Source organism: Nothobranchius furzeri, chromosome 9 (genome assembly GCF_043380555.1).
Source record: "Nothobranchius furzeri strain GRZ-AD chromosome 9, NfurGRZ-RIMD1, whole genome shotgun sequence".
NCBI classification, from domain to species: Eukaryota; Metazoa; Chordata; class Actinopteri; order Cyprinodontiformes; family Nothobranchiidae; genus Nothobranchius; species Nothobranchius furzeri.
In genome coordinates this window covers 11365562-11435227 of record NC_091749.1, presented here as the reverse complement: position 1 = coordinate 11435227, position 69666 = coordinate 11365562, and the positions used below count along the sequence as shown (strand labels likewise).

General features: G+C 42.4%; 2 protein-coding genes and 1 long non-coding RNA gene across 9 annotated transcripts; 1 reads left to right on the top strand and 2 right to left on the bottom strand.

Annotated features, from left to right (window-relative positions):
• The first annotated feature begins 49162 nt into the window (after window positions 1–49162).
• Window positions 49163–50766, top strand: LOC129160977 (uncharacterized). Its single transcript, XR_008561407.2, has 3 exons — window positions 49163–49526; window positions 50431–50494; window positions 50581–50766. It is a non-coding gene; the product is annotated as an uncharacterized lncRNA (long non-coding RNA).
• A 250-nt stretch (window positions 50767–51016) lies between these two features.
• On the bottom strand, window positions 51017–59987 carry LOC129155096 (uncharacterized). Of its 5 annotated transcripts, none has more exons than XM_070554691.1 (10): window positions 59833–59987; window positions 59595–59742; window positions 57528–57652; window positions 55531–55669; window positions 54102–54224; window positions 53625–54031; window positions 53436–53540; window positions 53328–53360; window positions 52504–53255; window positions 52242–52395 (listed from the first exon to the last, which is right to left on the bottom strand). In XM_070554691.1, the coding sequence occupies exons 1-6, from the start codon at window positions 59938–59940 to the stop codon at window positions 53730–53732; spliced, it is 945 nt and encodes a 314-aa protein (XP_070410792.1). In that variant the 5' UTR covers window positions 59941–59987; the 3' UTR covers window positions 52242–52395; window positions 52504–53255; window positions 53328–53360; window positions 53436–53540; window positions 53625–53729. The 5 variants fall into 5 exon arrangements, with proteins under 5 accessions (XP_070410795.1, XP_070410792.1, XP_070410794.1 ...); XM_070554693.1 differs by having other exon boundaries at window positions 52242–53255; window positions 53625–53729; window positions 53814–54031; XM_070554690.1 differs by having other exon boundaries at window positions 52242–53255; window positions 53625–53701; window positions 53814–54031.
• Window positions 59988–60750: 763 nt separating this feature from the next.
• LOC129155133 (uncharacterized) lies at window positions 60751–69211 on the bottom strand. Of its 3 annotated transcripts, XM_070554681.1 has the most exons (6): window positions 67795–69211; window positions 67125–67191; window positions 66116–66231; window positions 63224–63310; window positions 62611–62695; window positions 60751–60898 (listed from the first exon to the last, which is right to left on the bottom strand). In XM_070554681.1, coding segments are annotated over exons 1-6 (447 nt in total). In that variant the 5' UTR covers window positions 67885–69211; the 3' UTR covers window positions 60751–60896. The 3 variants fall into 3 exon arrangements, with proteins under 3 accessions (XP_070410782.1, XP_070410781.1, XP_070410780.1); XM_070554680.1 differs by lacking the exons at window positions 60751–60898; window positions 66116–66231; window positions 67125–67191; window positions 67795–69211 and adding an exon at window positions 63459–66109 and having other exon boundaries at window positions 62643–62695; XM_070554679.1 differs by lacking the exons at window positions 60751–60898; window positions 62611–62695; window positions 66116–66231; window positions 67125–67191; window positions 67795–69211 and adding exons at window positions 63028–63076; window positions 63459–66109.
• Between the last annotated feature and the right edge of the window lie 455 nt (window positions 69212–69666).

The following is a 69666-nucleotide window of genomic DNA, read 5'->3' as shown; positions in this document are numbered from 1 at the left end:
TTTTAAGTGTATAGGGCTGGTTCGTTTTGCGTGTATAGGGCTGGTCAGTTTTACGTGTATAGGGCTGGTTACTATTACGTGTATAGGGCTGGTTAAGTTTGCGTGTATAGGGCTGGTTAGGGTTACGTGTACAGGGTGGGTTTGTTGGTTAATTGGTTTTATGTGTATAGAGCTGATTGGTTGCTTGGTTTGTTGGGTAGTTTCACGTGTATAGAGCTGGTTAGTTTTACGTGTATAGAGCTGGTTGGTTGGTTGGTTAGTTAAATGTGTATAGAGCTGGTTAGTTTTACGTGTATAGGGCTGGTCAGTTTTACTTGTATAGGGCTGGTTACTTTTACGTGTATAGGGCTGGTTACTTTTACGTGTATAGGGCTGGTTAGTTTTACGTGTATAGGGCTGGTCAGTTTTACGTGTATAGGGCTGGTCAGTTTTACGTGTATAGGGCTGGTTAGTTTTGCGTGTATAGGGCTGGTTAGTTTTACGGGTATAGGGCTGGTTAGTTTTACGGGTATAGGGTGGGTTTGTTGGTTGGTTGGTTGGTTGGTTTTATGTGTATGGAGCTGGTTAGTTTTATGTGTATAGAGCTGGTTGGTTGGTTGGTAAGTTTTACATGTATAGAGCTGGTAAGTTTTATGTGTATAGAGCTGGTTAGTTTTACGTGTATAGGGCTGTTCAATTTTACGTGTATAGGGCTGGTCAGTTTTACGTGTATAGGGCTGGTTAGTTTTACGGGTATAGGGTGGGATTGTTGGTTGGTTGGTTTTATGTGTATGGAGCTGGTTAGTTTTACGTGTATAGAGCTGGTTTGTTTGTTGGTTAGTTTTACGTGTATAGAGCTGGTTTGTTTGTTGGTTAGTTTTACGAGTATAGAGCTGGTTACTTTTATGTGTATAGAGCTGGTCAGTTTTACGTGTATAGGGCTGGTCAGTTTCACGTGTATAGGGCTGGTCAGTTTTACGTGTATAGGGCTGGTCAGTTTTACGTGTATAGGGCTGGTCAGTTTTACGTGTATAGAGCTGGTTAGTTTTACGTGTATAGGGCTCGTTAGTTTTACGTGTATAGGGCTGGTCAGTTTTACGTGTATAGGAATGGTCAGTTTTACGTGTATAGGGCTGGTTACTTTTACGTGTATAAGGCTGGTTAGTTTTACCTATATGAAACTTGTTAGTTTCATGTGTATAGGGCTGGTCAGTTTTACGTGTATAGGGCTGGTCAGTTTTACTTGTATAGGGCTGGTTACTTTTACGTGTATAGGGCTGGTCACTTTTACGTGTATGATGCTGGTCACTTTCACGTGTATAGGGCTGATTAGTTTTACGTGTATAGGGCTGGTCAGTTTTACGTGTATAGGGCTGGTTAGTTTTACGTGTATAGGAATGGTCAGTTTTACGTGTATAGGGCTGGTTAGTTTTACGTGTATAGGGCTGGTCAGTTTTACGTGTATAGGGCTGGTCAGTTAAAAGTGTATAGAGCTGGTTAGTTTTACGTGTATAGGGCTCGTTAGTTTTATGTGTATAGGGCTGGTCAGTTTTACGTGTATTGGGCTCGTTAGTTTTACGTGTATAGGGCTGGTCAGTTTTACGTGTATAGGAATGGTCAGTTTTACGTGTATAGGGCTGGTTACTTTTACGTGTATAAGGCTGGTTAGTTTTACCTATATGAAACTGGTTAGTTTCATGTGTATAGGGCTGGTCAGTTTTACGTGTATAGGGCTGGTCAGTTTTACTTGTATAGGGCTGGTTACTTTTACGTGTATAGGGCTGGTTACTTTTACGTGTATAGGGCTGGTTAGTGTTACGTGTATAGGGTGGGTTTGTTGGTTGGTTGGTTTTATGTGTATAGAGCTGGTTGGTTGCTTGGTTGGTTGGGTAGTTTTACGAGTACAGAGCTGGTTAGTTTTACGTGTATAGAGCTGGGTGGTTGGTTGGTTGGTTAGTTAAATGTGTATAGAGCTGGTTAGTTTCACGTGTATAGGGCTGGTCAGTTTTACGTGTATAGGGCTGGTCAGTTTTACTTGTATAGGGCTGGTTACTTTTACGTGTATAGGGCTGGTTAAGTTTGCGTGTATAGGGCTGGTTAGTGTTACGTGTATAGGGTGGGTTTGTTGGTTGGTTGGTTTTATGTGTATAGAGCTGGTTGGTTGCTTGGTTGGCTGGGTAGTTTTACGAGTATAGAGCTGGTTAGTTTTACGTGTATAGAGCTGGTTGGTTGGTTGGTTAGTTAAATGTGTATAGAGCTGGTTAGTGTTACGTGTATAGGGCTGGTCAGTTTTACGTGTATAGGGCTGGTCAGTTTTACGTGTATAGGGCTGGTCAGTTTTACGTGTATAGGGCTGGTCAGTTTTACGTGAATAGGGCTGGTCAGTTTTACGTCAATAGGGCTGGTCAGTTTTACGTGTATAGGGCTCATTAGTTTTAAGTGTATAGGGCTGGTTAGTTTTGCGTGTATAGGGCTGGTCAGTTTTACGTGTATAGGGCTGGTTACTATTACGTGTATAGGGCTGGTTAAGTTTGCGTGTATAGGGCTGGTTAGGGTTACGTGTACAGGGTGGGTTTGTTGGTTAATTGGTTTTATGTGTATAGAGCTGATTGGTTGCTTGGTTTGTTGGGTAGTTTTACGTGTATAGAGCTGGTTAGTTTTACGTGTATAGAGCTGGTTGGTTGGTTGGTTAGTTAAATGTGTATAGAGCTGGTTAGTTTTACGTGTATAGGGCTGGTCAGTTTTACGTGTATAGGGCTGGTCAGTTTTACGTGTATAGGGCTGGTCAGTTTTACGTGAATAGGGCTGGTCAGTTTTACGTGTATAGGGCTGGTTAGTTTTACATGTATAGGGCTGGTCAGTTTTACGTGAATAGGGCTGGTTAGTTTTGCGTGTATAGGGCTGGTTAGTTTTATGGGTATAGGGTGGGTTTATTGGTTGGTTGGTTTTATGTGTATGGAGCTGGTTAGTTAAATGTGTATAGAGCTGGTTGGTTGGTTGGTTAGTTTTACGTGTATAGGGCTGGTCAGTTTTACGTGTATAGGGCTGGTTAGTTTTGCGTGTATAGGGCTGGTTAGTTTTATGGGTATAGGGTGGGTTTATTGGTTGGTTGGTTTTATGTGTATGGAGCTGGTTAGTTAAATGTGTATAGAGCTGGTTGGTTGGTTGGTTAGTTTTACGTGTATAGGGCTGGTCAGTTTTACGTGTATAGGGCTGGTCAGTTTTACGTGTATAGGGCTGGTCAGTTTTACGTGAATAGGGCTGGTCAGTTTTACGTGTATAGGGCTGGTTAGTTTTACGTGTATAGGGCTGGTCAGTTTTACGTGTATAGGGCTGGTTAGTTTTACGTGTATAGGGCTGATTAGTTTTACGTGTATAGGGCTGGTTAGTTTTACGTGTATAGGGCTGGTCAGTTTTACGTGTATAGGGCTGGTCAGTTTTACGTGTATAGGGCTGGTCGGTTTTACGTGTACAGGGCTGGTCAGTTTTACGTGTATAGGGCTGGTTAGTTTTGCGTGTATAGGGTTGGTGAGTTTTACGGGTATAGGGCTGGTTAGTTTTACGGGTATAGAGTGGGTTTGTTGGTTGGTTGGTTGGTTTTATGTGTATGGAGCTGGTTACTTTTATGTGTATAGAGCTGGGTGGTTGGTTGGTTGGTTAGTTAAATGTGTATAGAGCTGGTTAGTTTCACGTGTATAGGGCTGGTCAGTTTTACGTGTATAGGGCTGGTCAGTTTTACGTGTATAGGGCTGGTCAGTTTTACGTGTATAGCGCTGGTCAGTTTTACGTGTGTAGGGCTGGTTACTTTTACGTGTATAGGGCTGGTTAAGTTTGCGTGTATAGGGCTGTTTAGTGTTACGTGTATAGGGTGGGTTTGTTGGTTGGTTGGTTTTACGTGTATAGAGCTGGTTAGTTTTACGTGTATAGAGCTGGTTGATTGGTTGATTAGATTTATGTGTATAGAGCTGGTTAGTTTTACGTGTATAGGGCTCGTTAGTTTTACGTGTATAGGGCTGGTCAGTTTTACGTGTATAGGGCTGGTCAGTTTTACGTGTATAGGGCTGGTTAGTTTTACGTGTATGGAGATGGTTAGTTTTACGTGTATAGAGCTGGTCAGTTTTACGTGTATAGGGCTGGTCAGTTTTACGTGTATAGGGCTGGTCAGTTTTACGTGTATAGAGCTGGTCAGTTTTACGTGAATAGGGCTGGTCAGTTTTACTTGTATAGGGCTGGTCAGTTTTACGTGTAGAGGGCTGGTCAGTTTTACGTGTATAGGGCTGGTCAGTTTTACATGTATAGGGCTGGTCAGTTTAACGTGTATAGGGCTGGTCAGTTTTACATGTATAGGGCTGGTCAGTTTTACGTGTATAGGGCTGGTCAGTTTTACGTGTATAGGGCTGGTCAGTTTTCAGTGTATAGGGCTGGTTAGTTTTGCGTGTATAGGGCTGGTTAGTTTTACGGGTATAGGGCTGGTTAGTTTTACGGGTATAGGGTGGGTTTGTTGGTTGGTTGGTTTTATGTGTATGGAGCTGGTTAGTTTTATGTGTATAGAGCTGGTTGGTTAGTTGGTAAGTTTTACGTGTATAGAGCTGGTTAGTTTTATATGTATAGAGCTGGTTAGTTTTACGTGTATAGAGCTGGTTAGTTTTACGTGTATGGAGCTGGTTAGTTTTACGTGTATAGGGCTGGTCAGTTTTACGTGTATAGGGCTGGTCAGTTTTACGTGTATAGGGCTGGTCAGTTTTACGTGTATAGGGCTGGTCAGTTTTACGTGTATAGGGCTGGTTAGTTTTACGTGTATAGGGCTGGTCAGTTTTACGTGTATAGGGCTGGTTAGTTTTACGTGTATAGGGCTGGTTATGTTTGCGTGTATAGGGCTGGTTAGTGTTATGTGTATAGGGTGGGTTTGTTGGTTGGTTGGTTTTACGTGTATAGAGCTGGTTAGTTTTACGTGTATAGAGCTGGTTGGTTGGTTGATTAGTTTTATGTGTATAGAGCTGGTTAGTTTTACGTGTATAGGGCTCGTTAGTTTTACGTGTATAGGGCTGGTCAGTTTTACGTGTATAGGAATGGTCAGTTTTACGTGTATAGGGCTGGTTACATTTACGTGTATAAGGCTGGTTAGTTTTACCTGTATAGAACTGGTTAGTTTTACATGTATAGGGCTGGTCAGTTTTACGTGTATAGGGCTGGTCAGTTTTACGTGTATAGGGCTGGTCAGTTTTACGTGTATAGGGCTGGTTAAGTTTGCGTGTATAGGGCTGGTTAGTGTTACGTGTATAGGGTGGGTTTGTTGGTTGGTTGGTTTTATGTGTATAGAGCTGGTTGGTTGCTTGGCTGGTTGGGTAGTTTTACGAGTATAGAGCTGGTTAGTTTAACGTGTATAGAGCTGGTTGGTTGGTTGGTTAGTTTTATGTGTATAGAGCTGGTTAGTTTTACGTGTATAGGGCTCGTTAGTTTTACGTGTATAGAGCTGGTTAGTTTAACGTGTATAGAGCTGGTTGGTTGGTTGGTTACTTTTACGTGTATAGGGCTGGTCAGTTTTACGTGTATAGGATTGGTCAGTTTTACGTGTATAGGGCTGGTTAGTTTTACGTGTATAGGGCTGGTTAGTTTTACGGGTATAGGGTGGGTTTGTTGGTTGGTTGGTTTTATGTGTATGGAGCTGGTTAGTTTTATGTGTATAGGGCTGGTCAGTTTTACGTGTATAGGGCTGGTAAGTTTTACTTGTATAGGGCTGGTTACTTTTACGTGTATAGGGCTGGTTAAGTTTGCGTGTATAGGGCTGGTTAGTGTTACGTGTATACGGTGGGTTTGTTGGTTGGTTTTATGTGTATAGAGCTGGTTGGTTGCTTGGTTGGTTGGGTAGTTTTACGAGTATAGAGCTGGTTAGTTTTACGTGTATAGAGCTGGTTGGTTGGTTGGTTAGTTAAATGTGTATAGAGCTGGTTAGTTTCATGTGTATAGGGCTGGTCAGTTTTACGTGTATAGGGCTGGTCAGTTTTACTTGTATAGGGCTGGTTACTTTTACGTGTATAGGGCTGGTTAAGTTTGCGTGTATAGGGCTGGTTAGTGTTACGTGTATAGGGTGGGTTTGTTGGTTGGTTGGTTTTATATGTATAGAGCTGGTTGGTTGCTTGGTTGGTTGGGTAGTTTTACGAGTATAGAGCTGATTAGTTTTACGTGTATGGAGCTGGTTGGTTGGTTGGTTAGTTAAATGTGTATAGAGCTGGTTAGTTTTACGTGTATAGGGCTGGTCAGTTTTACGTGTATAGGGCTGATCAGTTTTACGTGTATAGGGCTGGTCAGTTTTACGTGAATAGGGCTGGTCAGTTTTACGTGTATAGGGCTGGTCAGTTTTACGTGAATAGGGCTGGTCAGTTTTACGTGTATAGGGCTCATTAGTTTTACGTGTATAGGGCTGGTTAGTTTTGCGTGTATAGGGCTGGTCAGTTTTACGTGTATAGGGCTGGTTACTATTACGTGTATAGGGCTGGTTAAGTTTGCGTGTATAGGGCTGGTTAGTGTTATGTGTACAGGGTGGGTTTGTTGGTTAATTGGTTTTATGTGGATAGAGCTGGTTGGTTGCTTGGTTTGTTGGGTAGTTTTACGTGTATAGAGCTGGTTAGTTTTACGTGTATAGAGCTGGTTGGTTGGTTGGTTAGTTAAATGTGTATAGAGCTGGTCAGTTTTACGTGTATAGGGCTGGTCAGTTTTACGTGAATAGGGCTGGTCAGTTTAAGTGTATAGGGCTGGTTAGTTTTACCTGTATAGGGCTGGTCAGTTTTACGTGTATAGGGCTGGTTAGTTTTGCGTGTATAGGGCTGGTTAGTTTTGCGTGTATAGGGCTGGTTAGTTTTGCGTGTATAGGGCTGGTTAGTTTTATGGGTATAGGGTGGGTTTATTGGTTGGTTGGTTTTATGTGTATAGAGCTGGTTGGTTGGTTGGTTAGTTAAATGTGTATAGGGCTGGTCAGTTTTACGTGTATAGGGCTGGTCAGTTTTACGTGTATAGGGCTGGTCAGTTTTACGTGAATAGGGCTGGTCAGTTTTACGTGTATAAGGCTGGTCAGTTTTACGTGTATAGGGCTGGTCAGTTTTACGTGTATAGGGCTGGTTAATTTTACGTGTATAGGGCTGGTTAATTTTACGTGTATAGGGCTGGTTAGTTTTACGTGTACAGGGCTGGTTAGTTTTGCGTGTACAGGGCTGGTTAGTTTTACGGGTATAGGGCTGGTTAGTTTTACGGGTATAGGGTGGGTTTGTTGGTTGGTTGGATTTATGTGTATGGAGCTGGTTAGTTTTATGTGTATAGAGCTGGTTGGTTGGTTGGTTAGTTTTACGTGTATAAAGCAGGTTAGTTTTACGTGTATAGGGCTCGTTAGTTTTACGTGTATAGGGCTGGTCAGTTTTACGTGTATAGGAATGGTCAGTTTTACGTGTATAGGGCTGGTTACTTTTACGTGTATAAGGCTGGTTAGTTTTACCTGTATGAAAATGGTTAGTTTTATGTGTATAGGGCTGGTCAGTTTTACGTGTATAGGGCTGGTCAGTTTTACTTGTATAGGGCTGGTTACTTTTACGTGTATAGGGCTGGTTAAGTTTGCGTGTATAGGGCTGGTTAGTGTTACGTGTATAGGGTGGGTTTGTTGGTTGGTTGGTTTTATGTGTATAGAGCTGGTTGGTTGCTTGGTTGGTTGGGTAGTTTTACGAGTATAGAGCTGGTTAGTTTTACTTGTATAGAGCTGGTTTGTTGGTTGGTTAGTTAAATGTGTATAGAGCTGGTCAGTTTTACGTGTATAGGGCTGGTCAGTTTTACATGTATAGGGCTGGTCAGTTTTACGTGTATGGGGCTGGTCAGTTTTACGTGTATAGGGCTGGTCAGTTTTACGTGAATAGGGCTGGTCAGTTTTACGTGAATAGGGCTGGTCAGTTTTACGTGTATAGGGCTGGTCAGTTTTACGTGTATAGGGCTGGTCAGTTTTACGTGAATAGGGCTGGTCAGTTTTACGTGAATAGGGCTGGTCAGTTTTACGTGTATAGGGCTCATTAGTTTTACGTGTATAGGGCTGGTTAGTTTTGCGTGTATAGGGCTGGTCAGTTTTACGTGTATAGGGCTGGTTACTATTACGTGTATAGAGCTGGTTAAGTTTGCGTGTATAGGGCTGGTTAGTGTTACGTGTACAGGGTGGGTTTGTTGGTTAATTGGTTTTATGTGTATAGAGCTGGTTGGTTGCTTGGTTTGTTGGGTAGTTTTACGTGTATAGAGCTGGTTAGTTTTACGTGTATAGAGCTGGTTGGTTGGTTGGTTAGTTAAATGTGTATAGAGCTGGTTAGTTTTACGTGTATAGGGCTGGTCAGTTTTACGTGTACAGGGCTGGTCAGTTTTACGTGTATAGGGCTGGTGAGTTTTACGTGAATAGGGCTAGTCAGTTTTACGTGTATAGGGCTGGTTAGTTTTACATGTATAGGGCTGGTCAGTTTTACGTGAATAGGGCTGGTCAGTTTTACGTGAATAGGGCTGGTCAGTTTTGCGTGTATAGGGCTGGTTAGTTTTATGGGTATAGGGTGGGTTTATTGGTTGGTTGGTTTTATGTGTATGGAGCTGGTTAGTTAAATGTGTATAGAGCTGGTTGGTTGGTTGGTTAGTTTTACGTGTATAGGGCTGGTCAGTTTTACGTGTATAGGGCTGGTCAGTTTTACGTGTATAGGGCTGGTCAGTTTTACGTGAATAGGGCTGGTCAGTTTTACGTGAATAGGGCTGGTCAGTTTTACGTGTATAGGGCTGGTTAGTTTTACGTGTATAGGGCTGGTCAGTTTTACGTGTATAGGGCTGGTCAGTTTTACGTGTATAGGGATGGTCAGTTTTACGTGTACAGGGCTGGTTAGTTTTACGGGTATAGGGCTGGTTAGTTTATAGGGTGGGTTTGTTGGTTGGTTGGATTTATGTGTATGGAGCTGGTTAGTTTTATGTGTATAGAGCTGGTTGGTTGGTTGGTTAGTTTTACGTGTATAGAGCAGGTTAGTTTTACATGTATAGGGCTGGTTACTTTTACGTGTATAGGGCTGGTCACTTTCACGTGTATAGGGCTGGTTAGTTTTACGTGTATAGGGCTGGTTAGTTTTACGTGTATAGGGCTGGTTAGTTTTACGTGTATAGGGCTGGTCAGTTTTACGTGTATAGGGCTGGTCAGTTTTACGTGTATAGGGCTGGTCAGTTTTACGTGTATAGGGCTGGTCAGTTTTACCTGTATAGGGCTGGTCAGTTTTACGTGTACAGAGCTGGTCAGTTTTACGTGTATAGGGCTGGTCAGTTTTACGTGTATAGGGCTGGTTAGTTTTGCGTGTATAGGGCTGGTGAGTTTTACGGGTATAGGGCTGGTTAGTTTTACGGGTATAGGGTGGGTTTGTTGGTTGGTTGGTTGGTTTTATGTGTATGGAGCTGGTTACTTTTATGTGTATAGAGCTTGTTGGTTGGTTGGTCAGTTTTACGTGTATAGGGCTGGTCAGTTTTACGTGTATAGGGCTGGTCAGTTTTACGTGTATAGGACTGGTCAGTTTTACGTGTGTAGGGCTGGTTACTTTTACGTGTATAGGGCTGGTTAAGTTTGCGTGTATAGGGCTGGTTAGTGTTACGTGTATAGGGTGGGTTTGTTGGTTGGTTGGTTTTACGTGTATAGAGCTGGTTAGTTTTACGTGTATAGAGCTGGTTGATTGGTTGATTAGTTTTATGTGTGTAGAGCTGGTTAGTTTTACGTGTATAGGGCTCGTTAGTTTTACGTGTATAGGGCTGGTCAGTTTTACGTGTATAGGGCTGGTTACTTTTACGTGTATAGGGCTGGTTACTTTTACGTGTATAGGGCTGGTCACTTTCACGTGTATAGGGCTGGTCAGTTTTACGTGTATAGGGCTGGTCAGTTTTACGTGTATAGGGCTGGTCAGTTTTACGTGTATAGGGCTGGTCAGTTTTACGTGTATAGGGCTGGTCAGTTTTACGTGTATAGGGCTGGTCAGTTTTGCGTGTATAGGGCTGGTCAGTTTTGCGTGTATAGGGCTGGTTAGTTTTGCGTGAATAGGGCTGGTTAGTTTTGCGTGTATAGGGCTGGTTAGTTTTACGGGTATAGGGCTGGTTAGTTTTACGGGTATAGGGTGGGTTTGTTGGTTGGTTGGTTTTATGTGTATGGAGCTGGTTAGTTTTATGTGTATAGATCTGGTTGGTTGGTTTGTAAGTTTCACGTGTATAGAGCTGGTTAGTTTTATATGTATAGAGCTGGTTAGTTTTACGTGTATAGAGCTGGTTAGTTTTACGTGTATAGAGCTGGTTAGTTTTACATGTATAGGGCTGGTCAGTTTTACGTGTATAGGGCTGGTCAGTTTTATGTGTATAGTGCTGGTCAGTTTTACGTGTATAGGGCTGGTCAGGTTTACGTGTATAGGGCTGGTCAGGTTTACCTGTATAGAGCTGGTTAGTTTTACGTGTATAGGGCTGGTTAGTTTTACGTGTATAGGGCTGGTTAGTTTTACGGGTATAGGGTGGGTTTGTTGGTTGGTTGGTTTTATGTGTATGGAGCTGGTTAGTTTTACTTGTATAGAGCTGGTTTGTTGGTTGGTTAGTTTTACGAGTATAGAGCTGGTTACTTTTACGTGTATAGAGCTGGTCAGTTTTACGTGTATAGGGCTGGTCAGTTTTACGAGTATAGGGCTGGTCAGTTTTACGTGTATAGGGCTGGTTAGTTTTACGTGTATAGGGCTGGTTAGTTTTACATGTATAGGGCTGGTCAATTTTACGTGTATAGGGCTGGTCAGTTTTATGTGTATAGGGCTGGTCAGTTTTACGTGTATAGGGCTGGTCAGTTTTACGTGTATAGGGCTGGTCAGTTTTACGTGTATAGGGCTGGTCAGTTTTACGTGTGTAGGGCTGGTTACTTTTACGTGTATAGGGCTGGTTAAGTTTGCGGTTATATTGCTGGTTAGTGTTACGTGTATAGGGTGGGTTTGTTGGTTGGTTGGTTTTACGTGTATAGAGCTGGTTAGTTTTACGTGTATAGAGCTGGTTGGTTGGTTGATTAGTTTTATGTGTATAGAGCTGGTTAGTTTTACGTGTATAGGAATCGTTAGTTTTACGTGTATAGGGCTGGTCAGTTTTACGTGTATAGGAATGGTCAGTTTTACGTGTATAAGGCTGGTTACTTTTACGTGTATAAGGCTGGTTAGTTTTACGTGTATAGGCTGGTCAGTTTTACGTGTATAGGCTGGTCAGTTTTACGTGTATAGGGCTGGTTAGTTTTACGTGTATAGGGCTGGTTACTTTTACGTGTATAGGGCTGGTTACTTTTACGTGTATAGGGCTGGTTATTGTTACGTGTATAGGGTGGGTTTGTTGGTTGGTTGGTTTTATGTGTATAGAGCTGGTTGGTTGCTTGGCTGGTTGGGTAGTTTTACGAGTATAGAGCTGGTTGGTTGGTTGGGTAGTTTTACGAGTATAGAGCTGGTTGGTTGGTTGGTTAGTTTTATGTGTATAGAGCTGGTTAGTTTTATGTGTATAGGGCTCGTTAGTTTAACGTGTATAGAGCTGGTTGGTTGGTTAGTTTTATGTGTATAGAGCTGGTTAGTTTTACGTGTATAGGGCTCGTTAGTTTTACGTGTATAGAGCTGGTTAGTTTTACGTGTATAGGGCTGGTCAGTTTTACGTGTATAGAGCTGGTTAGTTTTACGTGTATAGGGCTGGTTAGTTTTACGTGTATAGGGCTGGTCAGTTTTACGTGTATAGGGATGGTCAGTTTTACGTGTATAGGGCTGGTTAGTTTTACGGGTATAGGGCTGGTTAGTTTTACGGGTATAGGGTGGGTTTGTTGGTTGGTTGGTTTTATGTGTATGGAGCTGGTTAGTTTTACGTGTATAGAGCTGGTTGGTTGGTTGGTTAGTTTTACGTGTATAGAGCAGGTTAGTTTTACATGTATAGGGCTGGTTACTTTTACGTGCATAGGGCTGGTCACTTTCACGTGTATAGGGCTGGTTAGTTTTACGTGTATAGGGCTGGTTAGTTTTACGTGTATAGGGCTGGTCAGTTTTACGTGTATAGGGCTGGTCAGTTTTACGTGTATAGGGCTGGTCAGTTTTACGTGTATAGGGCTGGTCAGTTTTACGTGTATAGGGCTGGTCAGTTTTACGTGTACAGGGCTGGTCAGTTTTACGTGTATAGGGCTGGTCAGTTTTACGTGTATAGGGCTGGTTAGTTTTGCGTGTATAGGGCTGGTGAGTTTTACGGGTATAGGGCTGGTTAGTTTTACGGGTATAGGGTGGGTTTTTTGTTTGGTTGGTTGGTTTTATGTGTATGGAGATGGTTACTTTTACGTGCATAGGGCTGGTCACTTTCACGTGTATAGGGCTGGTTAGTTTTACGTGTATAGGGCTGGTTAGTTTTACGTGTATAGGGCTGGTTAGTTTTACGTGTATAGGGCTGGTTAGTTTTACGTGTATAGGGCTGGTCAGTTTTACGTGTTTGGGCTGGTCAGTTTTACGTGTATAGGGCTGGTCAGTTTTACGTGTATAGGGCTGGTCAGTTTTACGTGTACAGGGCTGGTCAGTTTTACATGTATAGGGCTGGTCAGTTTTACGTGTATAGGGCTGGTAAGTTTTGCGTGTATAGGGCTGGTGAGTTTTACGGGTATAGGGCTGGTTAGTTTTACGGGTATAGGGTGGGTTTGTTGGTTGGTTGGTTGGTTTTATGTGTATGGAGCTGGTTACTTTTATGTGTATAGAGCTGTTTGGTTGGTTGGTCAGTTTTACGTGTATAGGGCTGGTCAGTTTTACGTGTATAGGGCTGGTCAGTTTTACGTGTATAGGGCTGGTCAGTTTTACGTGTATAGGGCTGGTCAGTTTTACGTGTATAGGGCTGGTTAGTTTTACATGTATAGGGCTGGTCAGTTTTATGTGAATAGGGCTGGTCAGTTTTACGTGAATAGGGCTGGTCAGTTTTGCGTGTATAGGGCTGGTTAGTTTTATGGGTATAGGGTGGGTTTATTGGTTGGTTGGTTTTATGTGTATGGAGCTGGTTAGTTAAATGTGTATAGAGCTGGTTGGTTGGTTGGTTAGTTTTACGTGTATAGGGCTGGTCAGTTTTACGTGTATAGGGCTGGTCAGTTTTACGTGTATAGGGCTGGTCAGTTTTACGTGAATAGGGCTGGTCAGTTTTACGTGAATAGGGCTGGTCAGTTTTACGTGTATAGGGCTGGTTAGTTTTACGTGTATAGGGCTGGTCAGTTTTACGTGTATAGGGCTGGTCAGTTTTACGTGTATAGGGCTGGTCAGTTTTACGTGTATAGGGCTGGTTAGTTTTGCGTGTACAGGGCTGGTTAGTTTTACGGGTATAGGGCTGGTTAGTTTATAGGGTGGGTTTGTTGGTTGGTTGGATTTATGTGTATGGAGCTGGTTAGTTTTATGTGTATAGAGCTGGTTGGTTGGTTGGTTAGTTTTACGTGTATAGAGCAGGTTAGTTTTACATGTATAGGGCTGGTTACTTTTACGTGTATAGGGCTGGTCATTTTCACGTGTATAGGGCTGGTTAGTCTTACGTGTATAGGGCTGGTTAGTTTTACGTGTATAGGGCTGGTTAGTTTTACGTGTATAGGGCTGGTTAGTTTTACGTGTATAGGGCTGGTCAGTTTTACGTGTATAGGGCTGGTCAGTTTTACGTGTATAGGGCTGGTCAGTTTTACGTGTATAGGGCTGGTTAGTTTTGCGTGTACAGGGCTGGTTAGTTTTACGGGTATAGGGCTGGTTAGTTTATAGGGTGGGTTTGTTGGTTGGTTGGATTTATGTGTATGGAGCTGGTTAGTTTTATGTGTATAGAGCTGGTTGGTTGGTTGGTTAGTTTTACGTGTATAGAGCAGGTTAGTTTTACATGTATAGGGCTGGTTACTTTTACGTGTATAGGGCTGGTCATTTTCACGTGTATAGGGCTGGTTAGTTTTACGTGTATAGGGCTGGTTAGTTTTACGTGTATAGGGCTGGTTAGTTTTACGTGTATAAGACTGGTTAGTTTTACGTGTATAGGGCTGGTCAGTTTTACGTGTATAGGGCTGGTCAGTTTTACGTGTATAGGGCTGGTCAGTTTTACCTGTATAGGGCTGGTCAGTTTTACGTGTACAGAGCTGGTCAGTTTTACGTGTATAGGGCTGGTCAGTTTTACGTGTATAGGGCTGGTTAGTTTTGCGTGTATAGGGCTGGTGAGTTTTACGGGTATAGGGCTGGTTAGTTTTACGGGTATAGGGTGGGTTTGTTGGTTGGTTGGTTGGTTTTATGTGTATGGAGCTGGTTACTTTTATGTGTATAGAGCTGGTTGGTTGGTTGGTCAGTTTTACGTGTATAGGGCTGGTCAGTTTTACGTGTATAGGGCTGGTCAGTTTTACGTGTATAGGGCTGGTCAGTTTTACGTGTGTAGGGCTGGTTACTTTTACGTGTATAGGGCTGGTTAAGTTTGCGTGTATAGGGCTGGTTAGTGTTACGTGTATAGGGTGGGTTTGTTGGTTGGTTGGTTTTACGTGTATAGAGCTGGTTAGTTTTACGTGTATAGAGCTGGTTGATTGGTTGATTAGTTTTATGTGTGTAGAGCTGGTTAGTTTTACGTGTATAGGGCTCGTTAGTTTTACGTGTATAGGGCTGGTCAGTTTTACGTGTATAGGGCTGGTTACTTTTACGTGTATAGGGCTGGTTACTTTTACGTGTATAGGGCTGGTCACTTTCACGTGTATAGGGCTGGTCAGTTTTACGTGTATAGGGCTGGTCAGTTTTACGTGTATAGGGCTGGTCAGTTTTACGTGTATAGGGCTGGTCAGTTTTACGTGTATAGGGCTGGTCAGTTTTACGTGTATAGGGCTGGTCAGTTTTGCGTGTATAGGGCTGGTCAGTTTTGCGTGTATAGGGCTGGTTAGTTTTGCGTGAATAGGGCTGGTTAGTTTTGCGTGTATAGGGCTGGTTAGTTTTACGGGTATAGGGCTGGTTAGTTTTACGGGTATAGGGTGGGTTTGTTGGTTGGTTGGTTTTATGTGTATGGAGCTGGTTAGTTTTATGTGTATAGATCTGGTTGGTTGGTTTGTAAGTTTCACGTGTATAGAGCTGGTTAGTTTTATGTGTATAGAGCTGGTTAGTTTTACGTGTATAGAGCTGGTTAGTTTTACATGTATAGGGCTGGTCAGTTTTACGTGTATAGGGCTGGTCAGTTTTATGTGTATAGTGCTGGTCAGTTTTACGTGTATAGGGCTGGTCAGGTTTATGTGTATAGGGCTGGTCAGGTTTACCTGTATAGAGCTGGTTAGTTTTACGTGTATAGGGCTGGTTAGTTTTACGTGTATAGGGCTGGTTAGTTTTACGGGTATAGGGTGGGTTTGTTGGTTGGTTGGTTTTATGTGTATGGAGCTGGTTAGTTTTACTTGTATAGAGCTGGTTTGTTGGTTGGTTAGTTTTACGAGTATAGAGCTGGTTACTTTTACGTGTATAGAGCTGGTGAGTTTTACGTGTATAGGGCTGGTCAGTTCTACGAGTATAGGGCTGGTCAGTTTTACGTGTATAGGGCTGGTTAGTTTTACGTGTATAGGGCTGGTTAGTTTTACGTGTATAGGGCTGGTCAATTTTACGTGTATAGGGCTGGTCAGTTTTATGTGTATAGGGCTGGTCAGTTTTACGTGTATAGGGCTGGTCAGTTTTACGTGTATAGGGCTGGTCAGTTTTACGTGTATAGGGCTGGTCAGTTTTACGTGTGTAGAGCTGGTTACTTTTACGTGTATAGGGCTGGTTAAGTTTGCGGTTATATTGCTGGTTAGTGTTACGTGTATAGGGTGGGTTTGTTGGTTGGTTGGTTTTACGTGTATAGAGCTGGTTAGTTTTACGTGTATAGAACTGGTTGGTTGGTTGATTAGTTTTATGTGTATAGAGCTGGTTAGTTTTACGTGTATAGGGCTCGTTAGTTTTACGTGTATAGGGCTGGTCAGTTTTACGTGTATAGGAATGGTCAGTTTTACGTGTATAAGGCTGGTTACTTTTACGTGTATAAGGCTGGTTAGTTTTACGTGTATAGGCTGGTCAGTTTTACTTGTATAGGCTGGTCAGTTTTACGTGTATAGGGCTGGTTAGTTTTACGTGTATAGGGCTGGTTACTTTTACGTGTATAGGGCTGGTTACTTTTACGTGTATAGGGCTGGTTAATGTTACGTGTATAGGGTGGGTTTGTTGATTGGTTGGTTTTATGTGTATAGAGCTGGTTGGTTGCTTGGCTGGTTGGGTAGTTTTACGAGTATAGAGCTGGTTGGTTGGTTGGGTAGTTTTACGAGTATAGAGCTGGTTGGTTGGTTGGTTAGTTTTATGTGTATAGAGCTGGTTAGTTTTATGTGTATAGGGCTCGTTAGTTTAACGTGTATAGAGCTGGTTGGTTGGTTAGTTTTATGTGTATAGAGCTGGTTAGTTTTACGTGTATAGGGCTCGTTAGTTTTACGTGTATAGAGCTGGTTAGTTTTACGTGTATAGGGCTGGTCAGTTTTACGTGTATAGAGCTGGTTAGTTTTACGTGTATAGGGCTGGTTAGTTTTACGTGTATAGGGCTGGTCAGTTTTACGTGTATAGGGCTGGTCAGTTTTACGTGTATAGGGCTGGTTAGTTTTACGGGTATAGGGCTGGTTAGTTTTACGGGTATAGGGTGGGTTTGTTGGTTGGTTGGTTTTATGTGTATGGAGCTGGTTAGTTTTACGTGTATAGAGCTGGTTGGTTGGTTGGTTCGTTTTACGTGTATAGAGCAGGTTAGTTTTACATGTATAGGGCTGGTTACTTTTACGTGCATAGGGCTGGTCACTTTCACGTGTATAGGGCTGGTTAGTTTTACGTGTATAGGGCTGGTTAGTTTTACGTGTATAGGGATGGTTAGTTTTACGTGTATAGGGCTGGTCAGTTTTACGTGTATAGGGCTGGTCAGTTTTAAGTGTATAGGGCTGGTCAGTTTTACGTGTATAGGGCTGGTCAGTTTTACGTGTATAGGGCTGGTCAGTTTTACGTGTATAGGGCTGGTTAGTTTTGCGTGTATAGGGCTGGTGAGTTTTACGGGTATAGGGCTGGTTAGTTTTACGGGTATAGGGTGGGTTTGTTGTTTGGTTGGTTGGTTTTATGTGTATGGAGCTGGTTACTTTTACGTGCATAGGGCTGGTCACTTTCACGTGTATAGGGCTGGTTAGTTTTACGTGTATAGGGCTGGTTAGTTTTACGTGTATAGGGCTGGTTAGTTTTACGTGTATAGGGCTGGTTAGTTTTACGTGTATAGGGCTGGTCAGTTTTACGTGTTTGGGCTGGTCAGTTTTATGTGTATAGGGCTGGTCAGTTTTACGTGTATAGGGCTGGTCAGTTTTACGTGTACAGGGCTGGTCAGTTTTACATGTATAGGGCTGGTCAGTTTTACGTGTATAGGGCTGGTTAGTTTTGCGTGTATAGGGCTGGTGAGTTTTACGGGTATAGGGCTGGTTAGTTTTACGGGTATAGGGTGGGTTTGTTGGTTGGTTGGTTGGTTTTATGTGTATGGAGCTGGTTACTTTTATGTGTATAGAGCTGGTTGGTTGGTTGGTCAGTTTTACGTGTATAGAGCTGGTTGGTTGGTTGGTTAGTTTTATGTGTATAGAGCTGGTTAGTTTTATGTGTATAGGGCTCGTTAGTTTAACGTGTATAGAGCTGGTTGGTTGGTTAGTTTTATGTGTATAGAGCTGGTTAGTTTTACGTGTATAGGGCTCGTTAGTTTTACGTGTATAGAGCTGGTTAGTTTTACGTGTATAGGGCTGGTCAGTTTTACGTGTATAGAGCTGGTTAGTTTTACGTGTATAGGGCTGGTTAGTTTTACGTGTATAGGGCTGGTCAGTTTTACGTGTATAGGGCTGGTCAGTTTTACGTGTATAGGGCTGGTTAGTTTTACGGGTATAGGGCTGGTTAGTTTTACGGGTATAGGGTGGGTTTGTTGGTTGGTTGGTTTTATGTGTATGGAGCTGGTTAGTTTTACGTGTATAGAGCTGGTTGGTTGGTTGGTTCGTTTTACGTGTATAGAGCAGGTTAGTTTTACATGTATAGGGCTGGTTACTTTTACGTGCATAGGGCTGGTCACTTTCACGTGTATAGGGCTGGTTAGTTTTACGTGTATAGGGCTGGTTAGTTTTACGTGTATAGGGATGGTTAGTTTTACGTGTATAGGGCTGGTCAGTTTTACGTGTATAGGGCTGGTCAGTTTTAAGTGTATAGGGCTGGTCAGTTTTACGTGTATAGGGCTGGTCAGTTTTACATGTATAGGGCTGGTCAGTTTTACGTGTATAGGGCTGGTTAGTTTTGCGTGTATAGGGCTGGTGAGTTTTACGGGTATAGGGCTGGTTAGTTTTACGGGTATAGGGTGGGTTTGTTGTTTGGTTGGTTGGTTTTATGTGTATGGAGCTGGTTACTTTTACGTGCATAGGGCTGGTCACTTTCACGTGTATAGGGCTGGTTAGTTTTACGTGTATAGGGCTGGTTAGTTTTACGTGTATAGGGCTGGTTAGTTTTACGTGTATAGGGCTGGTTAGTTTTACGTGTATAGGGCTGGTCAGTTTTACGTGTTTGGGCTGGTCAGTTTTACGTGTATAGGGCTGGTCAGTTTTACGTGTATAGGGCTGGTCAGTTTTACGTGTACAGGGCTGGTCAGTTTTACATGTATAGGGCTGGTCAGTTTTACGTGTATAGGGCTGGTTAGTTTTGCGTGTATAGGGCTGGTGAGTTTTACGGGTATAGGGCTGGTTAGTTTTACGGGTATAGGGTGGGTTTGTTGGTTGGTTGGTTGGTTTTATGTGTATGGAGCTGGTTACTTTTATGTGTATAGAGCTGGTTGGTTGGTTGGTCAGTTTTACGTGTATAGGGCTGGTCAGTTTTACGTGTATAGGGCTGGTCAGTTTTACGTGTATAGGGCTGGTCAGTTTTACGTGTATAGGGCTGGTCAGTTTTACGTGTGTAGGGCTGGTTACTTTTACGTGTATAGGGCTGGTTAAGTTTGCGTGTATAGGGCTGGTTAGTGTTACGTGTATAGGGTGGGTTTGTTGGTTGGTTGGTTTTACGTGTATAGAGCTGGTTAGTTTTACGTGTATAGAGCTGGTTGATTGGTTGATTAGTTTTATGTGTATAGAGCTGGTTAGTTTTACGTGTATAGGGCTCGTTAGTTTTACGTGTATAGGGCTGGTCAGTTTTACGTGTATAGGAATGGTCAGTTTTACGTGTATAAGGCTGGTTACTTTTACGTGTATAAGGCTGGTTAGTTTTACGTGTATAGGCTGGTCAGTTTTACGTGTATAGGCTGGTCAGTTTTACGTGTATAGGGCTGGTTAGTTTTACGTGTATAGGGCTGGTTACTTTTACGTGTATAGGGCTGGTTACTTTTACGTGTATAGGGCTGGTTAATGTTACGTGTATAGGGTGGGTTTGTTGGTTGGTTGGTTTTATGTGTATAGAGCTGGTTGGTTGCTTGGCTGGTTGGGTAGTTTTACGAGTATAGAGCTGGTTGGTTGGTTGGGTAGTTTTACGAGTATAGAGCTGGTTGGTTGGTTGGTTAGTTTTATGTGTATAGAGCTGGTTAGTTTTATGTGTATAGGGCTCGTTAGTTTAACGTGTATAGAGCTGGTTGGTTGGTTAGTTTTATGTGTATAGAGCTGGTTAGTTTTACGTGTATAGGGCTCGTTAGTTTTACGTGTATAGAGCTGGTTAGTTTTACGTGTATAGGGCTGGTCAGTTTTACGTGTATAGAGCTGGTTAGTTTTACGTGTATAGGGCTGGTTAGTTTTACGTGTATAGGGCTGGTCAGTTTTACGTGTATAGGGCTGGTCAGTTTTACGTGTATAGGGCTGGTTAGTTTTACGGGTATAGGGCTGGTTAGTTTTACGGGTATAGGGTGGGTTTGTTGGTTGGTTGGTTTTATGTGTATGGAGCTGGTTAGTTTTACGTGTATAGAGCTGGTTGGTTGGTTGGTTCGTTTTACGTGTATAGAGCAGGTTAGTTTTACATGTATAGGGCTGGTTACTTTTACGTGCATAGGGCTGGTCACTTTCACGTGTATAGGGCTGGTTAGTTTTACGTGTATAGGGCTGGTTAGTTTTACGTGTATAGGGATGGTTAGTTTTACGTGTATAGGGCTGGTCAGTTTTACGTGTATAGGGCTGGTCAGTTTTAAGTGTATAGGGCTGGTCAGTTTTACGTGTATAGGGCTGGTCAGTTTTACGTGTATAGGGCTGGTCAGTTTTACGTGTATAGGGCTGGTTAGTTTTGCGTGTATAGGGCTGGTGAGTTTTACGGGTATAGGGCTGGTTAGTTTTACGGGTATAGGGTGGGTTTGTTGTTTGGTTGGTTGGTTTTATGTGTATGGAGCTGGTTACTTTTACGTGCATAGGGCTGGTCACTTTCACGTGTATAGGGCTGGTTAGTTTTACGTGTATAGGGCTGGTTAGTTTTACGTGTATAGGGCTGGTTAGTTTTACGTGTATAGGGCTGGTTAGTTTTACGTGTATATGGCTGGTCAGTTTTACGTGTTTGGGCTGGTCAGTTTTACGTGTATAGGGCTGGTCAGTTTTACGTGTATAGGGCTGGTCAGTTTTACGTGTACAGGGCTGGTCAGTTTTACATGTATAGGGCTGGTCAGTTTTACGTGTATAGGGCTGGTTAGTTTTGCGTGTATAGGGCTGGTGAGTTTTACGGGTATAGGGCTGGTTAGTTTTACGGGTATAGGGTGGGTTTGTTGGTTGGTTGGTTGGTTTTATGTGTATGGAGCTGGTTACTTTTATGTGTATAGAGCTGGTTGGTTGGTTGGTCAGTTTTACGTGTATAGGGCTGGTCAGTTTTACGTGTATAGGGCTGGTCAGTTTTACGTGTATAGGGCTGGTCAGTTTTACGTGTATAGGGCTGGTCAGTTTTACGTGTGTAGGGCTGGTTACTTTTACGTGTATAGGGCTGGTTAAGTTTGCGTGTATAGGGCTGGTTAGTGTTACGTGTATAGGGTGGGTTTGTTGGTTGGTTGGTTTTACGTGTATAGAGCTGGTTAGTTTTACGTGTATAGAGCTGGTTGATTGGTTGATTAGTTTTATGTGTATAGAGCTGGTTAGTTTTACGTGTATAGGGCTCGTTAGTTTTACGTGTATAGGGCTGGTCAGTTTTACGTGTATAGGAATGGTCAGTTTTACGTGTATAAGGCTGGTTACTTTTACGTGTATAAGGCTGGTTAGTTTTACGTGTATAGGCTGGTCAGTTTTACGTGTATAGGCTGGTCAGTTTTACGTGTATAGGGCTGGTTAGTTTTACGTGTATAGGGCTGGTTACTTTTACGTGTATAGGGCTGGTTACTTTTACGTGTATAGGGCTGGTTAATGTTACGTGTATAGGGTGGGTTTGTTGGTTGGTTGGTTTTATGTGTATAGAGCTGGTTGGTTGCTTGGCTGGTTGGGTAGTTTTACGAGTATAGAGCTGGTTGGTTGGTTGGGTAGTTTTACGAGTATAGAGCTGGTTGGTTGGTTGGTTAGTTTTATGTGTATAGAGCTGGTTAGTTTTATGTGTATAGGGCTCGTTAGTTTAACGTGTATAGAGCTGGTTGGTTGGTTAGTTTTATGTGTATAGAGCTGGTTAGTTTTACGTGTATAGGGCTCGTTAGTTTTACGTGTATAGAGCTGGTTAGTTTTACGTGTATAGGGCTGGTCAGTTTTACGTGTATAGAGCTGGTTAGTTTTACGTGTATAGGGCTGGTTAGTTTTACGTGTATAGGGCTGGTCAGTTTTACGTGTATAGGGCTGGTCAGTTTTACGTGTATAGGGCTGGTTAGTTTTACGGGTATAGGGCTGGTTAGTTTTACGGGTATAGGGTGGGTTTGTTGGTTGGTTGGTTTTATGTGTATGGAGCTGGTTAGTTTTACGTGTATAGAGCTGGTTGGTTGGTTGGTTCGTTTTACGTGTATAGAGCAGGTTAGTTTTACATGTATAGGGCTGGTTACTTTTACGTGCATAGGGCTGGTCACTTTCACGTGTATAGGGCTGGTTAGTTTTACGTGTATAGGGCTGGTTAGTTTTACGTGTATAGGGATGGTTAGTTTTACGTGTATAGGGCTGGTCAGTTTTACGTGTATAGGGCTGGTCAGTTTTAAGTGTATAGGGCTGGTCAGTTTTACGTGTATAGGGCTGGTCAGTTTTACGTGTATAGGGCTGGTCAGTTTTACGTGTATAGGGCTGGTTAGTTTTGCGTGTATAGGGCTGGTGAGTTTTACGGGTATAGGGCTGGTTAGTTTTACGGGTATAGGGTGGGTTTGTTGTTTGGTTGGTTGGTTTTATGTGTATGGAGCTGGTTACTTTTACGTGCATAGGGCTGGTCACTTTCACGTGTATAGGGCTGGTTAGTTTTACGTGTATAGGGCTGGTTAGTTTTACGTGTATAGGGCTGGTTAGTTTTACGTGTATAGGGCTGGTTAGTTTTACGTGTATATGGCTGGTCAGTTTTACGTGTTTGGGCTGGTCAGTTTTACGTGTATAGGGCTGGTCAGTTTTACGTGTATAGGGCTGGTCAGTTTTACGTGTACAGGGCTGGTCAGTTTTACATGTATAGGGCTGGTCAGTTTTACGTGTATAGGGCTGGTTAGTTTTGCGTGTATAGGGCTGGTGAGTTTTACGGGTATAGGGCTGGTTAGTTTTACGGGTATAGGGTGGGTTTGTTGGTTGGTTGGTTGGTTTTATGTGTATGGAGCTGGTTACTTTTATGTGTATAGAGCTGGTTGGTTGGTTGGTCAGTTTTACGTGTATAGGGCTGGTCAGTTTTACGTGTATAGGGCTGGTCAGTTTTACGTGTATAGGGCTGGTCAGTTTTACGTGTATAGGGCTGGTCAGTTTTACGTGTGTAGGGCTGGTTACTTTTACGTGTATAGGGCTGGTTAAGTTTACGTGTATAGGGCTGGTTAGTGTTACGTGTATAGGGTGGGTTTGTTGGTTGGTTGGTTTTACGTGTATAGAGCTGGTTAGTTTTACGTGTATAGAGCTGGTTGATTGGTTGATTAGTTTTATGTGTATAGAGCTGGTTAGTTTTACGTGTATAGGGCTCGTTAGTTTTACGTGTATAGGGCTCGTTAGTTTTACGTGTATAGGGCTGGTCAGTTTTACGTGTATAGGGCTGGTTACTTTTACGTGTATAGGGCTGGTCACTTTCAGGTGTATAGGGCTGGTCAGTTTCACGTGTATAGGGCTGGTTAGTTTTACGTGTATAGGGCTGATTAGTTTTACGTGTATAGGGCTGGTCAGTTTTACGTGTATAGGGCTGGTCAGTTTTAAGTGTATAGGGCTGGGCAGTTTTACGTGTATAGGGCTGGTCAGTTTTACGTGTATAGGGCTGGTCAATTTTACATGTACAGGGCTGGTCAGTTTTACATGTACAGGGCTGGTCAGTTTTACATGTACAGGGCTGGTCAGTTTTACATGTACAGGGCTGGTCAGTTTTATGTGTATAGGGCTGGTCAGTTTTACGTGTATAGGGCTGGTTAGTTTTGCGTGTATAGGGCTGGTGAGTTTTACGGGTATAGGGCTGGTTAGTTTTACAGGTATAGGGTGGGTTTGTTGGTTGGTTGGTTGGTTTTATGTGTATGGAGCTGGTTACTTTTACGTGTATAGAGCTGGTAAGTTTTACGTGTATAGAGCTGGTTAGTTTTACGTGTATAGAGCTGGTTAGTTTTACGTGTATAAAGCTGGTCAGTTTTACGTGTATAGGGCTGGTCAGTTTTACGTGTATAGGGCTGGTCAGTTTTACGTGTATAGGGCTGGTCAGTTTTATGTGTATAGGGCTGGTCAGTTTTACGTGTATAGGGCTGGTCAGTTTTACGTGTATAGGGCTGGTCAGTTTTACGTGTATAGGGCTGGTCAGTTTTACATGTATAGGGCTGGTCAGTTTTACGTGTATAGGGCTGGTCAGTTTTACGTGTATAGGGCTGGTTAGTTTTACGTGTATAGGGCTGGTCAGTTTTACGTGTATAGGGCTGGTCAGTTTTACGTGTATAGGGCTGGTTAGTTTTGCGTGTATAGGGCTGGTTAGTTTTGCGTGTATAGGGCTGGTTAGTTTTACGGGTATAGGGCTGGTTAGTTTTACGGGTATAGGGTGGGTTTGTTGGTTGGTTGGTTTTATGTGTATGGAGCTGGTTAGTTTTATGTGTATAGAGCTGGTTGGTTGGTTGGTAAGTTTTACGTGTATAGAGCTGGTTAGTTTTATATGTATAGAGCTGGTTAGTTTTACGTGTATAGAGCTGGTTAGTTTTACGTGTATAGGGCTGGTCAGTTTTACGTGTGTAGGGCTGGTTAAGTTTGCGTGTATAGGGCTGGTTAAGTTTGCGTGTATAGGGCTGGTTAGTGTTACGTGTATAGGGTGGGTTTGTTGGTTGGTTGGTTTTACGTGTATAGAGCTGGTTAGTTTTACGTGTATAGAGCTGGTTGGTTGGTTGATTAGTTTTATGTGTATAGAGCTGGTTAGTTTTACGTGTATAGGGCTCGTTAGTTTTACGTGTATAGGGCTCGTTAGTTTTACGTGTAAAGGGCTGGTCTGTTTTACGTGTATAGGGCTGGTTACTTTTACGTGTATAGGGCTGGTCACTTTCAGGTGTATAGGGCTGGTCAGTTTCACGTGTATAGGGCTGGTTAGTTTTACGTGTATAGGGCTGATTAGTTTTACGTGTATAGGGCTGGTCAGTTTTACGTGTATAGGGCTGGTCAGTTTTACGTGTATAGGGCTGGTCAGTTTTACGTGTATAGGGCTGGTCAGTTTTACGTGTATAGGGCTGGTCAGTTTTACATGTACAGGGCTGGTCAGTTTTACATGTACAGGGCTGGTCAGTTTTACATGTACAGGGCTGGTCAGTTTTACATGTACATGGCTGGTCAGTTTTACGTGTATAGGGCTGGTCAGTTTTACGTGTATAGGGCTGGTTAGTTTTGCGTGTATAGGGCTGGTGAGTTTTACGGGTATAGGGCTGGTTAGTTTTACGGGTATAGGGTGGGTTTGTTGGTTGGTTGGTTGGTTTTATGTGTATGGAGCTGGTTAGTTTTATGTGTATAGAGCTGGTTGGTTGGTTGGTAAGTTTTACGTGTATAGAGCTGGTTAGTATTATATGTATAGAGCTGGTTAGTTTTACGTGTATAGAGCTGGTTAGTTTTACGTGTATTTAGCTGGTTAGTTTTACGTGTATAGGGCTGGTCAGTTTTACGTGTATAGGGCTGGTCAGTTTTACGTGTATAGGGCTGGTCAGTTTTACGTGTATAGGGCTGGTCAGGTTTACCTGTATAGGGCTGGTCAGTTTTACGTGTATAGGGCTGGTCAGTTTTACGTGTATAGGGCTGGTCAGTTTTACGTGTATAGGGCTGGTCAGTTTTACGTGTATAGGGCTGGTCAGTTTTACGTGTATAGGGCTGGTCAGTTTTACGTGTATAGGGCTGGTCAGTTTTACGTGTACAGGGCTGGTCAGTTTTACGTGTATAGGGCTGGTCAGTTTTACGTGTATAGGGCTGGTTAGTTTTGCGTGTATAGGGCTGGTGAGTTTTACGGGTATAGGGCTGGTTAGTTTTACGGGTATAGGGTGGGTTTGTTGGTTTGTTGGTTGGTTTTATGTGTATGGAGCTGGTTACTTTTATGTGTATAGAGCTGGTTGGTTGGTTGGTCAGTTTTATGTGTATAGGGCTGGTCAGTTTTACGTGTATAGGGCTGGTCAGTTTTACGTGTATAGGGCTGGTCAGTTTTACGTGTGTAGGGCTGGTTACTTTTACATGTATAGGGCTGGTTAAGTTTGCGTGTATAGGGCTGGTTAGTGTTACGTGTATAGGGTGGGTTTGTTGGTTGGTTAGTTTTATGTGTATAGAGCTGGTTAGTTTTACGTGTATAGGGCTCGTTAGTTTTACGTGTATAGAGCTGGTTAGTTTTACGTGTATAGGGCTGGTCAGTTTTACGTGTACAGGGCTGGTCAGTTTTACGTGTATAGGGCTGGTGAGTTTTACGGGTATAGGGCTGGTTACTTTTACGTGTATAAGGCTGGTTAGCTTTACCTGTATAGAACTGGTTAGTTTTACGGGTATAGGGCTGGTTAGTTTTACGGGTATAGGGTGGGTTTGTTGGTTGGTTAGTTTTATGTGTATAGAGCTGGTTGGTTGGTTGGTAAGTTTTACGTGTATTGAGCTGGTTAGTTTTACGTGTATAGAGCTGGTTAGTTTTACGTGTATAGAGCTGGTTAGTTTTACGTGTATAGAGCTGGTTAGTTTTACGAGTATAGAGCTGGTTACTTTTACGTGTATAGAGCTGGTCAGTTTTACGTGTATAGGGCTGGTCAGTTTTACGAGTATAGGGCTGGTCAGTTTTACGTGTATAGGGCTGGTTAGTTTTACGTGTATAGGGCTGGTTAGTTTTACGTGTATAGGGCTGGTCAATTTTACGTGTATAGGGCTGGTCAGTTTTATGTGTATAGGGCTGGTCAGTTTTACGTGTATAGGGCTGGTCAGTTTTACGTGTATAGGGCTGGTCAGTTTTACGTGTATAGGGCTGGTCAGTTTTACGTGTGTAGGGCTGGTTACTTTTACGTGTATAGGGCTGGTTAAGTTTGCGGTTATATTGCTGGTTAGTGTTACGTGTATAGGGTGGGTTTGTTGGTTGGTTGGTTTTACGTGTATAGAGCTGGTTAGTTTTACGTGTATAGAGCTGGTTGGTTGGTTGATTAGTTTTATGTGTATAGAGCTGGTTAGTTTTACGTGTATAGGGCTCGTTAGTTTTACGTGTATAGGGCTGGTCAGTTTTACGTGTATAGGAATGGTCAGTTTTACGTGTATAAGGCTGGTTACTTTTACGTGTATAAGGCTGGTTAGTTTTACGTGTATAGGCTGGTCAGTTTTACGTGTATAGGCTGGTCAGTTTTACGTGTATAGGGCAGGTTAGTTTTACGTGTATAGGGCTGGTTACTTTTACGTGTATAGGGCTGGTTACTTTTACGTGTATAGGGCTGGTTAATGTTACGTGTATAGGGTGGGTTTGTTGGTTGGTTGGTTTTATGTGTATAGAGCTGGTTGGTTGCTTGGCTGGTTGGGTAGTTTTACGAGTATAGAGCTGGTTGGTTGGTTGGGTAGTTTTACGAGTATAGAGCTGGTTGGTTGGTTGGTTAGTTTTATGTGTATAGAGCTGGTTAGTTTTATGTGTATAGGGCTCGTTAGTTTAACGTGTATAGAGCTGGTTGGTTGGTTAGTTTTATGTGTATAGAGCTGGTTAGTTTTACGTGTATAGGGCTCGTTAGTTTTACGTGTATAGAGCTGGTTAGTTTTATGTGTATAGGGCTGGTCAGTTTTACGTGTATAGAGCTGGTTAGTTTTACGTGTATAGGGCTGGTTAGTTTTACGTGTATAGGGCTGGTCAGTTTTACGTGTATAGGGCTGGTCAGTTTTACGTGTATAGGGCTGGTTAGTTTTACGGGTATAGGGCTGGTTAGTTTTACGGGTATAGGGTGGGTTTGTTGGTTGGTTGGTTTTATGTGTATGGAGCTGGTTAGTTTTACGTGTATAGAGCTGGTTGGTTGGTTGGTTAGTTTTACGTGTATAGAGCAGGTTAGTTTTACATGTATAGGGCTGGTTACTTTTACGTGCATAGGGCTGGTCACTTTCACGTGTATAGGGCTGGTTAGTTTTACGTGTATAGGGCTGGTTAGTTTTACGTGTATAGGGATGGTTAGTTTTACGTGTATAGGGCTGGTCAGTTTTACGTGTATAGGGCTGGTCAGTTTTAAGTGTATAGGGCTGGTCAGTTTTACGTGTATAGGGCTGGTCAGTTTTACGTGTATAGGGCTGGTCAGTTTTACGTGTATAGGGCTGGTTAGTTTTGCGTGTATAGGGCTGGTGAGTTTTACGGGTATAGGGCTGGTTAGTTTTACGGGTATAGGGTGGGTTTGTTGTTTGGTTGGTTGGTTTTATGTGTATGGAGCTGGTTACTTTTACGTGCATAGGGCTGGTCACTTTCACGTGTATAGGGCTGGTTAGTTTTACGTGTATAGGGCTGGTTAGTTTTACGTGTATAGGGCTGGTTAGTTTTACTTGTATAGGGCTGGTTAGTTTTACGTGTATAGGGCTGGTCAGTTTTACGTGTTTGGGCTGGTCAGTTTTACGTGTATAGGGCTGGTCAGTTTTACGTGTATAGGGCTGGTCAGTTTTACGTGTACAGGGCTGGTCAGTTTTACATGTATAGGGCTGGTCAGTTTTACGTGTATAGGGCTGGTTAGTTTTGCGTGTATAGGGCTGGTGAGTTTTACGGGTATAGGGCTGGTTAGTTTTACGGGTATAGGGTGGGTTTGTTGGTTGGTTGGTTGGTTTTATGTGTATGGAGCTGGTTACTTTTATGTGTATAGAGCTGGTTGGTTGGTTGGTCAGTTTTACGTGTATAGGGCTGGTCAGTTTTACGTGTATAGGGCTGGTCAGTTTTACGTGTATAGGGCTGGTCAGTTTTACGTGTATAGGGCTGGTCAGTTTTACGTGTGTAGGGCTGGTTACTTTTACGTGTATAGGGCTGGTTAAGTTTGCGTGTATAGGGCTGGTTAGTGTTACGTGTATAGGGTGGGTTTGTTGGTTGGTTGGTTTTACGTGTATAGAGCTGGTTGATTGGTTGATTAGTTTTATGTGTATAGAGCTGGTTAGTTTTACGTGTATAGGGCTGGTCAGTTTTACATGTACAGGGCTGGTCAGTTTTACATGTACAGGGCTGGTCAGTTTTACATGTACAGGGCTGGTCAGTTTTACATGTACAGGGCTGGTCAGTTTTACGTGTATAGGGCTGGTCAGTTTTACGTGTATAGGGCTGGTTAGTTTTGCGTGTATAGGGCTGGTGAGTTTTACGGGTATAGGGCTGGTTAGTTTTACAGGTATAGGGTGGGTTTGTTGGTTGGTTGGTTGGTTTTATGTGTATGGAGCTGGTTACTTTTATGTGTATAGAGCTGGTTGGTTTGTGGGTAAGTTTTACGTGTATAGAGCTGGTAAGTTTTACGTGTATAGAGCTGGTTAGTTTTACGTGTATAGAGCTGGTTAGTTTTACGTGTATAAAGCTGGTCAGTTTTACGTGTATAGGGCTGGTCAGTTTTACGTGTATAGGGCTGGTCAGTTTTATGTGTATAGGGCTGGTCAGTTTTACGTGTATAGGGCTGGTCAGTTTTACATGTATAGGGCTGGTCAGTTTTACGTGTATAGGGCTGGTCAGTTTTACGTGTATAGGGCTGGTTAGTTTTACGTGTATAGGGCTGGTCAGTTTTACGTGTATAGGGCTGGTCAGTTTTACGTGTATAGGGCTGGTTAGTTTTGCGTGTATAGGGCTGGTTAGTTTTGCGTGTATAGGGCTGGTTAGTTTTACGGGTATAGGGCTGGTTAGTTTTACGGGTATAGGGTGGGTTTGTTGGTTGGTTGGTTTTATGTGTATGGAGCTGGTTAGTTTTATGTGTATAGAGCTGGTTGGTTGGTTGGTAAGTTTTACGTGTATAGAGCTGGTTAGTTTTATATGTATAGAGCTGGTTAGTTTTACGTGTATAGAGCTGGTTAGTTTTACGTGTATAGGGCTGGTCAGTTTTACGTGTGTAGGGCTGGTTACTTTTACGTGTATAGGGCTGGTTAAGTTTGCGTGTATAGGGCTGGTTAGTGTTACGTGTATAGGGTGGGTTTGTTGGTTGGTTGGTTTTACGTGTATAGAGCTGGTTAGTTTTACGTGTATAGAGCTGGTTGGTTGGTTTATTAGTTTTATGTGTATAGAGCTGGTTAGTTTTACGTGTATAGGGCTCGTTAGTTTTACGTGTATAGGGCTCGTTAGTTTTACGTGTATAGGGCTGGTCAGTTTTACGTGTATAGGGCTGGTTACTTTTACGTGTATAGGGCTGGTCACTTTCAGGTGTATAGGGCTGGTCAGTTTCACGTGTATAGGGCTGGTTAGTTTTACGTGTATAGGGCTGATTAGTTTTACGTGTATAGGGCTGGTCAGTTTTACGTGTATAGGGCTGGTCAGTTTTACGTGTATAGGGCTGGTCAGTTTTACGTGTATAGGGCTGGTCAGTTTTACGTGTATAGGGCTGGTCAGTTTTACGTGTATAGGGCTGGTCAGTTTTACGTGTATAGGGCTGGTCAGTTTTACGTGTATAGGGCTGGTCAGTTTTACGTGTATAGGGCTGGTTAGTTTTACGAGTATAGGGCTGGTTAGTTTTACGTGTATAGGGCTGGTCAGTTTTACGTGTATAGGGCTGGTCAGTTTTACGTGTATAGGGCTGGTTAGTTTTACGTGTATAGGGCTGGTTAGTTTTACGGGTATAGGGCTGGTTAGTTTTACGGGTATAGGGTGGGTTTGTTGGTTGGTTGGTTTTATGTGTATGGAGCTGGTTAGTTTTATGTGTATAGAGCTGGTTGGTTGGTTGGTAAGTTTTACGTGTATAGAGCTGGTTAGTTTTATATGTATAGAGCTGGTTAGTTTTACGTGTATAGAGCTGGTTAGTTTTACGTGTATTGAGCTGGTTAGTTTTACGTGTATAGGGCTGGTCAGTTTTACGTGTATAGGGCTGGTCAGTTTTACGTGTATAGGGCTGGTCAGTTTTACGTGTATAGGGCTGGTCAGGTTTACCTGTATAGGGCTGGTCAGTTTTACGTGTATAGGGCTGGTCAGTTTTACGTGTATAGGGCTGGTCAGTTTTACGTGTATAGGGCTGGTCAGTTTTACGTGTGTAGGGCTGGTTACTTTTACGTGTATAGGGCTGGTTAAGTTTGCGTGTATAGGGCTGGTTAGTGTTACGTGTATAGGGTGGGTTTGTTGGTTGGTTAGTTTTATGTGTATAGAGCTGGATAGTTTTACGTGTATAGGGCTCGTTAGTTTTACGTGTATAGAGCTGGTTAGTTTTACGTGTATAGGGCTGGTCAGTTTTACGTGTACAGGGCTGGTCAGTTTTACGTGTATAGGGCTGGTGAGTTTTACGGGTATAGGGCTGGTTACTTTTACGTGTATAAGGCTGGTTAGCTTTACCTGTATAGAACTGGTTAGTTTTACGGGTATAGGGCTGGTTAGTTTTACGGGTATAGGGTGGGTTTGTTGGTTGGTTAGTTTTATGTGTATAGAGCTGGTTGGTTGGTTGGTAAGTTTTACGTGTATTGAGCTGGTTAGTTTTACGTGTATAGAGCTGGTTAGTTTTACGTGTATAGAGCTGGTTAGTTTTACGTGTATAGAGCTGGTTAGTTTTACGTGTATAGAGCTGGTTAGTTTTACGTGTATAGAGCTGGTCAGTTTTACGTGTATAGGGCTGGTCAGTTTTACGTGTATAGGGCTGGTCAGTTTTACGTGTATAGGGATGGTCAGTTTTACGTGTATAGGGCTGGTCAGGTTTACGTGTATAGAGCTGGTTAGTTTTACGTGTATAGGGCTGGTCAGTTTTACGTGTATAGGGCTGGTCAGTTTTACGTGTATAGGACTGGTCAGTTTTACGTGTATAGGGCTGGTTAGTTTTACGTGTATAGGGCTGGTTAGTTTTACAGGTATAGGGTGGGTTTGTTGGTTGGTTGGTTTTATGTGTATGGAGCTGGTTAGTTTTACGAGTATAGAGCTGGTTAGTTTTACGTGTATAGGGCTGGTCAGTTTTACGTGTATAGGGCTGGTTACTTTTACGTGTATAGGGCTGGTCACTTTCAGGTGTATAGGGCTGGTCAGTTTCACGTGTATAGGGCTGGTCAGTTTTACGTGTATAGGGCTTATAAGTTTTACGTGTATAGGGCTGGTCAGTTTTACGTGTATAGGGCTGGTCAGTTTTACGTGTATAGGGCTGGTCAGTTTTACGTGTATAGGGCTGGTCAGTTTTACATGTACAGGGCTGGTCAGTTTTACATGTACAGGGCTGGTCAGTTTTACGTGTACAGGGCTGGTCAGTTTTACATGTACAGGGCTGGTCAGTTTTACATGTACAGGGCTGGTCAGTTTTACGTGTATAGGGCTGGTCAGTTTTACGTGTATAGGGCTGGTTAGTATTAGGTGTATAGGGCTGGTGAGTTTTACGGGTATAGGGCTGGTTACTTTTACGTGTATAAGGCTGGTTAGTTTTACCTGTATAGAACTGGTTAGTTTTACGGGTATAGGGCTGGTTAGTTTTACGGGTATAGGGTGGGTTTGTTGGTTGGTTAGTTTTATGTGTATAGAGCTGGTTGGTTGGTTGGTAAGTTTTACGTGTATTGAGCTGGTTAGTTTTACGTGTATAGAGCTGGTTAGTTTTACGTGTATAGAGCTGGTTAGTTTTACGTGTATAGAGCTGGTTAGTTTTACGTGTATAGGGCTGGTCAGTTTTACGTGTATAGGGCTGGTCAGTTTTACGTGTATAGGGCTGGTCAGTTTTACGTGTATAGGGATGGTCAGTTTTACGTGTATAGGGCTGGTCAGGTTTACGTGTATAGAGCTGGTTAGTTTTACGTGTATAGGGCTGGTCAGTTTTACGTGTATAGGGCTGGTCAGTTTTACGTGTATAGGGCTGGTCAGTTTTACGTGTATAGGGCTGGTTAGTTTTACGTGTATAGGGCTGGTTAGTTTTACAGGTATAGGGTGGGTTTGTTGGTTGGTTGGTTTTATGTGTATGGAGCTGGTTAGTTTTACGAGTATAGAGCTGGTTACTTTTACGTGTATAGAGCTGGTCAGTTTTACGTGTATAGGGCTGGTCAGTTTTACGTGTATAGGGCTGGTCAGTTTTACGTGTATAGGGCTGGTCAGTTTTACGTGTATAGGGCTGGTCAGTTTTACGTGTATAGGGCTGGTCAGTTTTACGTGTATAGGGCTGGTCAGTTTTACGTGTATAGGGCTGGTCAGTTTTACGTGTATAGGGCTGGTCAGTTTTACGTGTATAGGGCTGGTCAGTTTTACGTGTATAGGGCTGGTTACTTTTATGTGTATAGGGCTGGTTACTTTTACGTGTATAGGGCTGGTTACTTTTACGTGTATAGGGCTGGTTAGTTTTACGTGTATAGGGCTGGTTAGTTTTACGTGTATAGGGCTGGTCAGTTTTACGTGTATAGGGCTGGTCAGTTTTACGTGTATAGGGCTGGTCAGTTTTACGTGTATAGGGCTGGTCAGTTTTACGTGTGTAGGCCTGGTTACTTTTACGTGTATAGGGCTGGTTAAGTTTGCGTGTATAGGGCTGGTTAGTGTTCATGTATAGGGTGGGTTTGTTGGTTGGTTGGATTTACGTGTATAGAGCTGGTTAGTTTTACGTGTATAGAGCTGTTTGGTTGGTTGATTAGTTTTATGTGTATAGAGCTGGTTAGTTTAACGTGTATAGGGCTCGTAGGTTTTACGTGTATAGGGCTGGTCAGTTTTACGTGTATAGGAATGGTCAGTTTTACGTGTATAGGGCTGGTTACTTTTACGGGTATAAGGCTGGTTAGTTTTACCTGTATAGAACTGGTTAGTTTTACGTGTATAGGGCTGGTCAGTTTTATGTGTATAGGGCTGGTCAGTTTTAAGTGTATAGGGCTGGTCAGTTTTACGTGTATAGGGGTCGTCAGTTTTACATGTATAGGGCTGGTCAGTTTTACGTGTATAGGAATGGTCAGTTTTACGTGTATAGGGCTGGTTAGTTTTGCGTGTATAGGGCTGGTTAGTTTTGCGTGTATAGGGCTTGTTAGTTTTGCGTGTATAGGGCTGGTTAGTGTTACGGGAATAGGGAAGTTTGTTGGTTGCTTGGTTTAATGTGTATGGAGCTGGTTAGTTGGTTGGTTAGTTTTACGAGTATAGAGCAGGTTACTTTTACGTGTATAGGGCTGGTCAGTTTTACGTGTATAGGGCTGGTCAGTTTTACGTGTATAGGGCTGGTCAGTTTTACATGTATAGGGCTGGTCAGTTTTACGTGTATAGGGCTGGTCAGTTTTACGTGTATAGGGCTGGTCAGTTTTACGTGTATAGGGCTGGTCAGTTTTACGTGTACAGGGCTGGTCAGTTTTACGTGTATAGGGCTGGTCAGTTTTACGTGTATAGGGCTGGTTAGTTTTGCGTGTATAGGGCTAGTGAGTTTTACGGGTATAGGGCTGGTTAGTTTTACGGGTATAGGGTGGGTTTGTTGGTTGGTTGGTTGGTTTTATGTGTATGGAGCTGGTTACTTTTATGTGTATAGAGCTGGTTGGTTGGTTGGTCAGTTTTATGTGTATAGGGCTGGTCAGTTTTACGTGTATAGGGCTGGTCAGTTTTACGTGTATAGGGCTGGTCAGTTTTACGTGTGTAGGGCTGGTTACTTTTACGTGTATAGGGCTGGTTAAGTTTGCGTGTATAGGGCTGGTTAGTGTTACGTGTATAGGGTGGGTTTGTTGGTTGGTTAGTTTTATGTGTATAGAGCTGGTTAGTTTTACGTGTATAGGGCTCGTTAGTTTTACGTGTATAGAGCTGGTTAGTTTTACGTGTATAGGGCTGGTCAGTTTTACGTGTACAGGGCTGGTCAGTTTTACGTGTATAGGGCTGGTGAGTTTTACGGGTATAGGGCTGGTTACTTTTACGTGTATAAGGCTGGTTAGCTTTACCTGTATAGAACTGGTTAGTTTTACGGGTATAGGGCTGGTTAGTTTTACGGGTATAGGGTGGGTTTGTTGGTTGGTTAGTTTTATGTGTATAGAGCTGGTTGGTTGGTTGGTAAGTTTTACGTGTATTGAGCTGGTTAGTTTTACGTGTATAGAGCTGGTTAGTTTTACGTGTATAGAGCTGGTTAGTTTTACGTGTATAGAGCTGGTTAGTTTTACGAGTATAGAGCTGGTTACTTTTACGTGTATAGAGCTGGTCAGTTTTACGTGTATAGGGCTGGTCAGTTTTACGAGTATAGGGCTGGTCAGTTTTACGTGTATAGGGCTGGTTAGTTTTACGTGTATAGGGCTGGTTAGTTTTACGTGTATAGGGCTGGTCAATTTTACGTGTATAGGGCTGGTCAGTTTTATGTGTATAGGGCTGGTCAGTTTTACGTGTATAGGGCTGGTCAGTTTTACGTGTATAGGGCTGGTCAGTTTTACGTGTATAGGGCTGGTCAGTTTTACGTGTGTAGGGCTGGTTACTTTTACGTGTATAGGGCTGGTTAAGTTTGCGGTTATATTGCTGGTTAGTGTTACGTGTATAGGGTGGGTTTGTTGGTTGGTTGGTTTTACGTGTATAGAGCTGGTTAGTTTTACGTGTATAGAGCTGGTTGGTTGGTTGATTAGTTTTATGTGTATAGAGCTGGTTAGTTTTACGTGTATAGGGCTCGTTAGTTTTACGTGTATAGGGCTGGTCAGTGTTACGTGTATAGGAATGGTCAGTTTTACGTGTATAAGGCTGGTTACTTTTACGTGTATAAGGCTGGTTAGTTTTACGTGTATAGGCTGGTCAGTTTTACGTGTATAGGCTGGTCAGTTTTACGTGTATAGGGCTGGTTAGTTTTACGTGTATAGGGCTGGTTACTTTTACGTGTATAGGGCTGGTTACTTTTACGTGTATAGGGCTGGTTAATGTTACGTGTATAGGGTGGGTTTGTTGGTTGGTTGGTTTTATGTGTATAGAGCTGGTTGGTTGCTTGGCTGGTTGGGTAGTTTTACGAGTATAGAGCTGGTTGGTTGGTTTGGTAGTTTTACGAGTATAGAGCTGGTTGGTTGGTTGGTTAGTTTTATGTGTATAGAGCTGGTTAGTTTTATGTGTATAGGGCTCGTTAGTTTAACGTGTATAGAGCTGGTTGGTTGGTTAGTTTTATGTGTATAGAGCTGGTTAGTTTTACGTGTATAGGGCTCGTTAGTTTTACGTGTATAGAGCTGGTTAGTTTTACGTGTATAGGGCTGGTCAGTTTTACGTGTATAGAGCTGGTTAGTTTTACGTGTATAGGGCTGGTTAGTTTTACGTGTATAGGGCTGGTCAGTTTTACGTGTATAGGGCTGGTCAGTTTTACGTGTATAGGGCTGGTTAGTTTTACGGGTATAGGGCTGGTTAGTTTTACGGGTATAGGGTGGGTTTGTTGGTTGGTTGGTTTTATGTGTATGGAGCTGGTTAGTTTTACGTGTATAGAGCTGGTTGGTTGGTTGGTTAGTTTTACGTGTATAGAGCAGGTTAGTTTTACATGTATAGGGCTGGTTACTTTTACGTGCATAGGGCTGGTCACTTTCACGTGTATAGGGCTGGTTAGTTTTACGTGTATAGGGCTGGTTAGTTTTACGTGTATAGGGATGGTTAGTTTTACGTGTATAGGGCTGGTCAGTTTTACGTGTATAGGGCTGGTCAGTTTTAAGTGTATAGGGCTGGTCAGTTTTACGTGTATAGGGCTGGTCAGTTTTACGTGTATAGGGCTGGTCAGTTTTACGTGTATAGGGCTGGTTAGTTTTGCGTGTATAGGGCTGGTGAGTTTTACGGGTATAGGGCTGGTTAGTTTTACGGGTATAGGGTGGGTTTGTTGGTTGGTTGGTTGGTTTTATGTGTATGGAGCTGGTTACTTTTACGTGCATAGGGCTGGTCACTTTCACGTGTATAGGGCTGGTTAGTTTTACGTGTATAGGGCTGGTTAGTTTTACGTGTATAGGGCTGGTTAGTTTTACTTGTATAGGGCTGGTTAGTTTTACGTGTATAGGGCTGGTCAGTTTTACGTGTTTGGGCTGGTCAGTTTTACGTGTATAGGGCTGGTCAGTTTTACGTGTATAGGGCTGGTCAGTTTTACGTGTACAGGGCTGGTCAGTTTTACATGTATAGGGCTGGTCAGTTTTACGTGTATAGGGCTGGTTAGTTTTGCGTGTATAGGGCTGGTGAGTTTTACGGGTATAGGGCTGGTTAGTTTTACGGGTATAGGGTGGGTTTGTTGGTTGGTTGGTTGGTTTTATGTGTATGGAGCTGGTTACTTTTATGTGTATAGAGCTGGTTGGTTGGTTGGTCAGTTTTACGTGTATAGGGCTGGTCAGTTTTACGTGTATAGGGCTGGTCAGTTTTACGTGTATAGGGCTGGTCAGTTTTACGTGTATAGGGCTGGTCAGTTTTACGTGTGTAGGGCTGGTTACTTTTACGTGTATAGGGCTGGTTAAGTTTGCGTGTATAGGGCTGGTTAGTGTTACGTGTATAGGGTGGGTTTGTTGGTTGGTTGGTTTTACGTGTATAGAGCTGGTTGATTGGTTGATTAGTTTTATGTGTATAGAGCTGGTTAGTTTTACGTGTATAGGGCTGGTCAGTTTTACATGTACAGGGCTGGTCAGTTTTACATGTACAGGGCTGGTCAGTTTTACATGTACAGGGCTGGTCAGTTTTACATGTACAGGGCTGGTCAGTTTTACGTGTATAGGGCTGGTCAGTTTTACGTGTATAGGGCTGGTTAGTTTTGCGTGTATAGGGCTGGTGAGTTTTACGGGTATAGGGCTGGTTAGTTTTACAGGTATAGGGTGGGTTTGTTGGTTGGTTGGTTGGTTTTATGTGTATGGAGCTGGTTACTTTTATGTGTATAGAGCTGGTTGGTTTGTTGGTAAGTTTTACGTGTATAGAGCTGGTAAGTTTTACGTGTATAGAGCTGGTTAGTTTTACGTGTATAGAGCTGGTTAGTTTTACGTGTATAAAGCTGGTCAGTTTTACGTGTATAGGGCTGGTCAGTTTTACGTGTATAGGGCTGGTCAGTTTTATGTGTATAGGGCTGGTCAGTTTTACGTGTATAGGGCTGGTCAGTTTTACATGTATAGGGCTGGTCAGTTTTACGTGTATAGGGCTGGTCAGTTTTACGTGTATAGGGCTGGTTAGTTTTACGTGTATAGGGCTGGTCAGTTTTACGTGTATAGGGCTGGTCAGTTTTACGTGTATAGGGCTGGTTAGTTTTGCGTGTATAGGGCTGGTTAGTTTTGCGTGTATAGGGCTGGTTAGTTTTACGGGTATAGGGCTGGTTAGTTTTACGGGTATAGGGTGGGTTTGTTGGTTGGTTGGTTTTATGTGTATGGAGCTGGTTAGTTTTATGTGTATAGAGCTGGTTGGTTGGTTGGTAAGTTTTACGTGTATAGAGCTGGTTAGTTTTATATGTATAGAGCTGGTTAGTTTTACGTGTATAGAGCTGGTTAGTTTTACGTGTATAGGGCTGGTCAGTTTTACGTGTGTAGGGCTGGTTACTTTTACGTGTATAGGGCTGGTTAAGTTTGCGTGTATAGGGCTGGTTAGTGTTACGTGTATAGGGTGGGTTTGTTGGTTGGTTGGTTTTACGTGTATAGAGCTGGTTAGTTTTACGTGTATAGAGCTGGTTGGTTGGTTTATTAGTTTTATGTGTATAGAGCTGGTTAGTTTTACGTGTATAGGGCTCGTTAGTTTTACGTGTATAGGGCTCGTTAGTTTTACGTGTATAGGGCTGGTCAGTTTTACGTGTATAGGGCTGGTTACTTTTACGTGTATAGGGCTGGTCACTTTCAGGTGTATAGGGCTGGTCAGTTTCACGTGTATAGGGCTGGTTAGTTTTACGTGTATAGGGCTGATTAGTTTTACGTGTATAGGGCTGGTCAGTTTTACGTGTATAGGGCTGGTCAGTTTTACGTGTATAGGGCTGGTCAGTTTTACGTGTATAGGGCTGGTCAGTTTTACGTGTATAGGGCTGGTCAGTTTTACGTGTATAGGGCTGGTCAGTTTTACGTGTATAGGGCTGGTCAGTTTTACGTGTATAGGGCTGGTCAGTTTTACGTGTATAGGGCTGGTTAGTTTTACGAGTATAGGGCTGGTTAGTTTTACGTGTATAGGGCTGGTCAGTTTTACGTGTATAGGGCTGGTCAGTTTTACGTGTATAGGGCTGGTTAGTTTTACATGTATAGGGCTGGTTAGTTTTACGGGTATAGGGCTGGTTAGTTTTACGGGTATAGGGTGGGTTTGTTGGTTGGTTGGTTTTATGTGTATGGAGCTGGTTAGTTTTATGTGTATAGAGCTGGTTGGTTGGTTGGTAAGTTTTACGTGTATAGAGCTGGTTAGTTTTATATGTATAGAGCTGGTTAGTTTTACGTGTATAGAGCTGGTTAGTTTTACGTGTATTGAGCTGGTTAGTTTTACGTGTATAGGGCTGGTCAGTTTTACGTGTATAGGGCTGGTCAGTTTTACGTGTATAGGGCTGGTCAGTTTTACGTGTATAGGGCTGGTCAGGTTTACCTGTATAGGGCTGGTCAGTTTTACGTGTATAGGGCTGGTCAGTTTTACGTGTATAGGGCTGGTCAGTTTTACGTGTATAGGGCTGGTCAGTTTTACGTGTATAGGGCTGGTCAGTTTTACGTGTGTAGGGCTGGTTACTTTTACGTGTATAGGGCTGGTTAAGTTTGCGTGTATAGGGCTGGTTAGTGTTACGTGTATAGGGTGGGTTTGTTGGTTGGTTAGTTTTATGTGTATAGAGCTGGATAGTTTTACGTGTATAGGGCTCGTTAGTTTTACGTGTATAGAGCTGGTTAGTTTTACGTGTATAGGGCTGGTCAGTTTTACGTGTACAGGGCTGGTCAGTTTTACGTGTATAGGGCTGGTGAGTTTTACGGGTATAGGGCTGGTTACTTTTACGTGTATAAGGCTGGTTAGCTTTACCTGTATAGAACTGGTTAGTTTTACGGGTATAGGGCTGGTTAGTTTTACGGGTATAGGGTGGGTTTGTTGGTTGGTTAGTTTTATGTGTATAGAGCTGGTTGGTTGGTTGGTAAGTTTTACGTGTATTGAGCTGGTTAGTTTTACGTGTATAGAGCTGGTTAGTTTTACGTGTATAGAGCTGGTTAGTTTTACGTGTATAGAGCTGGTTAGTTTTACGTGTATAGAGCTGGTTAGTTTTACGTGTATAGAGCTGGTCAGTTTTACGTGTATAGGGCTGGTCAGTTTTACGTGTATAGGGCTGGTCAGTTTTACGTGTATAGGGATGGTCAGTTTTACGTGTATAGGGCTGGTCAGGTTTACGTGTATAGAGCTGGTTAGTTTTACGTGTATAGGGCTGGTCAGTTTTACGTGTATAGGGCTGGTCAGTTTTACGTGTATAGGACTGGTCAGTTTTACGTGTATAGGGCTGATTAGTTTTACGTGTATAGGGCTGGTTAGTTTTACAGGTATAGGGTGGGTTTGTTGGTTGGTTGGTTTTATGTGTATGGAGCTGGTTAGTTTTACGAGTATAGAGCTGGTTAGTTTTACGTGTATAGGGCTGGTCAGTTTTACGTGTATAGGGCTGGTTACTTTTACGTGTATAGGGCTGGTCACTTTCAGGTGTATAGGGCTGGTCAGTTTCACGTGTATAGGGCTGGTCAGTTTTACGTGTATAGGGCTTATAAGTTTTACGTGTATAGGGCTGGTCAGTTTTACGTGTATAGGGCTGGTCAGTTTTACGTGTATAGGGCTGGTCAGTTTTACGTGTATAGGGCTGGTCAGTTTTACATGTACAGGGCTGGTCAGTTTTACATGTACAGGGCTGGTCAGTTTTACGTGTACAGGGCTGGTCAGTTTTACATGTACAGGGCTGGTCAGTTTTACATGTACAGGGCTGGTCAGTTTTACGTGTATAGGGCTGGTCAGTTTTACGTGTATAGGGCTGGTTAGTATTAGGTGTATAGGGCTGGTGAGTTTTACGGGTATAGGGCTGGTTACTTTTACGTGTATAAGGCTGGTTAGTTTTACCTGTATAGAACTGGTTAGTTTTACGGGTATAGGGCTGGTTAGTTTTACGGGTATAGGGTGGGTTTGTTGGTTGGTTAGTTTTATGTGTATAGAGCTGGTTGGTTGGTTGGTAAGTTTTACGTGTATTGAGCTGGTTAGTTTTACGTGTATAGAGCTGGTTAGTTTTACGTGTATAGAGCTGGTTAGTTTTACGTGTATAGAGCTGGTTAGTTTTACGTGTATAGAGCTGGTTAGTTTTACGTGTATAGGGCTGGTCAGTTTTACGTGTATAGGGCTGGTCAGTTTTACGTGTATAGGGCTGGTCAGTTTTACGTGTATAGGGATGGTCAGTTTTACGTGTATAGGGCTGGTCAGGTTTACGTGTATAGAGCTGGTTAGTTTTACGTGTATAGGGCTGGTCAGTTTTACGTGTATAGGGCTGGTCAGTTTTACGTGTATAGGGCTGGTCAGTTTTACGTGTATAGGGCTGGTTAGTTTTACGTGTATAGGGCTGGTTAGTTTTACAGGTATAGGGTGGGTTTGTTGGTTGGTTGGTTTTATGTGTATGGAGCTGGTTAGTTTTACGAGTATAGAGCTGGTTACTTTTACGTGTATAGAGCTGGTCAGTTTTACGTGTATAGGGCTGGTCAGTTTTACGTGTATAGGGCTGGTCAGTTTTACGTGTATAGGGCTGGTCAGTTTTACGTGTATAGGGCTGGTCAGTTTTACGTGTATAGGGCTGGTCAGTTTTACGTGTATAGGGCTGGTCAGTTTTACGTGTATAGGGCTGGTCAGTTTTACGTGTATAGGGCTGGTCAGTTTTACGTGTATAGGGCTGGTCAGTTTTACGTGTATAGGGCTGGTTACTTTTATGTGTATAGGGCTGGTTACTTTTACGTGTATAGGGCTGGTTACTTTTACGTGTATAGGGCTGGTTAGTTTTACGTGTATAGGGCTGGTTAGTTTTACGTGTATAGGGCTGGTCAGTTTTACGTGTATAGGGCTGGTCAGTTTTACGTGTATAGGGCTGGTCAGTTTTACGTGTATAGGGCTGGTCAGTTTTATGTGTGTAGGCCTGGTTACTTTTATGTGTATAGGGCTGGTTAAGTTTGCGTGTATAGGGCTGGTTAGTGTTCATGTATAGGGTGGGTTTGTTGGTTGGTTGGATTTACGTGTATAGAGCTGGTTAGTTTTACGTGTATAGAGCTGTTTGGTTGGTTGATTAGTTTTATGTGTATAGAGCTGGTTAGTTTAACATGTATAGGGCTCGTAGGTTTTACGTGTATAGGGCTGGTCAGTTTTACGTGTATAGGAATGGTCAGTTTTACGTGTATAGGGCTGGTTACTTTTACGGGTATAAGGCTGGTTAGTTTTACCTGTATAGAACTGGTTAGTTTTACGTGTATAGGGCTGGTCAGTTTTATGTGTATAGGGCTGGTCAGTTTTAAGTGTATAGGGCTGGTCAGTTTTACGTGTATAGGGGTCGTCAGTTTTACATGTATAGGGCTGGTCAGTTTTACGTGTATAGGAATGGTCAGTTTTACGTGTATAGGGCTGGTTAGTTTTGCGTGTATAGGGCTGGTTAGTTTTGCGTGTATAGGGCTTGTTAGTTTTGCGTGTATAGGGCTGGTTAGTGTTACGGGAATAGGGAAGTTTGTTGGTTGCTTGGTTTAATGTGTATGGAGCTGGTTAGTTTTACGTGTATAGAGCTGGTTTGTTGGTTGGTTAGTTTTACGTGTATAGAGCTGGTTTGTTGGTTGGTTAGTTTTACGAGTATAGAGCAGGTTACTTTTACGTGTATAGGGCTGGTCAGTTTTACGTGTATAGGGCTGGTCAGTTTTACGTGTATAGGGCTGGTCAGTTTTACATGTATAGGGCTGGTCAGTTTTACGTGTATAGGGCTGGTCAGTTTTACGTGTATAGGGCTGGTCAGTTTTACGTGTATAGGGCTGGTCAGTTTTACGTGTACAGGGCTGGTCAGTTTTACGTGTATAGGGCTGGTCAGTTTTACGTGTATAGGGCTGGTTAGTTTTGCGTGTATAGGGCTGGTGAGTTTTACGGGTATAGGGCTGGTTAGTTTTACGGGTATAGGGTGGGTTTGTTGGTTGGTTGGTTGGTTTTATGTGTATGGAGCTGGTTACTTTTATGTGTATAGAGCTGGTTGGTTGGTTGGTCAGTTTAATGTGTATAGGGCTGGTCAGTTTTACGTGTATAGGGCTGGTCAGTTTTACGTGTATAGGGCTGGTCAGTTTTACGTGTGTAGGGCTGGTTACTTTTACGTGTATAGGGCTGGTTAAGTTTGCGTGTATAGGGCTGGTTAGTGTTACGTGTATAGGGTGGGTTTGTTGGTTGGTTAGTTTTATGTGTATAGAGCTGGTTAGTTTTACGTGTATAGGGCTCGTTAGTTTTACGTGTATAGAGCTGGTTAGTTTTACGTGTATAGGGCTGGTCAGTTTTACGTGTACAGGGCTGGTCAGTTTTACGTGTATAGGGCTGGTGAGTTTTACGGGTATAGGGCTGGTTACTTTTACGTGTATAAGGCTGGTTAGCTTTACCTGTATAGAACTGGTTAGTTTTACGGGTATAGGGCTGGTTAGTTTTACGGGTATAGGGTGGGTTTGTTGGTTGGTTAGTTTTATGTGTATAGAGCTGGTTGGTTGGTTGGTAAGTTTTACGTGTATTGAGCTGGTTAGTTTTACGTGTATAGAGCTGGTTAGTTTTACGTGTATAGAGCTGGTTAGTTTTACGTGTATAGAGCTGGTTAGTTTTACGAGTATAGAGCTGGTTACTTTTACGTGTATAGAGCTGGTCAGTTTTACGTGTATAGGGCTGGTCAGTTTTACGAGTATAGGGCTGGTCAGTTTTACGTGTATAGGGCTGGTTAGTTTTACGTGTATAGGGCTGGTTAGTTTTACGTGTATAGGGCTGGTCAATTTTACGTGTATAGGGCTGGTCAGTTTTATGTGTATAGGGCTGGTCAGTTTTACGTGTATAGGGCTGGTCAGTTTTACGTGTATAGGGCTGGTCAGTTTTACGTGTATAGGGCTGGTCAGTTTTACGTGTGTAGGGCTGGTTACTTTTACGTGTATAGGGCTGGTTAAGTTTGCGGTTATATTGCTGGTTAGTGTTACGTGTATAGGGTGGGTTTGTTGGTTGGTTGGTTTTACGTGTATAGAGCTGGTTAGTTTTACGTGTATAGAGCTGGTTGGTTGGTTGATTAGTTTTATGTGTATAGAGCTGGTTAGTTTTACGTGTATAGGGCTCGTTGGTTTTACGTGTATAGGGCTGGTCAGTTTTACGTGTATAGGAATGGTCAGTTTTACGTGTATAAGGCTGGTTACTTTTACGTGTATAAGGCTGGTTAGTTTTACGTGTATAGGCTGGTCAGTTTTACGTGTATAGGCTGGTCAGTTTTACGTGTATAGGGCTGGTTAGTTTTACGTGTATAGGGCTGGTTACTTTTACGTGTATAGGGCTGGTTACTTTTACGTGTATAGGGCTGGTTAATGTTACGTGTATAGGGTGGGTTTGTTGGTTGGTTGGTTTTATGTGTATAGAGCTGGTTGGTTGCTTGGCTGGTTGGGTAGTTTTACGAGTATAGAGCTGGTTGGTTGGTTGGGTAGTTTTACGAGTATAGAGCTGGTTGGTTGGTTGGTTAGTTTTATGTGTATAGAGCTGGTTAGTTTTATGTGTATAGGGCTCGTTAGTTTAACGTGTATAGAGCTGGTTGGTTGGTTAGTTTTATGTGTATAGAGCTGGTTAGTTTTACGTGTATAGGGCTCGTTAGTTTTACGTGTATAGAGCTGGTTAGTTTTACGTGTATAGGGCTGGTCAGTTTTACGTGTATAGAGCTGGTTAGTTTTACGTGTATAGGGCTGGTTAGTTTTACGTGTATAGGGCTGGTCAGTTTTACGTGTATAGGGCTGGTCAGTTTTACGTGTATAGGGCTGGTTAGTTTTACGGGTATAGGGCTGGTTAGTTTTACGGGTATAGGGTGGGTTTGTTGGTTGGTTGGTTTTATGTGTATGGAGCTGGTTAGTTTTACGTGTATAGAGCTGGTTGGTTGGTTGGTTAGTTTTACGTGTATAGAGCAGGTTAGTTTTACATGTATAGGGCTGGTTACTTTTACGTGCATAGGGCTGGTCACTTTCACGTGTATAGGGCTGGTTAGTTTTACGTGTATAGGGCTGGTTAGTTTTACGTGTATAGGGATGGTTAGTTTTACGTGTATAGGGCTGGTCAGTTTTACGTGTATAGGGCTGGTCAGTTTTAAGTGTATAGGGCTGGTCAGTTTTACGTGTATAGGGCTGGTCAGTTTTACGTGTATAGGGCTGGTCAGTTTTACGTGTATAGGGCTGGTTAGTTTTACGTGTATAGAGCTGGTTAGTTTTACGTGTATAGGGCTGGTCAGTTTTACGTGTATAGGGCTGGTCAGTTTTACGTGTATAGGGCTGGTTAGTTTTACGTGTATAGGGCTGGTCAGTTTTACGTGTATAGGGCTGGTCAGTTTTACGTGTATAGGGCTGGTTAGTTTTACGGGTATAGGGCTGGTTAGTTTTACGGGTATAGGGTGGGTTTGTTGGTTGGTTGGTTTTATGTGTATGGAGCTGGTTAGTTTTACGTGTATAGAGCTGGTTGGTTGGTTGGTTAGTTTTACGTGTATAGAGCAGGTTAGTTTTACATGTATAGGGCTGGTTACTTTTACGTGCATAGGGCTGGTCACTTTCACGTGTATAGGGCTGGTTAGTTTTACGTGTATAGGGCTGGTTAGTTTTACGTGTATAGGGATGGTTAGTTTTACGTGTATAGGGCTGGTCAGTTTTACGTGTATAGGGCTGGTCAGTTTTAAGTGTATAGGGCTGGTCAGTTTTACGTGTATAGGGCTGGTCAGTTTTACGTGTATAGGGCTGGTCAGTTTTACGTGTATAGGGCTGGTTAGTTTTGCGTGTATAGGGCTGGTGAGTTTTACGGGTATAGGGCTGGTTAGTTTTACGGGTATAGGGTGGGTTTGTTGGTTGGTTGGTTTGTTGGTTACCAGAGCTAACACGGTTAGCAGTTTTGCTGCAGTCATGCTAACGGGGCTCGTCTAGAGTCCAGAAGTAGCGGTGTGGTTCTAGATGGATTTATAGATGTAGTTTATTATTTTAGATCAGACCTGTTATTTAAAATGCATGTAGGACACAGACACATGGCTCAGACCTTTTGCTGCAGCTGTAAACGCAATTTTACGTAATAATTAGGAGCATGAAAGTAAACAAATAACGGTGATTCACAATACTAGCATCAGCAGCTACCTTGTTTTACGTGCTGGAATGACGTATGCGAAACACAGTTCTTCAATGTCTGGAGGAGAGGATTTGGATTTTCTGTCATGATTTATGACAAAAGTCATTAACAAAATAAAAAACTGAACCCAGTACATGTTTATATAGATGGTAAAGTGTAGTTATTTTGCATATCTACAATTTTAATGCCAAGCCAATACCTTTAACCCTTCACCACTGAAATCACTTTGCTCCTTCCAATCCTCCTAAATAATCCTCCAATCATCCAACTGGAATCCTTAAGGGTCCCGTAACGTCCATCCTGTCAGAATAGGCCTTGGGAGCCCAGGTGTTACTAGAACTAATGGTGTCTCCACTAGGGCTGTCGCGGTTGAGGAATTCCCCCTGCGGTGATTCAGGGTGGCTTAATATTGCGGTGTGCGATATTATTGCAGCACTTTTTTATTGCAGTACTATCTAAACATAATGTTTACACATTTAAAAAAGGTTAAAAATTGCCGTGCCTTCTTTAATAACACTTTACTGAATGCAGATCAAAGGGCAGTAACAACGCAGATCGCAGTAACGCTTGTTTCTCCGACAGTCGGAGTCCGACTGAACTTAAAAACAACAAAATTCAGGAGGTTAAACTTTTAAATGCAAATTTGGCTGCAGCATCTAACAAATAAGAAACAAGTCCCCATTTTGTTTAGTTGTTTAAAATCAAGCATAAAAAATTACATGTACCGGGCGCGCACGCGCGCGCCGGGGGGCGGGCGCACTATCATTTCACTTTCACACACACGAATGACGGTGATTTATAGCTCGGTCACATCCTTGTTACCTACAAAGAAAAGCAGCATGTTAACTACGGTTTGAGAGAGGATCTGAGAGGGGCGGCAACATTTGCAGCAACACTGAAAAGCCTCTCGGATGGTGCGCTCGTTGCACTAACACACACGTACTTGCGTGCGACTCTGGCGAGCAAAGGGAATCTCCCGTTTGTTGCTCCACCATGTCACGGGGGTTTTCTTTAGGGTGGATGCATTCCTCCTGCAGGTAGCGAGTGAGCTCCAGCTCGGCTCAAACTCTCTTTGGGACGGCTGCAGAAGCAGTGCTTGTCCGGGACTTCAGCAGGTCTCCGAGCGTTTATTTATTTATTTATTTCCCGCTGGTGGCAGTTCTGTCTCGGCCAAGGACTCTGGCTGCGCAGCAGCTGACGTACTGAAAACCAAAGCGCTCCCACAGGAGCGAAGTAACGTTTCGTTTTGATACCAGTGCAGCCATCCTTCTCAACATGCATCATTGAGTTGAACCAAGTTCAGTAATCGCGGTGGCCCATGATGCAGCGCGGTGGGCTTCTTCATATCGCGATATTTCATTTTTGCGGTTACCGCGACAGCCCTAGTCTCCACACCAGCGTGAGCCTCCAAACTGTGAAGGTTGGTCTCCAAACATGAACTTTAAATTCATGCATTTATCTCCTCTTGTAACACTTTAACATTTTTTAAAAGGCTTGCATCATGATATGTTACACCTCCCAGACCAAAGATAGGTCCAATATAAGATAAAACATTATCATAAACACTGCAGAGACATCATTATTTATGAAATATGAGTTATTTTCCTGAGCCATTACTTCAGCCAAGAAATAAGATGCATGGATTTGATGAAACCATGCTGTCTCATGCAGTCCTATATGTGTAACTAACTAACACACACACACACACACACACACACACACACACACACACACACCAGCAGCAGCAGCAGCATGTTAGAATCATCTGAATGACTAATTTAACTACATTGAACTGCTTTTGTAATAATGTAATCTCTTATTCTGGAGTAAAACAAGCTAAATCATCACATATCTGTGGCATCAAGGAGCATCTTGAGTTCAAACACAGGGATGGAGCACAATGTTTACACCTGAAAAAGTATCAGGATGTTTGAACTCAGAGGCCTGCAGGTCTTCTGTTTAATTAGCAAAGTACTGAGAATCCGCTTGTTATGAGCGCTAAACGTTATTTTGCCGATGCCGTGCGGAATGGTAGGGAAACACATCTCAAACACGGAACCGAGTCTGGTTACCGAACCGAGCAGAATTCTGATGACGTCACACCGATGCGCGAAGGTGCGGGATCCAAGCCACAGGAGGAGGGAGAGAGTAGGTAAAAAGCGAGTGGATTACAGGGACTGAACTGATGTTTGAGCAAAACTGCGGTAAAATGGCTGTTTGTCCTCATTATCTAAAGTGTACCCCCCCTGCTAATTCGTTACTTTCCACCTCTGCTTTTTATTATTTTTGCAAAATGCAGGACCAGAGCGAATACGGTTTGGTTAGAAAAATGAGACAGTCCAAATGTTAATAGGGCCACTAATAGCTTACTGCTATTATGGACCAGTCCGAAGTCGGCATAAAAAGCGTCGGTACTGTTGGCCCAAAAAGAATGTCCACCAACCACTGTACGCCTGATAGAGAGCCCAGCGGTGGCACGGATGCACATTAATAGTTATTAATGAAATATCGCAATAAAGAGCCTCCAGTTCAGATGCTAACGCTAGCAAGAATGTACAAAGTTGAAAAACAAAAACGTGGTCCTACATGACAAATCTATAATTCCAGTCATTAAAAATAAATATTTAACTTTCCACCATAAAACTCCCAAAATTACTATGGTGCAAGTGATGTTTCATTTCGTGTCATGTTTTGTAAGCTAAACTTTGACAAGTGGGTTTCTGGTGATCTATAGATTGACTTAACACTAACCAAAACCACAATTTACATTCTTAAGAGTGATAAACTTACCTTTTAGAAGCTTTCAAGTTGGAGGATGAACAGTGATTGTCTTCTTTTTCTTCTTCTTCAACGTAGCTGACTGTTCAAGAACTGAACTTCAAAAATGTGCTTCAAAAGAAATACTGTATTAGACCATTTTTTGGCCGTAATTTTCCGGCTGTCATAATTCAACAAAAAAAAACATCGGATTTAACATTATCCCACCATAATTTGGAAAATCGGTATGTTACTGTTGGAATTCTGCCGTAAACTTACAGAAATTTCTGAGTGTTGATAAGAGATACCCGAATGCACTCACCCTTCCAGCTAACCTTAGCTCGACTGACTGACTAAGCGGGTTCTAGAGCCCTATTTATAGGCTGGCAGTATGACGTCACAAAGCGACGTAATAACGTCGAAACGTAGAGTGAGAGGAGGACGCAAACGCAGACAACGGCTGGACAAACGGATTCCATTGGCTTCAATAACACGTTTGTTGTCTATAATGGCAGGTGGCCACCACCGCCATTTTGACCGTGTCACAGGTTCCGTCCAGCCCAGACAATTCCATAAAAGGGAAGAGAGGAGGTGCTGAGGGTGTGGCTGTAAGGCTGGGCTCGAGTGACGACACCCAGGCGAACTAGCTACGAGCTAACCTGAAGCTAACCCAAAAAAAATAATAATAATAATTAAAAAAAAAAAAACCTGAAGCTAACCCTGGCTAACCCAAAGCTAAAGCGGAGGTGGGAGCCGAGCTAACGGATGTAGCCACCTAGCTTCAACCCAACCGGAGCTAACTGGAACACCCATCGACCTGAACCTCACACGGAGTTGAGGTGGAGGTTTTCTGCGCCTGTTCGTGAGAAGTACCTGTATTAAAAAAGATTTAAATCGGTAAGTTTATAATTTATTTCCGTAATGAATACATTTTGCTTTGAGCAAGTTTTCAGTACAGTTTTTTTCGGCGCTATCACTCCTGAGTCGCACCAGCCATTAAATGTATCATGAAGAAGAGAAAATATATTTAAGTCGTATTTTGGGGGACATTTTATTATCTTTCTTACAAAATCTGAGACCAAGCGTTTCACATTGCAACACAAGCACCGGTAACCATAACAGAATGAACAACAGCCAGCAGAGGAGAGGATGGCGGTGTTTCAAACCCTCCCGGCCGGCGAGGAGAGCTCATTCCTGGGCTGGAGCCGGCCCTCAGCACCCCGCCACAGGCTCTAACAGATGCTGGCGGTGTTTGAAACCCTCCCAGCGGGACAGGGGAACTCATTCTTGTGTGGGTCAGAGTCGGCCCGCAGCAGCGCGGTGTAGCCTACATATTTTGTTATATAAGTCGCTCTGGAGTATAAGTAGCAGGACCAGCCAGAATATGTAAAAAAGTGCGAGTTATAGTCCGGAAAATATGGCAGTTATTAGTATTCGAGCTAAATTAGCAGCGTAAATACATTTCATATATTTCCAAAATGTAATACTTGTTTGTATCTTGTACAGCCAACTAGTCTTTATTCTGGACTCAGTAAAATTTACCAAAAGTAAAGAGACATTCTACAGATGAAGTAAGCACAAGATAACTTACTGGAAGACACGGGATTATCATGAGAACCAGAACAAGAGAGCCTGTTAACAGTCATGTGAAAATAACAGTTAAAAAGTATGTATGTATAATAGAAATAAAAATATATTAGAATTAGTGTAACTCACTGTGATCCAAACAATAAATCAGCCATAGCTGATTAGTAAATATGACATGAGGTCTTGGAGTTTTTAATTTTCATTTTTTTCTTAGATCTGTTTAAATGTCACCATGGCAGCCTGTGTGTCTCCAACATCAGCTACACAAAGCAGCTAGTGTAAGTTCCACATACCTGTCTCACCACTTCATGTATGGTTTTGTACTTTGAACAATTATGACAAACCTGTTATTTTTTCTCCATAGCCATTTGGATCATTGGAGACAGCTATGTGAGGCGTGGTGCCCAGAGAGCTGCAGAGACAACCTTGGCCTCCCTGACGTCTGTGTCTCCTGGTTCGGTTGGGGCGGACCATCGACATACATACATGTGCCGACACTTTGCGCCCTGTTTTATAAAATTTAGTGTTAAAAATAAATGTTTTTGCTCAATTACTGGAATTTCTTTGGTTAAGACAAAAGTGAGGAATAATCATTTACAAGTTATTTGTACAACAGGCCCATTTTAAATCCCAACAGTTTCTTAGCAGACAATAGAAATGTGTTCTTTACTAACTTTACTTGGTTTAAAAATCTTACTAAAATAGTGCCGTATTGCAAAACCCAATCATACTTGTTATGTAAACATTAGCTTTGTAGATATTTTTTACAGATATATGTGTGCAACAAATCCAAACTTAAATAATTTGTCATTCTTTATTGAAAAACAACAAAATACAGTTATACAGAAGTGTGGGAAAATGATAATGTGAAAGTATTGCTATTTAAATGTAATCCTATTTATCTTTAAAAAGAAAAACTCTTAAAAATGTCCTGTACAGCATCATGACAGAAGAATGGTGGTCTGTCTGTCAGAATGTGCTGAACAGATTTGCTCTTTGAAGAGGAGTGTCATGTTTGGAGGAAGGTACTTAACCCAAGACATGCAGAATACAACACTGACCAAAAACTGATGAAAAAAATGATTTATTTATAAGGAGGAACTTAAGGTGCACAGATAAGTCTGTGGTTGGAACTGCAACAACAGCTCAGCGTCTGGAGGAGGGAGAACACAGGTGAGCATAGGTTCTGGTTTCAAAATCCATTGTAGGCAGGCAGAGGTGTTCAGCAGACTTACTGTGGTGGGTGTATGTGTTGGCTGGAGGAGAGAGAGGTAGAGAGGAAGCGCAGGAGAGGGAGCAGAGGTGGAGAGAAGCGGGGTGTCCTGGTGGATGGGGCACTGGGTGAGATGAGAGGTGGGTTATGGAGGCTGGTGATAAGGTCCGTGTGTTGAATATCCAAATCCTGGAGTAGAGTTCAGTATCCAATGAGGTCGACAGGAATCCTGAAGAATGGTAAATCCAATATAAGAGCAAAAACACTACGAAATAACATTAATCCTAGGAACACTAGAGGTAACACGAGTGGCTGGTTACTACCAAAACTGAGGCAATCTTCTGGCGTCAAATTGTGTCCTCCATCCACCTTAAATAGGAAAGCACCCCGCTGATTGCTGATCAGGAACGGCTGGGGTGGAGTCACCAGAACCATGAAGAACGTGTCTCCAGAGACAACCCGGGTCCTGGTACCAATCAGGAAGCGGACCTTATCACCCAGAGCTGCCAGGTCACGCTCAAAGCCTTCCTGTTCACACTGCAGAGCCTGAACGCTGGCCAGGTGGTGGCCGTAGTTGTCTGTGTTCAGGGCCTGGTTCTTCTCCTCGATCCACTCTTTGGTCTCATCAGCGTCTCTGAGAAGACATCAGAACTCCATCTGAGTGTGGGTCCAAACTCTACTGACCCGTAAGCGGCGCATAAGTGTGCGGGGTACCTGTGGAAGCGCTGCACCTCATGGGCGCTGCCCAGCATGTTGCTCCGGTCTTCAGCCAGCTGTTGCAGCGAGCGCCAGCTGTTGTTCAGCTCCTGGAGAGAAACCAAACCCAGTGAGATGAAGGTGGACGCCAGCGGGCTGGACGCCGGACAAGGAAACCTGGAGACGGATCGCTCAGACAGGAAGGGAAGAGCTTCCTCTTACCTTGATGGAATTAAAGTTAGCCGTCGTCTGAACGCCCAACCGTACGGTCTGAGGTCAAAGGTCACAGGAAACACACACCAGTCAGCAGTCATACAGATGCATAAAGATAACTGTAGCCATGGCAACCAGCTGACATGTCCCCACTTTCACCAGCACCTGGTGCCTGCCGGGTCACCTGAATTCCTGTGTGATGTCAGCACGGTCGGCCGTGACTGCGGCCATCAGAGGTGACCTCTGATCAGCTGAATGAACTCACCTTCTAGGGTGACGCCGTGTTACCCCGGGTTTCCACGGGAGCCGTCAGCAGCACGTTACTGCAGCAGCACGTCTTGCTCGCGTAAGCTGCTGCTTGGCCCTTCCCACGAGACGCGAAGCAGCAGGGGAGCAGCTGTCACCGACCGAGCACGAAGTCACACGAGTGACTTCGTCAGTAAACACAACAACAAGCAGGAGAAAACTACAACATGGTTTGTGTTTTATGTTCTGTCCATTTTATAATCGCCAATACGGACCTGAAAAACAAAGGAGACCGCTAGCTAGGTGATAACTTCTCACGGGGCCGCACAGTTAGTAACTGTTTTTAAAAGTAAAGCAACCGGAAGGCAGTACGTTCTTTATTGTGAAAATCTCGGTAGCTTCTCTCAATTTCCGCGTCCGATTTCCTGTCTTTCCTTCCCCAAAAATGTCGAACTTGACCCGTTTCAGAGGCGTCGCGCGTAGAAAATAGAACCGGCGCGTAAGGGCCGCAACTTGCTGCTCCTGAGACGCGGCCGACTCTCGCTGCCGACGGCTCCAGTGGAAAAGGTTCTGTTGACCACAGCGGTTCCTATCAGCAGCTATGACGTGCTGCTGCAGTAACGTGCTGCTGACAACTCCTGTGGAAAGCCGGGGTTAGAGTCGGCTTCATCCTGTAAACAAACAAATGAGTGGTAACAAAAACACCACGTCTGGTTCTGGTGGAGGCGGAGGACAACACGCACCTTTCCAGGAGCAGAACCCAGATGTTCTTGTTGCTACAAACAGAGACGAGCAGAGTTAACAAACCAGGAAGTGAGAGGGACCAGCTGCTGCAGACAGGTGACGCTCACCTGAGCCTGAACCATAGGAGCCTCCTCAGCCATCAGACCTTCTGACTCCAGTTCAGATGCCACCTTGTTGATGTCCCTCAGGCGGGACTCGTTGGCCTTCAGGTCCTGCAGGACAAAAGCACCTGCTGATTATCACCTGAGCTGATCTGACAGCTGCTGCTGGAAGACGGAGAGGAGGAAAAGTCCGACCTTCTGGAAGTCGTCAAACTTCTTCTGCAAGACCTCGACCTGCTCCAGGTCCGACCCGTCTCTCCATCCTCATTCAGCTAAAGACGCGAGTTCAAGTAAAACAACCTAAAGTCTCACAAACACAAAGCAGGTGTGGAGATGTTCGCTCTGAGCTGGAGGTCGTTCCTCGGCTGTGAAGGGCACACGAACCTTGTTGGTGCTGTTGAGCAGCGTGAGGATGTCGCCCTTCTTCATGGTGACCTCTCCAGGACTCTTCTCCTGGTAGTCGTACAGAGCCAGAACCAGCTCCTTCCCGGTCTCATCGTCAGTTGGAGCCACTTGTTGCTGTCGGGTTAACAGGTCTGGTGTTAGAACGTGGTGGATAAGAATGTTCTGACGGGCCGAGGGTTCTGAACCAGCGAAGTGACCTGGACCCAAACAAAGTGAGCCAGAACCTGCAGACACCTCAGAAACATGTCAGGACCAGACCTGCTCTACCTTCCTCCATTATGGTCTCTCCTTTCTGGGTGACAGCCTTGATGCGAGGTTCATGACCTGTGATCTCAGCCTGCAGAGCCTGGTGCTTCTTCAGCAGGTTCTGGACACCAATCAGGTCCTTCCCTGAGGACACATGTTAGAGTTCAGCATTATGCAGTAGACAGACCAGTTTAACCCAGGGGTTTCTTTCTTCTACAATCTGCTCTTTAACTGTATTATTTCCTGCTATTTCAGCTGTTAACTTCATTTTTTCTCTAAGTGTTTTTCTCCCCAGAAGAAGCTACAACGATGTTCTGCTGAGCTGTGGTGGCCTCATGGAGGGGGCCATCATCTAGCACACTGCTGCTAACCACTTAATCATTCTCCCTCTCCTGATAATAACATTTTACTTTCTTTGATGTTGGATGTACTACTGCTAGTTTACCCGTTTAATTATAGATTCACTAGGATAAATACAATAAAGTTTATCTCTCACCAAATAGAATATTTACTAAGAAATCACAATGTAACGTGTGTGTGTGTGTGTGTATGTGTGTGTGTGTGTGTGTGTGTGTGTGTAAAAGCCATGTGTAGTGTTTATTTATAAAGCATATGTTGTTGGATTTTATCCAGAATCGAGATTTTGAAAATATATACACACTTAAAACTGCTGGGTTAAAAATAACCCAACTTGGGTTATTTTGTAACCCAGGCGCTGGGTCAAAAAGGGACCGACCCAACGCTGGGTTGTATTAACCAAGCAGGGTTGGGTTATGTGTTTGACCCAGCATATTGGGTTATGTTTTCTACCCAACTAATGGGTTAAAATGACCCAACTGTATAATTAGGGTAACCCAAAACTGGGTTAAAAAGAAAACCCAACTTCTGGGTTATTTAATAACTAAAGATTGGGTTAAAATGACCCAATTCTATAATATAGGGTTATAGGAAAAAAATAAATAAAATGCTTAATGAATAACTTACTACACAAAATGAACATGTCTCAGTCAATTCTTTACTGACCAAATAAGTTTTTTTTTTTTTCATTTTTAAAATGCATAACAATACTAATACAACTAGAGAGTATTTAAAAACATTTATAGTCCCGCTCATTTTTTTTTGTAAAACTCTGCTTATTGCATTTGTGTAAATGTGTTTTAATGACAAATATTAAAATATTAGACACCTGAAGATCATGAACATTTTCAACCCAATGCTAATGGAAGAACTGTACTTACGTAAATGTCCAAAAACATGTAACTCATCTCCATGCTAGCAAAACATCAACTTTAAATCATAGCCAACTGAGCCCTCATTAGCTTTACAGCATTTGATTCATGCCCAGGCATTTCAAAGATGACCGTTTGAATGAACTCCCAAATTTGGGCACATGGTTTTGGGTAATTCACATCTAACACAAAAAATGTTTTAAAACAGCCATCAACTGCACCCAAAAGTGATGGATATTCCATGGCAGTCCCATTGAGGATAACGAATGCTTGGGAACATCGATGGTCTTCACCAAGCATAAGAACATGTGGGTCGTCTGTTGTGGCCCCGGTCAGGTACTCCACCATGTTGGTTCCAGTCTAAAAGTAAGGGGAATTGAAGAAAAAAAAAGAGAAAGAAAGGGAAAAAAATTAAGGCATGAAAAAGAAATGGTTTCATACAAGTTGTGGAAGCATATTTGGAGTTGGCTGTCAATAATAGTGGTGCAACTGTACAGATAGCCCACAGTACGGTCTGTAGTACGGTTTTTAGACCACGGTCTCAGTATGGTTTTGGCATACGTTTTGTGCAGAAAGGCTGCTGTTTGTTATCCCAAAAAGTGTATTTAATTTTTTTGTGAGCAAAAACATTTGCATTATTTCAATTATTACTTGTATCAAATACAAAATCTAAAAAGATATGTAAAATGTAAACAAACAAAATGCAAAACACAAAATGCATGTAAACACTCCAAAAAACTGGAATACAAAAATTCACATACCGGTAATATAAAGATGACTATTTTAAATGAGTGAGCTATGTTAATGAAACACAAAGTTTAAAATAGTTTAAACAAATGTTATATTTTGCACTGCAGCAATGCATACAATTGAGTCCTCAATGGTCCATTGCTCACTAAACACAAAAGCTGCATTAATGTCTAGCTCGCAAACTGGGAGCTGACTGCTCAGAGAAAGACAGGGAGAGGTCAGCAGCTCCTGTGCTGCACACAGAACAGCTGACAGGCCAGAGCAACTTGGGATTTCCGCAAAATAAATCAGAAAACCATCATTCAAAGACATTTATTTAATTCTGACCACTTCAATTGGAGACATGTTTCCTGACTTCCAAACTTTGGCTGACAACCCAGCGAGCGTTTGGCGTCAGGTGCAGGTGGAGTGGCGCTCTGTGCCAGACAAGATGCAGAGCCATGCGCTCTCACATAAGTGTAATGAATTCATGTAGCCTGTAACTCTGCTCCATGTGTGGCATGGTTTAGAGTAGGAATGGGCGATATAAACTTAATCCACAATAGAGATTTTCCCTCTACTGCAATAGAATGGATTTTTCCAGCTGTACCATGATGGGACGCAGCAGCATAAATGATGTTCAGCGTTTATAGTCCCTGTAGATCAGAAATCGCACTGCCATTTTAATTAATACTGAACCAAACCAGCCTGAACAGAGATTCAAACCGTGCCACCACACATGGACCAGAGTAACAGGCTACAGGAATTAATTATAAACACACCTGTTACCAGAGTGCGTATGGCGCTGCGTCCTGCCTCGCACAGAACGGCGCTCCCCCTGCACGAACGAGAGCTAACAATGCTAACAGTAAATTAGAAAGAGTCAACTCTAAAAATATCTCAAGTTGCTTTTTTCAATTACCACAGATGCTATTGGAGTGAAATGTATTTATCTACTAACAATATCAACTACTGTGTCTGACTCGTCTTGTTATGATTCTAGTCCGAACGAGGAACCAGGGAGGGAATTTTTCTGCAGCACTCCGATTTGACCACAAGATGTCAGTGTTACGTATCCCTCATTAAATTTACAGTCTTTCTCCTGGCATTCAGTTTTAAGTCTGTAAATCTTTCATTTATTCATTTTACCAATTTTGAATTTATTATAATTTAATGTGCACATAAATGGAAGCAAGTGAAAAATTTAAAATTTCAATAAAAAATTTCCACTGTTATGTCAGTGCTAAATAAATATTTCATAGTTTTGTTTTATTGCAATGCCTTGATTATAGTGAAGTTGGAATACATTGTAGCCATAAATGCTATGGTTGACTTTTAGCTTATTGACATGCTAATTGACCATTTTTCTTTCAGTGCTGCAGTTTTCAGCCTTGGTTTTCTCATTTTAGGTTTTTGGTTTCAGCCAAGAATTTTCATGTTGGTGCATCCCTAGAAAATAATACCTAATGTCAAAATTAATAGAACTTACTGGCTGGATGTCAATGAAGGCCTTGCGAACCACGCTGCTGGGTCGGAGGAGTCTCCTTCCAACTTTGTATGGTGCAGTAGGGAGAATCAGTGGGAGCAACAACAAAGCGGCATCTTCCTGTTTGTCTGTAAAATGGAAATGTTTCACATTTCTCAAGGTTACCAAACTTAGAAAATGACAACCATAAAATATGAACTGCAATGATTTTGAGGTCAGAACACACTGGCTGATATCTTTCAAAAACAAAGTTGGAACTATTCAAAAACAGAAAAATGGATGGGTGAAAATCTTATATCGCCCACATCAAGTCAGACAGAAAAAACTGCCTCAGATGTTACCATAAAACCTACTGAATACAACAAGTGATATGTTTGTTAAAACAAGGTGAAGTACTCCCATTGGCAACACAAGATGTTTACCATATATTCAGCTCATCTCCAAAGCTCCAGCAGATAATAAAAATGTGTAAGAAATTGTATACAGCGCATTTACTGTCCTCTAATGCCTGCACACCTAATAGGCTACGTATTGACAATGAGATCAAAATAAAAAATTTAAATGTCTCATTGTACTTATAGAGCCTTTATTTAAGCTAATTTTTCAAAGATTGTTTCATAGTTGTTTTTTTTACCATAAATGACAAGTTGATTGATCTGAAAGAGAAGCAATACACACTGCTTTTTAAGGACTTTCCATTTTTGTCTGAGTTGATGCTAACCTTGCCCTGCAAGATGTTTTCTCGCAAGATTTGGAGTTTTCCAAACTCGTGAGAATCCATCTTGGCCTCCTCCAATCCTGACGGTTCAGCATCAGCTCAATGGTAAACGGACTAATCATGTGTCAGCATTGTGCTTTTTGGCAGGCGCATGAGCAGCTGTTTGGGCATGCCGACAAACATGGCAGTGCCGGTGGATGTCAGAGCAGTTACTGGTTTCAGAATGGATATAACCTCCAGCAAAAGGTAGGCCTAGGTAGTCTCATTTATAGCTCCAATACGGCGCTATATTGAATATCTGTTTTAGAAAAACTAGAGACTTAGCTGTGATTGGCTAAAGACAAACCATGGTAGCCAGTGTTCGGACACTTGCTGGTGCTTCCTCCAATCAGCTCAAAGTATTCCAGCAGATGGCCCACCCTCCTTCCTAGGCTTTCTAATGCAGCCTGCGGCGGAGATTCCAGATCGAAATATGGAGACTCGACAGGTGGCGGGGCTACATAGAGAGAGCTGACTGCTGCCAGCTTAAGCTGATGCAACTAGAACAGCAAACCTATAGTCCATGACCTCATCTACTTTCAGTCACTCAGAATTATGAGGTAACTGGAATGCACCATCAGAGCTTCAGCACCTGGATTTTCAAGTTGTGTGCTGCTACTTTCTGGAGAAAAGCCGGCTGGCTATGGCTAACCTTACAATTTCTTTTATATTTCCATCCCATCTTCAAGATGTAGCCCATTATAAGGCGTGTAAAGGCTTTTAAATTGAGGACAAAGTGTGGCTTGTATAATTATTATTTAGCTGCTGAGCTACTTTATATTGGTACTGGAAACAGTTGACCTTGTTCTAACAGATATGTCTTGTTTTATTTGTTCAGTGGGGTTTATGTGAACACCTGAAGCTATTTTAACGAGTCTGTTCTGTCTGAGGCGGTTTAGTAAGAAGAATAAAAAGTGTGTTCTTGAGAAATGTCTTTTTATCTAATGTCTGACATCTGAGGTGTTCTTTCTGAGGTCTTACACATGTATTCTTGAGACCCGAGGATGTCCTAAAATGCACACTGTATAACCGTCCAGAAGAACAATGATCTTGGCAATCCACCAATCAGGCCTGGATGGTAGCATGGTCAGACAGAAGCCACTTCACAGTAAAAGGCTCGTATCAGCGATCCACTTTGAGTTGCTTGAGATAATGGGCTGCACCGCAATGCATGCTACTGGTGCAAATGGCTGAATTAAAAAAATGCACTAGTGTGTTCTGTCCCATATCAGCCTAGCCAAAAATGTTATAGTAAACTCTTGACTCAAAATAAAAATTAAATAAAGTTGACAATGATTGTGAAATGCAAATACCTGCTGGAAGCGAATCTATGTCGATGAGACGGTTAGCTGCGTCTTCTTTTCTGGCCATGCGGATGATCTTTCGGGAGAACACGTGGCTCCACCTTGCAGTTAATTTCTCTGAGGAGTCTGGGTGTAGCACAGAGAAGTCCTGAGAAATCTTACAATGGGGGGGGGGGGGGGGGGGGTAAGAGACATATTGTTAAACACAAAAACTGATTTGTGAAATTAACTGTATAAGAAAGCTCACCATGCCTGGAGTGTCAACCAAACGTGGAAACTCGGCCATTATTTCTCTGATTGACATTGTCCCATTGCTTCTAATCCACTGGGCTCGTTGGATAGCGGTCTCCAGCATATACTGGGAAACTTGTGATGGTGGCCAGATATTGTTTTTCAGCCATTCTGTCATCTGGCTCGCTCTGGAGATACAGTAGGTTCTGTTGTAGATTAAAAAAGAAAAAAACATTCTGAATAGTGATGACTGATCATGACCTTTACAATTTAAAAATATGTCAGAATTGTTTCATTTCAGCAAATGCCCTAGAGAAAGAGTGCAACCATTAAGTAGACTGTAATGGCGCTTTTACACTTGGGCCAGCTTGTCCCGCTCCACTCCAGCCGGGTTGTGTTCACATGTTGCCGGTGAGGAATTGGGCCATGAGCGGAGCCAGCAGGTGGCGGGAAAGAATGCAGGTAAACAAAGGCAGGAGCAGCATTGGGGAGAGCGGGGGATATCTCGGAAGGAAACAACGCAGAGGAGGTCGCAATTTATTTGTACGTTGTGCGTGGACTGGCTCTTTTTAAAGAAAAAATCTCCTTGTTTGACATGTGAGGAGACGTCGTTCTGGTAGAGAATCACTGGAAGCCGCTCAGCAGAGCTGGGAGAAGGCAGACAGCACATCGGGTGAGCGCCGGTTACAGTTTCCAGCTGCAATGTGTTTAAATCAGTTAGAAAGAGCGAGAGTGACATCACTATGCAGGGCTTATCAGTTCATAGGTGGGCGTGTTGGCCAGAGTGGAACCAAGGTTTCCTCGGTCCGAAAATGGTGTCCGTTCCGCGCAGCTCTACTCGAGAAAAAGAGTGTGAACGCTCTGAGCGGGGCCGTATCATGCGGAGCCGACGCCAGTGTAAAAGCGCTATAAGATTAAGGCAAGTTGGCTTTACCAGGCAAAACAATCTGGCATTTTTGTGGCGCTTGAGGTGTTGACTTATTCTGGGTGTCGCAGCGTGACCTCTTTCGCACATTGCGGAGACATTCCTCTAGGAATCCTGTTGCAGGTCTATGTTTCCTTCCTGGGGTGAACCACGCATCCTAAAGTAAAAACAAAAACACATACACAACAGGAAAGAATACAAAAATAGCAAATTAGAAAATAAGAAAACCAGCACAAGCCTTTGAATGAGGTAGTGGATTCACTTGAAATTTACAATTTATTTATTGGGAGTATCCACTCTGAGGTTTGTGTTTTAATTATATGTTGGTCACACAGTGATAGGCAAGTCAAATTCGTCTGTAAAGCATACTTTCAGTGATAAGGCAATTCAAGCTGCTTTTGAAGACCTGCGATATTCTATAACAGTGCTTAATATTGCGATATTGATATTACTCACGATAAATGAACAAATACTAAAATATGCAGTGTTGATGTCGTCTGGCGTGTGACGTCTTCTCTGGGTTCAAAGCAAACAAAAACTAATGCATGAATTCCATTACAACATAACATTTTTATAGCAAAAACATGCAGCTGCACCTGCTACTGTATTAGTAGCAAAACAACAAACTGCATGCATGCAGTTTCTCAGTGACTTTAAAACATCACCTCCACCATAAAACTTTTTCTGATTCTCCAAATACAGAAAAACATCCCTTACCAGGGTTTTTAGAATAAATACTTTAAATGTTAAATAATAGTTAACATCACTTAAATGCAACAGCAAATTCTCTCATTGCTACTGAACATTTTCTCCACTTATGTGGTTAAGATATAAGGATGTTGCTGTAATTGGAAAGTGAACTGTGCTGGGCCAAACTAGGAGAATATTAAGATTTTCTGAGGGAAAGAGAAAAACAATCGTCTACCTTTCAGAAGAGGAACTGGCAAAAAAACTACATGGAAAATATGTGAAAACGTTTGTTTTTAACCCCAAATTGAACAAGTTTACCTAGATCTTAAAAAGCAGCTCAGATGATGAAACTGCAACTATGATTCTGATAACAAGCTAACTAATTGAACTAGCTCCTCTAAGATAACTGGCTAGCAGAGCTTCTGACTGACAGTTTATGTGCAGCAGCAAATCAACTATCCTGATTAACAAGGTTATAAAAGCTCATAAATGAAAAATCACTTTGATGTGTGGGGGAACTTTTCCAGGCCCTCTTTAGCAGGGTGGGACTGGGAGGAGAGTGCTGTAGCCTTTTAGCTGGAAGCTAACCGGAGCCACCACCCGGTGGAACACTAGCGACATGAAGGTGGGTTGGTTCACCGGCACGTGTCGGAGTCAGCCCGGTAAAAATGATTACGACACCGAGCGGACTCACGTTCACGTTTGAAAGCAGCGCTGATTCCAGAAACCTCAGCACAAAGTGTGTTCGGTGCTCTGAGCCAGAATGACGAACAAGGGAACGGCGCTGCAAACTATGTTCAGCTGTTGCTTTCCAAAAGAGTCTATGTAGGGGGCGGGCGTATTACGTGAACGGACCCATCTGATTGGTCGCATATCAGAAGGACTACATTTGATTGGTCAAATAATACTTCTGCGTAAAAAACAGAGCTGGTTTACAAAAAGCTGATGTATGACACGGATGGAAATGTTTGAACCAAACATTTATCGCTGTTTTTGCCGTGTTTTGCGATGGGCCTATCACACGTCCTGTTATCGCGATGACGATAATTTTTCGATATATTGTGCAGCCCTAATAGATATTAATATAGATGATGGTAGGACAGTTTGCTGACTTTTATGAGAGTTTTAAATGTCCTTTATTTTTGATAACATAATAATGTCATATGAAACGTTACTTACATAGCCTGTGCCAAGACTGTCCTTTAGACATGGAAACTGCTCCACTACTGATGATGCCAGCAATGCCTTTGATTCCGAGGGTGGACTTCAAAAGAAAATTGACATGTTACTTTATTATACACCCAAAACAAAAGATACTTTTGTACACTTATTATGAAACAGCTTTTTTATTGTTTTCAATCATATTTTGAAAACCATAATTTGTGATTCAACACTCCAAATCCTTTGGAAGAGATGGCCATGGTTTAAAAATCTACATTTGTTCACCAACTTTAAATAACATAAAAAAGAGAAGTCTATTATAAGTTTGAAAAGATGCTCACTTCTCTCCAAAGCACTCAATCAGGTGGGACACAAGTATCCTGACCATGGATCTTCTCTCACTTATAGAAATGTGATGGCTTTCTTCAAGGCTGTGAACTATTGCTCTTCCATCAGGTGTTTTGTTGAGTATCTCACGGATATTCTAATAATATGTGAACAGAGAAAAAGGGTCTAATTAAATCTGCAAAGAAACCTAAACCTTCAATACATCACTGGGAAAGGTTAGAGGGATTTTCTGGAGGGAATGATAAGAATCCATTATTACTTCTGCATGGATAGTAAGACTTACAAATGATGTTCCACCCTGGACAGGAGCCACGTGCTGCAATTTGTCAGCTGGTGCACAAACAGACTCCGTTTGTTTAGGGCTTGAATCCTGGTTAAAAAAAAGCAGGGGAAGACCCTACATAACTACAAAAAAATTGATAAAGCATCTATAATTCTGATTGTAGTTTTAGTTACATGGTTCAAATCATAAAAACAATTATGGTATATTTGTCAAAAACACTCAGGTATATACTTACAAAAGTGATGATGATAAAGCTGATATGCAGCTCCACAGTTATATTGATTTTAATCAAATATTTTAATGATTTGAATGTATTTACATTTATTTGTCACAAAAATGAGGTAGTACCAGGTCAAAGCTCAAGACAGTACTTAAAACCCTTTGGGTTTAAAATAGCCTGTACCTCAGTGAAATGTAGAAGTCACTGCAATTCTCCTTGTAGGATTTCACAGCATGGAGAGGGTGATAGTCAGCAATGGAATCAATGTCCACTGCTTCAATCGCTGAGGTAGGGGAAACATTGAAGGCAAAAAAAATGCCTTTCAAAGCCGATTGTTTCCCACTTTTTTAAAATGAGCTTAGTATTCGAACGAAGTACCACAATGCTCTGAATAGTTCCAAACTGAGGCTCGCAGTCATCTGTATGAGACATAAATAATGTCATTCCTGTCCTGTAGCTAGTGCCCTTGTACTTAATCCAAGAAGGCAGATAAACGTCTGTAATAACAGCAACTCCTTCAAACCCAGATTTGACCTTCTCAAAATCCTCTATTGTACCAAGGAGTTTGGTATATCCTGGCTCAACTTCAAACTCATGGCAAAACATCTGGCCTGACAGGAGAGTGTAACACATCATTATTTGATGTCTGTAGGCTTGGGTTTTACAGATATTTCGAAAGTTGCAGGTAACATGACTCACTCTTTTGAAAAACCCATGTTTTGCCTCAAAGCGCATTGACCAGAAGTGAACAACAGGCCCAAGTTTCCGTATGGCTCTGGGATAGTGAAGCATGAAGTGGTGTTTGGGTTTTAGATGTCTGTCTGGGAAGAGCTCTAAATAAAGACAATGGTGCTTCTCAATGATGTGCCCCAAAAAGACTACTGCTCCTTCTGTTAATGAAGGAGAAAAAATAAACTCCATGCAGCTCAACAATAAAAGAAGCAACTCCCAATATTTGTTGTCCTCTGGAATCAAATCCCCTATCATGAGGGGAAGCAGTCTTAGCAGACACCATGTTTGTGAAGCAGATTGCCTAAGTCCAGTATCAGGATTTTTCAAGTCCTGAGGTTTGATGGTTGATGGCTTGTTGTGGACATCACAAAATCCATAGTCAAAGCTTGTCAACCTGTAGTTCAGCTGATCAAGAGTGACAATTTTTTGTTCAATCAATGCATTGAGCACAAGCTTAATTTCATAACCACCAATCCCTTCGAGGATATCATGCATGACATCAGGAGCAACATTGTCAGTCACATGGTAGAACTGCAACTTGTTAAGAGAGCACTCTCTCTTGATGCCAGTTTCAGCTGGTTTGTGTAGAAGCAAGTCTGAGTGGTAGTTAACCTTGTCACGTATTGATGAAGGAGCTTCAACTGTCTGTACCCTCAACACTTCCTTGTGAACTCGACACCACCGACACACGCTATTGCCTGCAAAGCTTTCTGTGTAACCAAGTATTCCATTAAGTCCAAGGTTATCACCACAGACCTGTGCCACTCCAGCCTTAACAATGCCTGAAAAACGTGTGGTTTCAACATGAAAGCCATTCAGTTCCATGTCTTTAATGTCATTCACAATTGGCTCTAAAATTGTGTTCATTCCATATGTTTTTACATCATCAGCTTTGTACACTGCCAACAAGAAGTGAGACTTTAAACTAGACATGTATTCCTGTGGCAAGCATTTCATTGTGAAATAGATAAAACCAAGTTTGTGGACTGATGTTTTTGCGCCAAGTGGATTCACCATCTCACACTCATCACTGTAAAGAACCAATGGAATAGAGAAATCTTTAGAGAAAAGTGGATTAGTTTCAAATATTGTGCCATCTCTGAAATCCTCTAAGGCAGCATTTTCAAGATTTTGCCATTCAAAGATCTTATCTATTGTTCCTGGACTTTCCAGAACAAGCTTCAACATGGGTTTCAAGGGAACATACTGGAAAGTGTCCCGAACTGCAACTTGTTTCACATTTCCTGACTCTCGATCAATTTCTTGTGTAAAGGAAAAGCCAGGGAGTGGTACTGCCTCTGGCTGTATGAAGAACCCAGACTGAGTAAAATATTTCATTTGCTTGTACTCTGATTCAAATCCTTGAAATGGTTCAGCTGCTTTGGTGAACTGCTCCATGAGGTCCTCTGCTTGTGGAGTCTCAGAGTGACCGATCTCTCTTAAAAAAGAGAGTGTTTTTCTCTTTAAGCAACCAACTACATCTCTGATAAGACCTGATGTGTTTTCAACTACATCTCTAATCCCACTGAATGTCTGAGAGGATGTTGCCTTTAACCTAGCTAAGAAGAGTGCAACTCTGTCCTTTATGTTGTCTTCCTCTAGCTCATCCCAATGTTCTGCTGTAGTCTCACAGCATTCCACCTCATTTAGCACACTTAAATGAGGATCTACTGAACTGTCAGGAAGTTCACCTGTGCTACTTTCTTCTGTTTCAATGTCAAACTCAATAGCATGCCCAATTATGTGTCGTCTGAATGATCTTATTTGATCAAAAGTGCGATGGCACCCAACTTGAGCACACTGGAAATAAGTCGAAGTAGAAAGTATATGATGCACCACTCTGAGATGGTTAAAAAAAGCTCTTATGTTATGACCTAAAGACCTATGACATTTAAAGCACACGTACCCCATTCTGTTTTGACCTCTGACACTGGTCATACCTCAAGTAATCTTTTTAAATTATTCTGAATTTTCAGGCGTGGACCCAGGAGAGGTATCAAAGTCGTCAAGCTGTTCGCATCCAAGAGGAAAAGGCTGTCTTTGTCAATCTTTTCAGCTGAAAAAAAGAAGGAAATTTGGATCACTGATCAATAAAACAACAAGCCACACACAGATGTAGGCCTGGGCAATAAAACAGTAACCATATGTACCGCAATGTAACTTTTTCTCAGTAGTAAAATGAGACTCGCAATATAGTTTGTCCATCTTTTTTTTCATAGCCAACTGAATGACACTATTAAAATAAACTATACCAGGACAGATTGGGAGAATTTGCTTTTAGTTTTTAGCTTATTCATTTGATATTGACAAAACGTTCGACAATTTATTCTCCTGTAAAACTTATTGTATCCTGAGATTTATTTTTAGTCAATATTTTGTTTCTAAGTGGAATTGACCAAGCAGTTAGGTCATTTTTTGTTCTCTTTTGAAACTTGAAAGCTTTAGTCCTGACTTTAGTTTATAATATTATGAACCTTTATTATTTTAGTCACCTGAAACAGATGTTATGTTCTCTCAGTACGACTGTCATGTTGAACCTTTGACAGGAAACTAATATTTAAATATAAAAGCAGCTTCTGATGATTTCACATTTAACTTTTAAGTAACAGCCCATTTAAATTTTTACACAGAGTTTTTTGACTTATATTCCAATCTAATCCAGTCCAATTTTATTTATAAAGCGCATTCAACATGGCATTACAACCAAATAAGGCGCTGTACACCAAAAATATATATTGTAATATATATATATATATATATATATATATATATATATATATATATATATATATATATATATATATATATATATCGACATTGACAGAAAGGAAAAAGATGTATCGTGATATGAAAAATCTTAGATCGCCCAGCTTTACACAGATGTAAATATGAGTACTGGTAGTTACAGTTTTTTACTTTAATTACAGAAATACATTTACTTTATCATACCTTCAAAAGCAGGGATGTATTCAGAGAGGTTCCATTCCAGAAGTTTGTCCTTCACAAATTCATCCATCTTTTAGAAAAAACAGAAATCACATTTGGTTGCTGTATTTTTTTAACAGTTAATCACCAATATTACTTGCAGTTAATTAACAATTGAAGTTTACAAAGGATTATACAACAAAGCAGAAGCAGTATTTATCAACAATTAACACTTGAACTGTGCATTTAACGTCATCTGTTTGGTAAGATGCTGCTAAATCAGTAGCCAGTGAGCTCACCTGTCCGTTCCCTGTTTCAATCTGTTGTGTCCTACAAGCTTATTATTTTATAATGTCCCAAACACTTGCTGAAATTAATTGTTTTCATCTGGTAATATTGCCCACAACACTGGAGAGGAAATCTTCCGCGCTGTTCACAGCCATGCTGCTACTGTTAAACGCTAACAAAATAAAACGTATGCAAGTAGGGAGTAGCATAGATCATCTTTGGGCAGATTATCAAAAATAGAGCGCGTCCAGATCGTTTCAAAAGCTAACACATTATCTCAAGGATTCTGAGGATTGGATGACAATCCTCAGAACTTCCTGACAGTTTTGTGGGAATATCTACAGTTATAAATTAACATCCAACTTTGTTTTGGTACACATCTACATATATTCAAGCTTTAACATACCTTGAGTGAAATAAACCGGGCATTATCATGAAACTCTGGCTCCCATGATTCGGATGGATTATCAAGCAGTTTACCTTTGGCGTGCTTCATCAGCTGGAACCTATTAACTTTCACGTTAATGTCCGCCCGTTTATTTGTGCGCTGCTGCACACGACTCTGACTGACACTGATTATATTTTATTTCACCGCTATGTAGCGCGAGCTGTTGTCAACTGAAAGCAGTAGCAGTTTGCGCGTTGCGCCGCCATTTGTTTGCTCCCCACCCCAGGGACAGGGGTTGTGGAGTTGGCGCGCGTGCCGTTATGTAACATGCATATGAACCTGTGAACGTAATCTGCCCGGCAACAGTTACAGTAGCGGGAAAGCTGCGCGCAACCACTTAGATAAGCTATTATTCTCCTGTAGCACTATGCCTATTGGTCTCCTGTCTCATTTCCCCACAGAAATGTATAGTAGAATTGGTACTACCAAAGAAGTAGTGCTGAGCTACACAAGTAGCGGGAGGTATTGCACAGACCGCAGCATAAAGAGCCCCTGCTGCTAGTGGGGATGCTATGCATAGTAAGCCTAACTTCCTGAGCCTCATCATGTCTAACAAACAAAGGGAGGGTGGACAAATGGTAAAACACTGTCTGGAGCAGATAGTTGTGTCACAGATTTTCTGTTCCATTATATCTAATGAAGTAGATTGATGCTAGGAAGCTATAGCTAGCTAGCTACTCGAAGCTATATTCGGTTGAAAATCTCTTGTAGGCTTAAAATCTCTTTGTTTACTGCATTACCTGCCTTCAACTGCTTTACCAGAACACATTTTCAAACTCCATCATCAACATCTTACCTTATTTTTAAACATTGCTGGTGTGAAGGTCCATGGAAATGAGGCAAGTCCTTGTCATCCTCCACTTTAAAATGGTGAAGCTGGCACAGACGAGGGGGAGGATCTTTCTTTTTACCGCCCCTTTTAACCCAACATGCTGGGTCAAAATGTTTGACCCAATGTTGTATTAAATTGACCCAACTGCTTAAAAATCAGCCTTAACCCAGCAGTTGGGTTAGCAAAATAACCCAGCATTTTTAAGAGTGTAGTTTAATTACAGTTTGATTTATTTGACATCTGTATAATGTTTATTATTTTGTTTTTTCCCCCTAAATACCTAACGTTTGAGTTTAACATGAATATCAGTCATTCATCCCAATACATGAAGTTACACATTTTAAATTTTAATAGGGGAAGACTGCAGGAGGGAGCGGTAAAATCATAGACTGTACATACTTGCTACCCGCCGGCTGTGATCACAAGCGACAACATATTAGTTCCCGCTGCTTCTTCGGTAAACAGCGCAAACAAAAACAAAGAAACTTGGGATCTTGTCGGCGTGGCGGTGGGATTTAAGGGAAACGCTGTATGCCCTATAGACTTCTCACCGAGCTGCAGTATTTCTCCGGTCAGATCTGTCTCTGAGAGCTCCACGAGCGGTCAGCCCGCGCAGAAACTAGCCGCCGCACAGGTCAGGCTGCCTGGCCTGACCGCTGGGGATTACCGGATGGAAGAATGGACACAGGTGTCACTCCAAGCCTGCTGGAGATTTTAAGGGTTCAGATGAAAACACCCTACCACTCAGGCTGCTTACACATCGATATTAAGTTGTCGCTGTTGCGCTCACGCCGTAATACAGTATTAGATGCGGTTAAAGTCAGACATGAAAAACTCCACGAGCGGTCAGACCGCGCAGCAGCTAGGCGCAGCAAGTAGGCGCCGGATCGTCCAGGCTGCCCGGCCTGACCGCTGGGGATTACCGGGTGGAAGAATGGACACAGAAGTCTCCCTCTTTGCGCTCCGTCATATTTCACCCCATTTTGATCTTTTACCAT

Coding starts and splice junctions, on each gene's coding strand:
- LOC129155133 (XM_070554680.1), bottom strand. CDS start 66,086: ATGGGGTACGTGTGCTTTAAATGTCATAGGTCTTTAGGTCATAACATA.
- LOC129155096 (XM_070554691.1), bottom strand. CDS start 59,940: ATGCTGGAGACCGCTATCCAACGAGCCCAGTGGATTAGAAGCAATGGG. Junction 55,670..57,527: donor CCTTCATTGACATCCAGCCA/GTAAGTTCTATT, acceptor CCTTACTTTTAG/ACTGGAACCAACATGGTGGA. Junction 54,032..54,101: donor AGAGACCATAATGGAGGAAG/GTAGAGCAGGTC, acceptor GTTTGGGTCCAG/GTCACTTCGCTGGTTCAGAA.